Here is a 72089-nt window from a genome sequence, read left to right as displayed (position 1 = left end):
ATGCAAATCTTCCTAAGAAATTCTAGGGAGGATGCATTTTGACAGCAACCTACTTGATCAACAAAATTCCATGCAAAGTGTTGAATTGGAAAACTTCTTTTGAAATCATGTTTAAACCTCCTCCAGTCTATGATAAACTTAGAGTGTTTGGATCTCATTTTTTTTGTCACAATGGTAATATTCACAGAGATAAGTTTGATCTTAGAACAAGAAGATGTATGTTCATTAGATATCCTAGTGGTTATAAGGCATTCAAGCTATATGATCTAGACACTCACACTATATTTGTTTCAAGAGATGTGATTTTCTTTGAGAAAATATTCCCATACAAACTGACTTCATTATCTGAGGTTCCTAATTCTCATGCTCCTCAACTAGTTTAATTTGGATCTGATCATTCTCAGGAAAACATTATCTTAGTTCCTGAATCTGAAAGTACTTTTCCTCTTCATTCCTCTCAAAATGTCAATGATGATCATGACATTTTGTCTCCTCAAATATCCTAAAACACACTTGTTCAATCCTTTTCTCCTCACTCTCCTCAATCTGCTTCTTAATCCACACTTTCTCCTGTTTCTGGACATATTATCATTCCAGCCCCAAACACAAATTCTATACCTGTTTTAAGACAATCTACTAGACCAATCAAACCTTCTTCCAACTTAAAAGACTTTGTGGGTGGTTACCTCCCTCACAGGGAAAGAGTGACTTCATCAGGAAATGATAATGATAGTGAGTCTCTTTCCTTCAATGTCAATAATTCTATTTCTGTTACTAATTCTGTTTCTTACATGGAACATGATGATCATTGGTTACTTGCATTAGCTCTTACTGACTATGATACTTGGGAGTCCCTTGCTTTTTCTGTCTGTGCTTCTTCTTCTGATCTAAATCATTACAACCAAGCCAAGAACAACGAAAATTGGGTGCTTGCTATGGAAAAGGAAAATCAAGCTCTTGAGAGCAATGATACTTGGTAGGGGTGTTCATGGGTGGTTAACCGTCCCGAAATTGGATTCGGTTCGGTAACCAAAAATTTCGGTTCGGCATTTTCATGAACCGTAACCGTACCGTTTAAACCGGTTACCGATTAAACGGTTAACCGCGGTTTCGGTACGGTTACCCGGTTAACCATAAACCGCTATTAAATTATTTATTTTTATTTTGGATCACATTTATCGTATTATTTTTTTTACAAAAAACAACAATTTGAAATAGAAGATCAAGTCAAAGAAAAATAAGTCTAAACAACGTCTAAAATTACACAATTTCATCAAATTCAAACAAAATTACGAAGTAACGTACTTATTGTTTCAAGAAAGGACTAATGGGCTAAGAGCCTAAGAAGTAAGTACACTAATTGGGCTAGTTGTGCACAAACAAACATTTTTTGACTAAAATACTTCACCTATAATTTTGTGATTTTGTCACCTTTAACTAAATCAAATTGAATAATTTTTTTGAAAAAATAAGTTTCGATTTATTCGGTTAACCGTTTTGTCAAAAATTGTAACCGTAACCGACCCGTTTAACCGTTAATTTTGCCGGTTCGGTTACCGTAACCGTTTATATTATTTTTTCGGTTCGGTTTACCGCCCATTTAGGTCGGTTTTTTCGGTTTTCGGTACGGTACGCGGTTATGGTTTTTTATGAACACCCCTAATACTTGGGATCTCACAGTGTTGCCTGAAAACAAGAGAGATATTGGCTCTAAATGGATTTTCAGAACCAAACTCAACCCTGACTACACCATAGATAAACACAAGGCAAGACTTGTTGCCATTGGTTATCAGCAGATAGAAGGAAAAGATTTTACTCAAACTTTCTCTCCTGTGGCTAAGCTTGAAACTGTAAGGATTGTTATTGCTCTTGCAGCCATGAAAGGTTGGACATTGTATCAACTTGATGAAAACAATGCATTTTTGCATGTCTTCCTTGATGAGGAAGTTTACATGACTCCTCCTGTTGGTTACACTAAGGCAAAGCCAGGAGAGATTTGTAAGCTCAAAAGATCCCTTTATGGTTTGAAACAGGCATCAAGGCAGTGGAATAAAGAGCTAAGAAAATTTCTCAAAACCCTAAATTTTCAAAAATCTACTCAAGATTACACTTTTTATTTACAAGACAGCTTGATGGAGAATTTTTGGTACTCTTGGTATATGTTGATGATATTCTACTCACCGGAACTTCTAAATCTCAAATTGATAAGGTTAAAACTGTATTGGATCAAGCCTTCACCATCAAAGATCTTGGCCAGTTAGCCTATTTTCTTAACATAGAAGTTCACGGAAATGACAAAGGAATTTTCCTCTCTCAAAGAAAGTATATCAAGGATATTCTTGTTGATGCTGGCATGGAGGAATCTGATCCAGTTCCTACTCCTTTGTCATGTGGCTTGAAGTTGTCTACTGATGTTGGTGATCTTATTGATGAACCTGAAATGTACAGAAGATTGGTAGGCAGACTTTTGTACTTGAGCATTACTATACCTGATCTATCCTATTGTGTTCAACATCTCAGTCAGTTTGTTCTTCTCCAAGGACACCTCATTTGCGTGCTGCTTTACATGTTCTTAAGTATTTGAAAGGCACTTTAGATGATGGCATATGGTATTCTTCCAGTTCTGATATGCATCTGTCAGCATACAGTAATGTTGATTGGAGCTCCTGTCAGTATAGCAGTAGATCACTTAGTGCCTATGCAGTGTTTCTTGGACCTAATTTAATTTCCTGGAAAATTAAGAAGCAAAGAAGTGTCAGCAAATCCTCTGCTGAAGATGAATACAGAAGTATGTCTGCTACAGCCAGTGAGCTGGTTTGGATACAAGGTTTACTTGAAGATCTTCAAGTCAATATTCCTCTTCCTGTTACCTTGTACTGTGACAACACTTCAGCTGAACACTTGGCTAAGAATCCAATGTTCCATGATAAAACTCAGCATCCCAAGAGGGATATGCACTATGTTCGTGAAAAAGTGGAAGTTGGCTTCATCCACCCAAGTCATGTCTCCAGCTCACAGCAACTTGCAGATTTGCTTACAAAGCCATTAGCTTCTTCTCAGCATCATGCTTTATCTGCCAAGCTTGGACTTATTTCTAAGGTCCAGCTTGAAGGGGGAGTATAGGAACTAATTATTTATTTCTTTTCTCTTATTTTTATATTTGAAAGTTGTTACAAGTTAGTTAGTCCTAGTCAGCAGTTTGTTAGGCTAGTTTGTAGTATTTAAGCTACTGCTTCTTCCTTCTTCCTTTTTTGGATGAGATTCAGTTTATACAAACACTGATTTCCTCTCAAGACAGCTTTAATCAAATGCTTTCTTTCTATAGGTACCCTTCGAGGCACCATCCAAAATAATATGTAATCTTCATTTCAATTCAATTAACCATACTGAATTAGTTCAGTTTAGATTATTTCGTTCCAAACATTCAACATAATATGTCTTAGCATATTATATCGATTAGTCATGACTCATAATGTTAGGTTATGATACATATGACAATTCATAAATCATGCGGAAAAACCATAAAGCCAGGAAAGCATATTATTTACACATAATCATTTATCATAGAATAGATGCATACATGTTGTAGCGTGCCTTCCCTAGCTGCGCCCAAACCGAACAAGAACAAGTCTTTAGGACTCCAAATGTCGTCCCTCCGTAGATAGTCCACAGTACGTCCGGATCCGCCTCAAGTTAGACCAACTAGAATCGCCCTTAAGGTGCTTAGGAATTTCGGTTATTATTGCAAGTGTATGGCTGATTTTATTTCAAAAACTTACCCTTTGAATACTTCAATCGTACCCATAAATTGTGACCCTAGGCATCTATTTATAGGAGTATGGAAAAGGAATTGTAATCCTACTAGGATGTGGATTTGCTAATTAGAACTTTATTAGGACTCTAAATAACAAAGCAAATCTAATAGGATTAGGATTTTAATCTTTGCACAAATCCTAATAGGATTAGGATTTCCCGCACAAGCATCGCACAAGCCGTGCACCCGCGCAGGCCTTGCGGCCCACGACAGGCGCACAGCCCACGCTGTTGTGCTGCGCGCGCGCGCCCTTGGCTGGGCCTGGCCTTGCGCTGGGCCTGGTCGAGGCGTGCGTTGGTGCGTGCGGCTCGCTGGGCGATGTCCTGGCTTCGTGCTGGGCCATCGTCTAGCGGGCCTCGTCCGATGCTAATTCGTACGATACGTTTCCGATTAAATTCCCGATTCCGGAATTCATTTCCGATACGAACAATATTTAATATTTCCGATTCCGGAATTAATTTCCGTTTCGAACAAATATTTAATATTTCCGTTTCCGGAATTATTTTCCGATTCCGATAATATTTCCGATTCTGACAATATTTTCGTTTCCGGCAATATTTCCGATTCCGGCAATATTTCCATTTCCGATAATATTTTCCGATACGTACCATGTTTCCATTTCCGGCAACATCTACGACTTGGATAATATTTATATTTCCGATACGATCCATATTTCCGTTTCCGGCAATATCATCGTTTCCGGAGTATTCATTTCTTGCTTGTGACGATCTTAGCTCCCACTGAAACCAAGATCCGTCGATTCCGAATATCCATAGATAGAGTATTTAATGCCATTAAACACTTGATCCGTTTACGTACTATTTGTGTGACCCTACGGGTTCAGTCAAGAGTAAGCTGTGGATTAATATCATTAATTCCACTTGAACTGAAGCGGCCTCTAGCTAGGCATTCAGCTCACTTGATCTCACTGAATTATTAACTTGTTAATTAATACTGAACCGCATTTATTAGACTTAACATAGAATGCATACTTGGACCAAGGTCATTATTTCCTTCAGTCTCCCACTTGTCCTTAGGGACAAGTGTGCATTTCCTAATTCCTTTGTCGCTCGATGCTTGCTCTTGAACATAAGGTAAGAGTTGTCATCCTTATTATGTCCAGAGGTGTTTCTCGGTTTCAGAGTTCAACTGATCAAATTAACAGATAATCATAGCCTATGATTCATCCGAGCACGGCCATGCATTTCACAATTTCTAGCTCTCCGAGTGGCCTTGTACAACTTTTAAGCATCTCATCCCGATTTATGGGAGGACAATCCCAATCTTGCGATCTTGAGATTAGACTTCGTTTGATAGGTGATTTCCTGAGCGTTGCCTTTATAGCCTCCTTTTACGGTGCGACGGTTGGTCAACGTCAAAGCAACCAGTTCTCAAACAAGTAATCTCAAATCACTCAGGTATTGAGGATTTAGTGTCTAATAATTTTAATGAAATTTACTTATGACAGATTTTCATCTCTTACAGTAAAGTTTCATAGGTCTGTCAGATACTAGTCTTCCCAAAGTAAGTATCTATGCAAATGATTATGACATTGCCATGTCCACATAGTTCAAGAAACAGAACTACTAGTCATCTTGCATTCTAGTCGTCTAACGTTTTCTATGCGTCCAATTTTATAGAAAACTCCGACCAGGGACCATTCTCAACCTTTGACATTCAAGTTCACTTGATAGACATTTCTTAGTCACAGGACTGGTCCTGACAGTCTATCTTGAATATTTCGTCAAATTGAAGGGACTCATCATTTAATACTAAACCAAGATTAAATGGAATATGAAAATACATTTCATGTATGATAAATGTTCAACCCCAATGTTTTACAACCATGGGCCTCAAACCCATCTTTAAAACAGTTCATGGAATTCAAAGTTATGCTTGATTTCCAGTGCCACAGTGTGAGTGTTGTTTCTCACTTGTTGCATAGGTTTAGTTATCATGCTTTGCCAATCTTAATATCCTTTTCATCGAATGTTCTTAGAGATAGATGATAAGATCATTTGAGTATGTTTATTTTGTGATCTAGTCTTTTCTTGCTTCAGGAGTGGTTCTACGCATTTTTTCAATGAAGAACCATCAAGCCAGCAGACATGTGATCTACTCAAGTTCAGTGAAGAACTCTTTAACATAAACAACCCTGTTTTATTGCTTCTTAGGCAATAAGTGCTTTTACTTCAACTTTATAGGTTGCTAGTGATGCTTTGTTTGGAATTACTTATCCAAGCAGTTCACAGATATGTGGAATACTTTCCAGCTGTATCTTAGAACATAGAAATTAATATTTTAATATCCCACGCAACAACTCATGGTCTCCAATCCATGTTGCCATTTCAAAACACGATGCTCTATAGCTCGTCCTTATCAATGGTTAACTCCAAAGGGTCTTGCTTGATCCTTTGCCAGTGTTTATGCGTGTAGCATCAATATTTAGCATATCTTTATTTCCTTGAATCAAGAACTATTCCTATGTACCTTTTCAAGTACCATAAGTATTCTTGATCTTAATCTAGTTGATCTTTACTTAGATCAATAGAGATTGGTATATGTTCGTCATGCCTAAAGTCATACGATACGTTTTTTGGCGATCCTCATATTATATCATACATGATAAATTCTTTTGCAGAATAATTCCAATTGAATTCTATTCATGTAACTTTAGCTCATCTAGTTTCAGTAGATACTAAATCCAGCTAAATTCTTTGACATATAATATAGGTTAAGAATCTTACTTAGATCCTTTGATGTTTAACTTAGTAAATTCTTATACATAGTTCAAACATTCTTTACTTAGATTTATTCACATGGGTCGAATATCTCCAATGGAGTCTTTCGTGTTTGATTTAGTAAATGCCATCACTTAATCCAAAACATTAATATAAGATCTTTGTAAATAGATCTTAATACCCAGTATGTACTAAGCTTCGCCTTGATCCATCATTGATGAATAATTTCAAATCTAAGTCATTAGCATTTGAATGTTATTTCACAATAGAGAGATATGTGTGTGATACACATAGGACCAACTAAGTTTTTATATACTCCCACTAAACTTCTTATATATCTATAAGAATCATGTACATTTTATAAAACTAAAATACTTATTAGCTTCACTAAAATACAGTTCCAATTCCCAATTGCTTGCTTAAATCTGTACTTAGATTTCATAAGCTAGCTTTCCTTTCAAGCATTATTTGGATCCACAAATCCTATGACATGCCATGTACATAGTTTCTTCCAACATTTGATTGAGGAATACGTTTTGTCATCCAATTGCCATATGTACCAATTATGCAATCATTGCTTGATTTATAGACTTGACCATTACGATTATGCATGAGGTTTCAACACAATCCATGCCATGAATTTTCTTGTAACCTTTAGCAACTAATCTAGCTTTGTGTGTGAACACAATTTCATGTTTGATGGTTTTTATCCTTAAAACAAACTTACAAGCAATAGGTGTGAAACTATTCTTGCAAATCAACAAAATTTCAATTTTGTCATCAAAACTTTGAGTATGTTTTATGGCCTCTAACCATTTAAAACATTTGAGTCTATATAAGGCCTATAACCTTTTTAGGGAATCTGGGTTTCGTCATAGCTTTCTTACAAGTCACAAACTCATTAATCTTCATGATAATAGTTTGACTGTAAGTTGTAGGTTTCTTCACTATCTAATAGAAGAATTCCATAGTTTCAGTGACTTGAACTCTATGCCTACTTGGGTATGGAACATCAAACAATAGAATATCAATAGCCACTTGAAAGTCCTTTGAATATTCTGTTCTCCTTGAAGCACTTGTAAAGTCTTCTAAGAGATGTCTATTCTTTAAAGCCACTTCTAAAGTCCTTAAAGAATACGTATTCGGATTTTCTAAAGAACTTCGAAAAGCCTCCGGAATGTCCGTTTATGTTTGTTGTTCGCCTCGAAGACTTTCGAGGTCTATTTTCTCCCACTTGTCATTTTGGAAACGAATCTCCAAAAGGACATTATTTCGAGCAAACAAACATTATGTTCTCAAAAATTCTGGTAGAAACAATACCCTTGTGTCTCATTTGAATAAATCACAATGAAACGTATATCTATACTTGGGCCTTAGTTTGTTGAATAACAAACACTAAGCTCCTACTGAGTTTAGGAACTCTCTAGATATATGATGAAAAGATATTCTGATATTACTTATCAATAGCTTTGACGAATTTTGGTTTAGTTTGGTGGTAGTTGAGCATTTTGTTTTAGAAATTATAAGAAAAGTCTTTATGATTCATCATTAATCGAATCAAGTACTAATTAACTTCGATTATTCCAACTAAGATATGCCATATCTAATGGACCTAGATTGTCAAATTACAACACACAATCATTGATGATCATATTTGGTCTCAAGTAATCATCAACATGATCTAACCTAGATCTTTATGATTTCTTGCCAAGTGGATTTTATACTTCTGAATCTTTGAACTAGCCAAACAGATTCATCTTTATATCACATTTGAGTAAATAAACCTATATTCACTCAAATCCATGTGAAATAATAAAGTCATAAAATCTTTCTTTAGCTTTGAACTCTATTGTCTAGGCGTTCTAACAATAGTTCATATCTTTTGTTACTTCCAACAAGTAAGACTAGTTGTCTTAAATTGATCTAGAAATCAATGAATTTTCAAAAGTCCAACAAAATAGAGCTTTTGAATGTTAACTTGTTGATATGGTCTAAGCAACAATGCCAAAGATTAGTGGAACTCAAATCAAGGGGTTGATTTGAACCTAGTAAAGTTCTTTAAAGAGTTGTTCGTTTTAATCAAGCATATTGACTCAACCTGTAATTGACAATTTCATTCAAATAAACAAACAAACATTGTTTTTGTTTTTCTTTGAATGTGAGTCTATCTGTGTTTGAAAACAGAAATTTAGGTATGCTGATTATGGAACAAAATAGCCATTAAGTTCCAGCCTTTGAAAAGACTTAAAACAAACTAGATGACCCTACAACTAATGTAGCATTGCCATGCTTCATTTCCCACTTGTAGGTCATTAGTGTAGCCTAGCTTCCATTGTTTGAGTTATTACCGAAGTAAGAACCTCAAGCGGTATATGATACCAAGGAAGTTTGATTGCTAGGTCACTTCTCTTTAAACATAAACTTATAGGTAGAAACGGAATCGTAAATTCCTTTAATTTGTCCCTTTGTTTTCCTATTTCTTGTACCCTTTCTTATAGTCTTAAGAATTGAATTCTTTAGTGTTGACTTTTATACTTTGTTAGACATGTCCAATGTCACCAACAAGGTTCTTTACCATTTTAATTTATGTTGAATATTTTGTTTCAACTAGATGATCTTACTAGAAGCTTCTAAAGTTCTCTAAGCATCGATCTATTCGAATGTCTAGGGACTAGACTCATTCGAGAATTAAATGGAAAAAGATTTTAGGTTGTTAACTATTGGTAAAGCTGAGCGTTTAAACTCAATGCTTTATGATCTCAAAACTACATTGTATTTTGAATTCACAAGCACCAATTGGTTTGCCATTCGATTTTGATATTCGAAAACAACCATAAAAGTCGCTAAAAGAAACGTACATTTTAAATTGCTTATTTTCTCTCATTTCCGTGAATCGTTCTTGGATTCACTACCAATCGAGGAAATTTACTGTTACCTTTCTAAAAGGATTTATTGCAGCGCAAGATATTTAATTAAAAACAATAATTAAAACATACATTGAAGCATGCAAAGTCTAAACATTTATCATGAGTAATAACTTGAAAAGCAATCATGCAATTTAAACAAGTTATTAGCATTTTATTCGAATTTATTGTTCCGGCAGGTGTGAATAAAATGATTCCAAGACCCTAAAATCATTGAATAATTAAGCACAGTTTGTCGACTCAATCCTAAAACATTTTAGGTAAGCAAAAACCTTTTGCTAATAGTCTAGAAACTATTCTTGGTTGATAGGTACGTCTAAGAACTTATTAGGTAAACCTATCGATTTTGCCACGACATAAAAGGACTCCTTACTTATATCATTGAGTTTCACCAAAACTAACATGTACTCACAATTATTTGTGTACCTTGCCCCTTTAGGACCAATAAGTAACACCTCGCTGAGCGAAAACTATTACTAGATTGATGTAAAGGATATCCAAGCAAGTGTATATTTTGGCATGGCACCTTTTAACTCAATTTTTAAGTTTGGAACTTAAGGCTCTTACTATGTTGGTTAGATTTTAAGTGAACTAAAATCCTTAATCATGCAACATAATCAAGCCACAATCTCGCATAATTAAGGCATATTTAAAGCAATAAATAACTTAAAGCATGCATAAGATAAATGTGATCTAGTATGGCCCGACTTCATCTTGAAGCTTCAACTTCAAAGTCCGTCTCGAAAATCTCCGTGGGAGGCACCACTTTCTTCAAATAGGATAAGCTATAATTAAACTAATTACAACTATTTGATGGTACGCAGACCATATTTGAATTGAAAAACAATTTGGGTAGTTTAGACCAATTACATTCAAATTAATGGTACGCAGACCATATTTTCTATCCTATTTGGGCCATACTAGTCACTTCATAACCTGCAAAACAGTACATATACAATATATACCATTCACCCATTCATTATCATGAATGGCCCACATAGCTGGTTAGTAAAACACATTATGCATCACATAAACATTTGCAGCAATTAATCAAGGGCACCAATAATCTACAAATTATTCAGTCCTTATTAATTCTAATAAAGTTGTTTTAACCTTAAGGATTTGTAGACCTAATCAAGAGTTTATGACTAAAAGGGCTTCCACTTAAACCAATAAATTCATACGCTTTACTAATTTTAAACATAAAAATGTATTTCTAGTCTAACCGGAAACATACAAATTTAATTAAAATTTAAAGCTCATATAAATTTATAATTGAATCCACAAATTTAATTTATTTTCAGTCGTATTTAAATTAATTCATGATTTTAATTTTAGTAAAATAATTAGAATAAATAAAATTTATTATAATTACAATATTCAAAATTAAAATCCAAGAAACAATTTAAATTTTTTAATTTTAAAATTAATTAAAATTACGTAAACTGAAATTTTCAAATTAAAATTTTAAAACGATCTAATCGTGACGCAACAACCCCACGCAACGCACAGCCATAGGCCACACGCACGCAGCCATCGCTGGCCATGTGCGCTGCGTCGCATTGCTGCTGCATTCCATCGCAAGGCATCCGAGGCACGCTTGGCCTCTGGCTCGCTGCGCGCCTGCCCTCTTCGCACGCGAGCTTGCGCTCATTGCACGAGGCAGTAGCATGCGAGCAGGCGCTCGTTGCGCGCGAGCGATCGATGCTGGGCGTAGCACTCGTGGCACGCGAGCTTGCGCTCGCTGCGCGCGAGGATCCACACGCTTGCGCGAGGCAGTGCGCGCTGTGGCGCAGCTCGCTTGCTGCCCACACGCGACTGCTCGTGCCTTGCTCTCGCCCTCGCCCATTCGCCCATCGCACACAGCCCACGACACAAGGCAGGGCTGCTGCCTTGTGCTCATGCACCATGGCCTTGCTCATTGCATTCGTACCGCATGGGCGACGAGCTCCCTTGCTCGTCGTCGCATGCCCGCACTATACAACACCCCTTAAGGGTAACACGTAGCGTCCATTGCTTTGTGCGTGCAAGTTATATGAGCGAATCGCATAAAAATTAAAAATTTATTTTCAAAATTAATGACAAATTAATAAATCATATTAATTTCATAATTTTAGGGCGAAAAATCGAAAATTTATTATTTAATTGATTTCCGATTGACACGGATTCAAGTCTAGGTCATAAAAATTTAAAATTTAATATAAATTTACAATTTTTATGGTGGTTTTTAATCATAGGTATCTAATTAAATTATAACTAATTATGAAAATCAAATTAATTCTAAATTATTCCAATTTTCAACAAATTAATCATAATTACAAATTAGATTGCATAATTAACAAGGCTAGGCATTCAAACTTGTTAAACATATACAGTAGGTCAATCAAAAATTCAAGATTTATCAACAAGAATCGCAAATATTTAATTTAACATCTTAAATTTACGAAATTTTGCGTTCGAAAAACTAAAACCTCCAAAAAGTCATAGTTAGGCGTCGAATTTGAGAATTCTGGGTTCGGCCGAAAAATATTAATTTTGTCAAAATTTTAGAATGCCTTTTATATGCGGAATTGACACAAAAATCACTCGATTTGGATGAGTAACGAAGAAACTGCCGAAAAACTGCGTACGTATAATTAAATAAACGCAATTTGCAATTAATTAACAATTACGAAAATTAATTACCCCTTTTAATTCTTGCAAATTTGTAATATTTAACCATGTTTATGCAATTTAGATTATGAAAATAATAAGAGGCTCGTGATACCACTGTTAGGTTATGATACATATGACAATTCATAAATCATGCGGAAAAACCATAAAGCCAGGAAAGCATATTATTTACACATAATCATTTAGCATAGAATAGATGCATACATGTTGTAGCGTGCCTTCCCTAGCTGCGCCCGAACCGAACAAGAACAAGTCTTTAGGACTCCAAATGTCGTCCCTCCGTAGATAGTCCACAGTACGTCCAGATCCGCCTCAAGTTAAACCAACTAGAATCGCCCTTAAGGTGCTTAGGAATTTCGGTTATTATTGCAAGTGTATGGCTGATTTTATTTCAAAAACTTACCCTTTGAATACTTCAATCGTACCCATAAATTGTGACCCTAGGCATCTATTTATAGGAGTATGGAAAAGGAATTGTAATCCTACTAGGATGTGGATTTGCTAATTAGAACTTTATTAGGACTCTAAATAACAAAGCAAATCTAATAGGATTAGGATTTTAATCTTTGCACAAATCCTAATAGGATTAGGATTTCCCGCACAAGCATCGCACAAGCCGTGCACCCGCGCAGGCCTTGACGCCCACGACAGGCGCACAGCCCACGCTGCTGTGCTGCGCGCGCGCGCCCTTGGCTGGGCCTGGCCTTGCGCTGGGCCTGGTCGAGGCGTGCGTTGGTGCGTGCGGCTCGCTGGGCGATGGCCTGGCTTCGTGCTGGGCCTTCGTCTAGCGGGCCTCGTACGATGCTAATTCGTACGATACGCTTCCGATTAAATTCCCGATTCCGGAATTCATTTCCGATACGAACAATATTTAATATTTCCGATTCCAGAATTAATTTCCGTTTCGAACAAATATTTAATATTTCCGTTTCCGGAATTATTTTCCGATTCCGATAATATTTCCGATTCTGACAATATTTCCGTTTCCGGCAATATTTCTGATTCCGGCAATATTTCCATTTCCGATAATATTTTCCGATACGTACCATGTTTCCGTTTCCGGCAACATCTACGACTTGGATAATATTTATATTTCCGATACGATCCATATTTCCGTTTCCGGCAATATCATCGTTTCCGGAGTATTCATTTCTTGCTTGTGACGATCTTAGCTCCCACTGAAACCAAGATCCGTCGATTCCGAATATCCATAGATAGAGTATTTAATGCCATTAAACACTTGATCCGTTTACGTACTATTTGTGTGACCCTACGGGTTCAGTCAAGAGTAAGCTGTGGATTAATATCATTAATTCCACTTGAACTGAAGCGGCCTCTAGCTAGGCATTCAGCTCACTTGATCTCACTGAATTATTAACTTGTTAATTAATACTGAACCGCATTTATTAGACTTAACATAGAATGCATACTTGGACCAAGGTCATTTATTAGACTTAACCGCATTTTTTTTTTTTTCAATAAAATAACCAAATAAATAAAATAGAATTAGATGAAAAATAGAATTAAATGAAAAAATTGAAAAGAAAAAGAGTTAGAAATCGGGTAACCTCCCGATAAGCGCTCGTTTTAAGTCATTAGCTTGACTCCAAACCTCAATAGTCAAGCGTCGGTGGGTGAATCGGAGAGATAGATCGTCTCCAATTTTCCAATAAACGCTCCTTCAGTGTATAGCTTCAAACGTTGACCGTTCACTTTAAACTTGGTGCCATTTTCACTAGCAACCTCAATAGCTCCATGTTCCTTGACTTCGGTGATGGTAAAAGGTCCGGACCATCTAGACTTAAGCTTTCCTGGAAAAAGCCGTAGTCGTGAATTATAAAGCAAGACCTTATCACCGATGTTGAACTCCCGTTTTTGAATCATCTTATCATGAAACTTCTTCGTTTGCTCCTTATAGAGCCTATGATTCTCGTAAGCTTCAAACCGTAGTTCATCTAGCTCATTCAATTGAAGAAGTCTCGCTTCACCGGCCGCTTCTAAATCCATATTTATCTCCTTGACGACCCAAGTAGAGAGATATTCCATTTCAACTGGTAAATGACAAGCTTTGCCATACACCAACCTATACGGAGTTGTCCCCAACGGAGTCTTGTAGGCCGTGCGCAACGCCCACAATGTGTCATCCAACTTCAACGACCAATCTTTTCGAGACTTGTTGACCACTTTTTCGAGAATTCTCTTGATCTGTCGATTAGAAACTTCGACTTGGCCACTCGTTTGAGGATGATAAGCCATGCCAACCTTTTGAGTAACTCCGTGCTTCTTCAGAAGAGCCTTAAAAGTCCTTTGATGAAAATGGGAACCTCCATCACTAATCACGACCCTTGGGACTCCAAAGCGCGGAAAGATGATTTTCTTGAAAAGCTTCTTTACGACGTTAGAGTCGTTGGTTGGCGATGCAATAGCTTCCACCCACTTTGTAACCTAATCAACGGCAACCAAGATGTACCGATTCCCACATGAAGAAGGGAACGGTCCCATAAAATCAATGCCCCATACATCAAATGGCTCAACTTCAAGAATTCCGGTCTGTGGTAGCTCTTGCCTTTTCGAAACATTGCCCGTCCGTTGACATTCATCACATGCATTGCAAAAGAAACGAGCATCCTTGAATATAGAAGGCCAATAGAAACCACTTTGAAGAGTTCGATGGGCGGTCGGAATAGCACCAAGATGGCCACTAGAAGGTAAACTGTGGCAATGCTTAAGAACCCCGTGGGTATCCCAATCCGCTACACACCTACGAAACATACCATCGGCACACTTCCCATACAAATGTGGATCATCCCAAAAATACCGCTTAGCATCATGGTAGAATCTCTTACGTTGTTGATATGTCAATTCCGGAGGATGGGAGCCACCAACACAATAGTTCGCAAAGTCCGCATACCATGGGGATTGAGTAGACACAGAGAATAGATGATCGTCAGGAAAAGAATCATTGATAGGCCCATCTGCGCTAGATTGAAATTTCAACCGAGAGAGATGATCTGCAACAACATTCTCAGCACCCTTCTTATCCCGAATCTCCAAATCAAACTCCTGGAGAAGAAGAATCCATCGAATAAGTCTTGGTTTGGCCTCTTTCTTGGCCAACAAATACTTCAAAGCGGCATGATCAGTGTGTATAATGACTTTCGAACCAACAAGATACGTCCAAAATTTGTCAAGTGCATAAACAACCGCAAGGAGCTCTTTCTCAGTAGTAGCATAATTCATCTGAGCTCCGTCCAAGGTTTTGCTTGCATCATAGATGGCATGCAACACCTTGTTCTTTCTTTGGCCAAGCACTGCTCCAACAGCATAATCACTCGCATCACACATAATTTCGAACGGCAAATCCCAATCCGGAGGCTGAATGATCGGAGCAGTTATCAATGCTTTCTTTATCCTGTCAAAAGACTCCAAACAAGCATCAGTGAACTCAAATGTGGCATCCTTGAGCAATAATTGAGTGAGGGGTTTCGCAATTTTAGAAAAATCTTTTATGAAACGGCGATAGAAACCCGCATGACCGAGAAAACTCCTCACTCCCTTGACATTCACAGGAGGGGGAAGTTTCTCAATCACCTCAATCTTTGCTCGGTCAACTTGGATGCCACGCTCAGAAATAAGATGACCAAGTACCACTCCTTCATTGACCATAAAGTGGCACTTTTCCCAGTTCAATACCAAATTCACCTCAGAACAACGTTTAAGCACTTTAGAAAGATTATGCAAACATACATCAAAGTCAGAACCATAAACACTAAAATCATCCATAAATACCTCCATGATATCCTCGATGAAGTCAGAAAAAATGGCCATCATACACCTTTGAAATGTAGCAGGGGCGTTGCACAAGCCAAACGGCATTCTGTGGTATGCAAAAGTTCCATATGGACAGGTGAACGTCGTCTTCTCCTGGTCATCCGGGTGAATGGGAATCTGAAAGAAACCTGAATATCCATCCAAATAACAGAAAAAGTTGTGTTTTGCTAATCTTTCTAGCATCTGGTCAATAAAGGGTAGGGGAAAGTGATCCTTCAAGGTGGCCGTATTCAACATTCTATAATCTATACACATACGCCAACCTGTGACAACACGAGTAGGGATAAGCTCATCCTTATCATTCTTAACGACCGTTGTCCCCCCCTTCTTAGGAACGACTTGCACCGGGCTCACCCATTTAGAATCTGAAATGGGATAGATGATGCCCGCATCAAGTAGTTTCACTACCTCTTTTCTCACCACATCTTGCATATTAAGATTCAAACGACGTTGTGGTTGGATGCGAGGGCGGTGATCTGCTTCCAAATTAATTCTATGCATACAAAAGTCAGGACTAATGCCCTTGAGATCGTCAATGCTATACCCGATTGCCTTTTTGTGCATACGGAGCACGGTCAGAAGCTTAGAAAGCTGGCTATCATCGAGTGCAGCATTAACGATCACAGGAAAATCCTCATTATCATCAAGAAATGCATATTTAAGGTGGGATGGTAACAGTTTTAGTTCTACTTTCGTTACCTGTGGCTCGGAAATAGAGCAAACAGTTTCTAATACCTCAAAACTATCGACCTTCTCAGCTTCACTTCCATCTAAATCCGAGATCAAGGAATCAATCTCACAATCTCCTTCTCCTTTTCGGGCCTCCAAGGTGAGAGTCGCCAGCAATAGATCATCATACAACATTCTAGGAATGTTGTCTAGAGAAATTTCTTCTGCAATATCAATCCTGCAACAAGTATTCTCAAGCATAGGAGACTTCACAGCATTGGTTAGATTAAAAGTAACAGTATCATCACCAACACTCAAAGTAAGAGACCCAGACTTGACATCAATGACAGCACCTGCAGTACATAAAAATGGCCTACCCAAAATTATGGGAATTTGACTATCCTCCTCCATATCTAGCACTACAAAATCAACAGGAATGTAGAATTTCCCCACCCGGACAGGAACATCCTCCAAAATACCCAAGGGATACTTTATAGAACGATCTGCCATTTGCAACGTGATTTGTGTGCATTTTAGTTTTCCCATATTTAACCTATTACAGACAGAAAGGGGCATGACAGACACACTTGCACCTAAATCACACAATGCTTTATCAATGAACAATTCACCTACATGACAGGGGATGGAAAAACTACCCGGATCCTTAAGTTTGGGTGGAGACTTATTTTGCAATATCGCACTACACTCTTCAGTTAGAGCGACTCTCTCCACACCACCATAATCCCTTTTCTTAGTGATCATCTCTTTCAAAAATTTTGCATAAACAGGAACTTGAGATATTAAATCAGTAAAAGGGACCGTTACCTCAAGATTCTTGACCATTGCCAAGAATTTACCAAGCTGTTGATCGACCTTAGTTTTCTGCATCCGGTGAGGGAAAGGTAACTTAGGCACAATAGGGAGAGAATCAGAAATCTTCTCTTTCCCCTTATTTGCACCAACATCATCAGCATTATCAACTTCCATGACTCGAGGCTCTGCATCAGTTGCTTTCCCTGGTCCATCTGTGTTCCCCTTAGCAAGAATTGCATCATCAGTGGGCATCGGGGGTCCATTATATTTAGTGCCACTTCTAAGAGTGATAGCATTGGCACTTTCTCTGTTCTGGGGCGGAGTAGGTTGCCCTGGTAGTGTACCCGGTTGCCTTTGAGATAGAGTGTCAGCAAGTTGGGCAACTTGATTCTCCAACATTCTATTCTGATTCTTCAACTCTTTGATGCTCTCATCATGGTTCTTTTGAGCTATCTCTGCGGTCTTCTGCATATTTGCAATGAGCTTATACAGATCACCCATGTTAGGCTCTGGAGTAGCACTGCTCTGAGGGGGTTGTTGATATCCTTGATGCGGGGGCCTATTAAACCCCGGGGGAGCATTATGTGAGGCTCCTTGTTGAAATGGAGGCCTAGCAACATGTGGTTGAGGTGGATGGAACTATGGTTGCGACCATTGTTGCTGGGGTTGAGGATTCTGAACATTGTTGCCCCGATATGAGAAATTTGGATGATTCCTCCAACCCGGATTAAATGAATTGGAGTATGGGTCATTGGGTTGTCTCTGTTGAAAAGCATTCACTTGCTCCAATTGCGTAGTATCCTGTAAACTATAAGAGCACTCATGACCAAAGTGACCTTGGATGCCACATACTTCGCAGTAAGAAGTTGTCACTGGAGCTACACTAGACATAGCATTGATACTCATTGGGGGGTGTACTAGACTGAGGAGCCTTCAAAGAATCGATCTTCAGGTTCAAGGCTGCCACTTGTGAGGACAATAGAGCATAAGCATCGACATCCAATTTTCCCTTCTTAGATGTGGATCTGGTGGTGCTGTAATGGTTGGCAGCTAAGTTGGCAAGAAAATCATAACCTGCATCCACTTCTTTGTCAAGAAAAACACCCCTAGCAGCAGAATCAACCGTGTTCTTTGTTTCATCTTGCAAACCATGGTAGAAAATCTGAACCAAGAACCATTTTTCAATGTTGTGATGCGGACACGGCCGCTGCAAAGCCTTGAATCTATCCCAGGCTTCTCGAAGTGATTCACCAGGTTCTTGAGTGAATGTAGTCAGCTTATGCCTTATTTCAGCAGTCTTGGTGGGTGGAAAGAATTCTTCTAGAAAGGCCTGTGAAATAGCACTCCACTCTGTCTCCTTGACATCATTCAACCATGTCTGAGCCTTATCACGAAGGCTAAAACCAAACAACATGACTTTCAATTGGTCTTGAGTGACCCCTTGATGCTTGATAGTACCACACAGTTGGTTGAACCTCTGCAAATGGTTGGTGGGTTCCTCAGATGGATGGCCACCAAATTGACTTTGTGAGACCATGGAGATTAGAGCGGGCTTGATCTCAAAGTTGACTGCATCAATACTTGGCATTGTGAGCCCAGTCGGAACACTATTCGAGGAAGGAACCCCATATGATTTCAGGGATTTAGACATCGTGTGACTCGGTGGAGTCTGTGAGTCTTGGGACCCTGACTGCTTCTTCTTTTTCTGTTGCTTTTTTAGTTGACGAAGGGTCTTTCCAAGATCGGGATCGGGAGGAACCAAGGTACCCGTTCTGGCAGACCTGGGCATAAACAACAACGAAAGAAAACGCAGTGAGATTTGCCTCAATTGGAACTGAGAGTTCCAATGAGACAATGGAAACAGTTCAAATAATCAAACTAAAACTAATAGAATATAGCCGTCTCCCCGGCAACGGCGCCAAAAACTTGATGAGTTAAAAAGTGATACCGCAAGTGCACGGTGTCTGTTGTTAGCAGATACTTAGCAAATACGGGTCGATCCCACAGGGAGACAAGTTCTATTAGTTTTTGCCCAATTATACGAACTATTTCAATAACGAAAGTTGAGTTTGAGTATTAACTACTAAAGCTAAAGCAATAATAAAAATGCGTAATTTATCAATGAATTAAAGGTCTAGGGCGTCTGTTCGGTTCACAATGCTTATACCAATCCAATAACACAATTCAATTCGACAACGAATAAACCAGACCGAGTAATTAAAGTACATGCTAATCCTACGGTCGGGTCTTAACACTTTCAATTCAACATATGCAGTACGGTCGCTAACATAATCAGAATTGCCGATTGCACTAAGCCTCTAAAAATACGATCTTTCGATTCTAATTCCTATTAGCTAGATAATCAATTCATGAAACTGGCCGATAACATGAATCAACAATTAAAACAAATCAATCGCAATACTCAAGCAATAATCTATAAATTAACAAACTTTATGCATAATAATCATGGTATAAACATGGCTTCCCTTACTTAGCCCTAGAGTACGACTACTCGCTCATAATTGAATTAATAAACATGATAGAAATAATAAACATGAATTTCATAATCAAAGGAAAAATTAACTTAAGGAACGAAAACAATAATAATAATAAATTAAAGCAAAAGAAATTATGAAAAATACCTCTATATTGATTAATTGAATGGAATGAACTAGGGCTCAATAATGTGTAGAGAGAGAAATAAAACTGAGCGTTTAAAAGAATTCTCAGGAAAAATAACATAATAGAAAAAAATTAGTTCCCTTGAGTATTTATATGCTCCTATTTTCTAAAATAAAATAAATAAATAAATATGAAAATAAAAAATAAAAGTCGTCGATGATTGGTCGATGGAGCGATGATGTGGCAGCCAAACCCGAGCACGAGCCGCGCACACGGGAAGATAGATGGCGAGGCATGGGCAGCGAGGGATCTCGCGCACCATCCCTCGCTGGCATCATGATGAGCGACTAGCAAGAAGGTAGAGCAGCGAGGGAGCTAGCGAGCCATCCCTCGCTGCCCTGCGCGTGTGTGTAGCAAGCTAAGCGACGAAGCTATAGGCAGCGAGGGAGCTAGCGAGCCATCCCTCGCTGGCCTAGTGAAGTGCAGCAAGACAAGACGACGAAGCTATAGGCAGCGAGGGAGCTAGCGAGTCATCCCTCGCTGGCCTAGTGAAGTGCAGCAAGACAAGACGACGAGCAACGAGGCAGCGAGGGAGCTAGCGAGCCATCCCTCGCTGGCCTAGTGAGATGCATAGCAGGCCAAGGCGACGAGCAACGAGGCAGCGAGGGAGCTAGCGAGCCATCCCTCGCTGGCCTAGTGAAGCAAGCAACCATGAAGCGATGAGGCACGACGATAGATGTAGCGAGCCTACGATAAATGTCTTGCGAGCCAACGAGGGATCTTGCGAGCCAACGAGGGATCTTGCGAGCTATGCACAAGCGATACATCGAGTTAATCATCCCCGGAAAACTCAATTCTCCGATCAAACACTTCGTCTCCGACTCAAACCATCCGGTGATCATTCGTTCCACCTCCAAACACTCCGAAAGCACGCAAATGATTGTAAAATCACCTGAAATGTCAAAGAAAACACAAACGGAGCGTAATAGAGTACAATAACGACGACTTATGCAATTATGACTCTAAATGCAACTAAAATGAGACGAATGCCTAGAAATGCAACCTAAATGAGCCTAGAATACCCTATATAAATATGATTCATCAATATCCGGTACTATATGGAATAAGACACACAACTCTATTCTCTCTCTTATCTCTCCTGTTTATTCACAACATGTTATCAGCACCAAACCCTAACCGACTGAGCAGACAAGAAAAAGGGAAACCCTAGTCGCCAATCGGATAGAAAAGCAAGAAAACATCATACCATCCATGTAAGTTTACTTTAACTATTTGATTTTTTAAATTTGATCAATATAATCATGGTAAAATAATAATGTCCGATAGTTTCGTATTATTGTATTTGCAATTTATACAGTTCATATGTGCCGCAAAGTCACACACTTCGATTGTTTTGATCTGCATATCTCTATTGTTTTAATTGGCCGGTTGGGCCACCTCGGTTCAATAATGATGCGAAAAATAATTGAAAATTCATGTGGACATTCATTGAAGAACCAGAAGATTCTTCCTAACGATTTCTCATGTGCTTCTTGCTCACAAGGCAAGTTGATAATACGGCATTCACCAGCCAAAATAAATTTTGAATCTATCAATTTTCTGGAACGTATACAAGGAGATATTTGTGGGCCAATTCACCCACCGTGTGGAAAATTTAGATATTTTATGGTTTAAATTGACGCATCTAGTAGATGGTCACATGTATCCTTGTTATCAACTCGCAACCTGGCGTTTGCGAGACTACTTGCTCAATTGATTAGATTACGAGCACATTTTCCAGATTTCCCTATGAAGGCAATTCGTCTTGATAATGCTGGTGAATTCACTTCTCAAGCCTTTGATGATTATTGCATGTCCATTGGGCTAAGTGTTGAACATCCTGTAGCACATATTCATACACAAAATGGTCTGGCTGAATCATTAATCAAGCGTCTCCAGTTGATTGCTAGACCATTACTTATGAAGTCCAAACTCCCAATCTCTGCTTGGGGACATGCTATATTACATGCAGCAGCATTAATTCGCATCAGGCCAACGAGTAATCAAAAGTTCTCCCCAACACAATTGGTTTTTGGTCAGGAACCAAATATTTCCCATTTGAAAATCTTTGGATGTGTTGTATATGTTCCAATTGCTCCACCACAGCGTTCTAAGATGGGCCCTCAAAGGAGGTTAGGAGTATGTGTTGGATTTGAATACCCATCAATAATTAAATATCTAGAACCATCTACAGGGGATCTATTTAAGGCTCGATTTGCAGACTGTCACTTTAATAAGTCAGTCTTCCCAACATTAGGGGGAGAAAATACACAGTTGGAGAAGGAAATCAGTTAGAATGAATTACCATTGTCTCATCTTGATCCTCGTACTAAACAATGTGAATTAGAAGTACAAAAGATAATTCATTTACAAAGCTTAGCAAATCAATTGCCAGACGCATTTACTGACCCAAATAGAGTGACCAAGTCACATATACCAGCTGTAAATGCTCTAATTAAAATTGATGTCCCAGCAGGACAATATCAAAATGCTTGTGAGTCTACAGCACGCCTGAAGCGTGGTAGACCTATTGGTTCCAAAGATAAGAATCCTCATAAAAGAAAAGGAGCGGCGACTGATAATGGCCAGAACGAGGAAACAAAGAATTTTGAAGAATCTCCATAAGAGACTTTAGACATGACGAATGAAGAAATTCAGGTACCTGATAATAAAGAGATCTCAACTAATTATGTCATGTCTGGAATAAAATGGAACCGAAATAAAATCGACGTCGATGAAATTTTTGCATGCAATGTAGCAGTTGATGTTATGGATGAAAATGAGGATCAAGAACCAAAGTCTATTGAAGAGTGTACACAAAGTGATAATTGGCCAAAATGGAAGGAAGCAATTGAGGCAGAATTAAAATCTCTTGCAAAGAGAGAAGTATTTGGACCAGTAGTCCGTACACCTAAATGTGTAAAACCAATGGGACATAAATGGATTTTTGTGCGAAAGAAGAATGAAAATGGAGAAATTGTGCGATACAAGGCACGTTTAGTTGCACAAGGATTCTCACAAAGACCTAGAATCGATTATGAAGAAACATACTCTCCTGTGGTGGACGCAACTACTTTCAGATGTCTTATCAGTCTGGGAATTAGAGAAGGACTGGATTTACGTCTAATTGATGTAGTCACAGCCTACTTATATGGGCCACTGGACAATGACATTTATATGAAAGTCCCAAAAGGATATAAACTGCCAGAAGCAGCAAATTCTAGTTCTCGAGAACATTACTGCATAAAATTAAATAGATCTCTTTATGGATTGAAACAATCAGGGCGTATGTGGTATAATCGGCTAAGTGAGTACTTGTTAAAGGAAGGATATAAGAATGACCCCATCAGTCCATGCATTTTTATAAAGAGAATTGGGACAGGATTCGTAATAATTGCAGTGTATGTTGATGATTTAAACATTGTTGGGACTCTTGAAGAGATATCACATACAGTGGAATATTTGAAGAAAGAATTTGAGATGAAAGATCTTGGAAAGACAAAATTTTGCTTAGGGCTACAAATTGAGCACCTAAAGAATGAAATCCTTGTTCATCAAACAACATACACAGAATAGGTACTAAAAAGGTTCTATTTGGATCAAGCACATCCGCTGAGTAGCCCAATGGTTGTAAGATCACTAGATGTGGATAAAGACCCATTTCTCCCTCGAGAAAAAGATGAAGAAATCCTTGGTCCTGAAGTACCATACTTAAGTGCAATAGGGGCATTGATGTACCTTGCTAGTCATACGAGACCTGACATATCATTTACAGTAAATTTGTTAGCAAGGTTTAGCTCATGTCCAACTCGAAGGCATTGGAATGGGATAAAACATGTACTTCGTTACCTAGAAGGAACGAAAGATATGGGATTATTCTTTTCTAACCAGGCCAAAGAAGACTTAATTGGCTTTGCAGATGCAGGTTATTTGTCTGATCCCCATAATGCTCGATCACAAACAGGATATGTGTTTACATGTGGTGGTACTGCCATTTCTTGGCGTTCGATGAAGCAGACTATTGCAGCTACTTCTTCTAACCATGCAGAAATTTTAGCTATTCATGAAGCTAGTCGTGAATGTGTAAGGTTAAGGTCTGTAATTCAGCATATACGAGAAGATTGTGGCATATCCACAGGAAAAGAAGCTCCAACGGTTATGTATGAGGATAATGCAGCATGCATTACACAACTCAATGATGGATACATCAAAGGTGATAGAACAAAGCACATTTTACCAAAATTCTTTTTCACCCATGACCTGCAGAAGAATGGTGATGTACATGTTCTACAGATTCGTTCAAGTGAAAATTTGGCAGACCTATTTACCAAGGCGCTTCCAACTGCTACTTTCAAGATATTAGTTTACCAGATTGGATTGCGTCGTCTCAAAGATCTCAAGTTGTGTAATCATGAGGGGGAGTAGATGCGCGATGCACACTTTTCCCCTTAACCATGGTTTTTCCCAATGGGTTTTCCTGGTAAGGTTTTTAATGAGGCAGCATCGTACGCGCATTAGAAAATATAATTTTTTAAGAGAGAAATTTTATTTTTGTATAATGGACATCCAAGGGGGAGTGTTATGAAATATAATATGGATGACCATTATACCCCTGGAATATTCTAGGGTTCAGCAAAACCCTAACTGTTGTATCCTATATATATCCGGTACTATATGGAATAAGACACACAATTCTATTCTCTCTCTTATCTCTCCTGTTTATTCACAACAAGGATTGTGTTTTTTTTTGTTTTTTTATTTTATGATTAGCTCTATTGGTATTTGGATACAAGTATGCCATCAAATCTTTATTACTCATCATCAAAAGAGTTTAACCTAACAACAAGTATTGGATATATGACAAAAAGTACTTAATTTCATGATATGATATATTTATCTTATTTAACATAGAGTTTAAGTTTCAAAACATGATATTAACACAAAATCGTGCATCGCACGGTATAAAACTAGTTGTTAATATTGTGGAGTAAAAAAAAAGGTAAGATAGTAAATTTCATGTCCAAAAAGAACAAAGACTAAAACATAAAGTGTAAAGATCATTTTAAAACGGATGTAGTACAAAGAAAAAAAATATTTATTTTCTCGTAAAAAAAAGAAAAGACATCGTTTATTTCAAAAAAAGTACATGATTTATCTTTATTAACACTACAAGAATTTGTATCTTTAACGACAACCTAATTACGACGAGTCAGAAATTTCGTCGCAAAAGCCTTTTGCGACGGGGCTAACAACCAAACAATGACGGGAATAACTGTCGCAAATGTCTTTTACGACGGGATTTTCTATTAACGACGGCCCCCTCTTATGACGGGTTCGCGACAGGAAATCCTGTCGTTAATCAACGATTATTGGCCTTTCGCGACGGGATTTCCCGTCAATAATACAATATCTTGTAGTGTAAGTTATCAAGATTTTCCTTTACATTTCGATTTTCCAAATCTATGTGATTTGTGTACACAAATACTACTACGTAATTTATGTACAGAAAATCACAAAGATATATTTACGTAATTTTGTACAATATTACGTAGATTACCCTATGATTTTAATTTACGTAATTTTGTACAATATTCTACGATACTAAAGTACTACGAAATATTTTGTGTACCTATATACGGAGTACTACGTAATTTTGTAAATTAAAATATTTTATCTACTACCCATCCTTCGTATATATAGTATATACTGTGGAGTATGTATTTTCTTTAAAAATATCAAATGATTTACCATATCGAGTTATAAAGAATTTCCATTATATTTGGTACCAAATCATATATTGTAATTGCAAACATATATAGTTTGATTCGACATGCATCCTTCACAATATATATAAAGAGTCGAGCTCGTAACAATTTTCTTCATACCTCAATTTGTCAAATCATAAAAAATCTCTTTGCAAACAAGTTTAATTATATCTTTCAATATGGAAGGAAAGATGAAGATTGCTACAATGCTTCTTGTACTAGTGTTCTTTTCGATCTATCTTGGTGAGTGCAAAACTCAATTTTAATACACTACGATTTATTTGTTTCTTATGCTTCGTACGTAGTATTTCGTATATGAGTTTGAGTACTGAGTTTAACAAATCAGAATTTTACTACAGTACTCTATCATTTGATTTATTTGTTTCTTATGTTGTCTGTGTATTATTCTATTGTGATCATTAATTACATCCTAAAATGTTTACGGAAAAATTAGCCAATTATAACATTACTATTTTGAGGGGAAATTATGACGTTATTTGTACATAACAAGTTATTGAGACTAATAGTAACTATTATTCCATAATTATACTAGTAATCCAAACGGTGTAAGAGTGTAAGTGTTATACTAATGTTATTACAACCGTTGAAAGCTTATGAAATTCACAAATTCTTATTTACAAAGGGGTATACAATAAATGTGCACCCGGTTAAAAGTTAACTCAAAAGGCTTAAAAGTTAACCTTATATATGTAAAAGTTATTTATGTTTTAGCGAAATTTTTTTTCATTTTAATAAAACTTATTTCTTCAAAATCACTAATAATGTATAAAATTAATCATTTAACCCTTTAAAATGTTTATCTATCAACTTTTTTTTACTAATATAAAAAGTTAATCAAAACTATGTTAAAGTTACAAAAAAATGAGTAAAAGTTATGTTGGTGTACAATAAATTTATTGAACACCTTGTGCGCGTAAGACCTTTTGTATGAAATTTGTGTGTCTTACAAAAGTATTAAAAAAAATTGGACAACTTTTTTACCTTAAATTTTTTTTGCATATTATTTTATCATATTTTGATAAGATTGAGAGTATGTATATGATAGGTATTGATGTTAAGAGAGTGTAGGAGTATATGATATGTTCCATATTCAAATCCCCTTTTCTCCCTTGTTGTAATTTGTAATTGCATTTATCCACCCAAAAAACACATTACTGATTCGTTGTAAGTTGTTTGATTTTTAGAAAAAGCAAGTGGTGTTCGAGCTATAGCTGCGATTGATCTAATGGAGCCGATGGAAACAACTACTGGTCTAATGGAGCCTATGGGCGGTCATTGTACTTCCGTTGGTCCACAGTGTGCGCTTTGCCACTCTCCGTGTGAATGTAACTCGGAAAGCTTATGTTGTTGTCCAAGTTAGCATATAACAAAATATTGTCTCACTTAATTACTAAATAAGGATTAAGACACGTGTCTTGCATAATTTAGACTATTTACATACATAATATGTAAAACACAAGAAATTCTAGTACGAAACAAATGAAAAGACAACAAGCTACAAGACTTGATTTGTTGTTATTATGCTGATATTGCTTGATCCATTGTTTGAAAACTTCCAGTTCTTCATCTCTCTTATTTTTCAACCATTCGGGATCATCATATTTTAATTGTTTCATATCCCAATATTGAGAGCCTTGAAATTATGTAAAAGAATGTATTAATAACAGCAAGAAATTGTTTGAATTATGAATAATCACTTTATAGTTAAAATACGAAATGCAAGAATTAATTAAAAATGATATACTCATCGGAGTACACACATACCATTAATGGTTGTTATCGCGACAATGGTCTCTGATAAATCCTTCAATATCCTGTGTTATTAGTTACAACTTTAGCATCAGCAAATTGACCAAGTGAAATATTATCATATCTGTAAATTGATTTTAAAAAATTGATAAAATGATACGAAAGGATGACATGGCAGAAATCTATATCTAGTCTATGAAAAGAAAAACCATAGATTTTCTTTCATCCATCAATATGTTTTAATTTTTATATTTTTCTGAACTTCAAATTACACCTGTATTTAACTCATATATTACCAAAAATCACAAGTCCTTACTAATTAAAATTTCAAAAGACATTTGAACATCTACGAATACACAATAAAAACGGGTTCAAAAGCTAGTTATATATAAATAGTGTGCACCAAGGCTCCCTTAATTAGGTAACCTGTTTGAAAGGTATATGGTCTACTACTCACCCTCCATTACTCGAAGGATCTTTAAGTCCGTTGGAAAAGATGATATTTCCTCCGAATTTGATAAGAGCTTCAACCATATTCTAAAGGGTTTAAGACATATATAACAAAGATACAATTAATTTTAACATGAGAGGGATAGTAAATCTTAAAGAAAGAAATAATAAAAACATATGAAGAATGATACTTACATAATTCCCATAAAAGTTTATGTGTGAACTTGGTTGTAGAACTTCTCCAAATCTCTTATGACATGATCGTGTAAATTGCGCCATATGGAATGGTTTAGCAGGAAGCATGGTATCGTGTTCGCATCCAACAGGGAAGATTAACTCATTGCATCGCTGCCAATTAAAAAAGAAACTCTAGATTTTATTTACTGCATAGATTCAATTAAAATAATACTTCATGTAAAGTTAATTTTGTCTATATATGTAAATAAATAAATTACCAGCCATGCCGAAGCCGTTGTATAATTTGAATCAGGCTCAAATGGAGAGTCCACTTGTACAAGAATGTAGTCAGAACATTTCCTTCCATCGTTCAATTCATTGTGCAATGTTGCAGCTAAAGCTTTAATGAGATTTTTTGTCGTACTTATTTGGCTACAAATAAATGTTATTGCCATATTTGTTGGATCTTCAGATTGGGCAGCTTCTGAAAACAATTGAGCAAGCCATTTCTTCACCTCCCATGTAGATTGTAAAGGCCTACCCATTAATTCAATAATTTAACAACTTTATTACTTTAGTTTATATACTACTCCCTCCGTATTTATTTTAGAGATACACTTGGTCGGGCACGAGTATTAAGAAAAAGAATTGAATGAAATAAAGTAATAAAACAAGTGCGGTTGGGTAGATATTTTAATAAGTAAAATAAGTGAGGAACATGTCATTTTAGGGGAAGGAGGGTGGGGGTGGGGTGTAAATAAATTATTTAATTAGATTGTGGGGTTGATAAGTTACCAAAAATAGCAAGTGTATCTCTTAAATAAATACAGTCGAAAAAGACAAATGTATCTCTTAAATAAATACAGAGATTCTACTACGTAGAACATACGTAGTATAAATGTATTTCAATACTTAAATACGAGTATTTACCTGCATGTATTAAAAATTTGGCTAAGTCGTGCTAAACCGTTTAGATAAACTTTATAATTATCGATGGCTTTCCAAGAACGACGAATAGTCTCGTAGCATATTGGGTCGACAGCCTAATTACAGAAATCACAAATTTAAAGTACGTCATTCAATTAGTCATTCAACCATATATGTTTAGCAAATAGGTAAGCGTTGAACTATTAATCAAACATACTACGTAGTATTAAAAACCTTGTAGAACTATTAATCAAATAGTGAAATAGGTAAGCGCTGAACTATTAATCAAACATACTATTAAAAATGTTCAACCTACCACTCTATATCTAGTTTTGTATTACATTTATATTTTAGACTAACATAGACCTGGTTAAAAGGCAGGATGGATCAGTTCGCATCCAAAAAATTCTGCCTATTATATCAGGTCGGCCCAAACTTCAAGCCGAAACCTGCTATTTGGGCCATTTTCGGGTCGAACAATCTATATATTATACTAAAAGAGAGGAAATCAATGTGGTGATGACAAATGTCACTCATTGATTCGCCTCTCTTTTAATATAATAAATAATTAAATATATAATAAAATAATTAATCCTTATAAATTATTTATTTACATTAAATAATTATTCTTTCTATTTACACATTAGTTAATCAAATCAATGTGATCTCATGAATCTATATGCTATAATTATACTCTTACAAGATACGTAGTATATAACTATCCAAAAACAAAATGATATAATTATGTTAAGTTCAACGATTATTTATAATGATTATCCTAATATAAGACCTATTATGTTATACTATTCTAAATTTAAGATAAGTATATGGAGTGTAAGACCGTTTATACATTATAGATATACAACGTGAAAGAATCTATTTGATATATATACGTGTAAATAACTTATTAAATGAAGGTTGTAAAACAAATATGTATAATATGTATAACAAATAAATTTAGTAATTTACAATGTGGATGCCTTATAAAAGTAGAATACACGTTTAATTTTACAAATAAAATCTCGGTACCGAGTATTTATTTTGTTTGAGTCAATTTGTAAAAATTATATTGCACCTAATTAATTTATGTCGTTATTTTTTTTATCTCTCTATTGGTACGAAATATTTATTTTATTTGAGACAATTTGATGAAATTATTATGCACCAGTTTTGTCATTATTGTTTATGTACAACTAATACTCCCTCCGTATTTATTTAAGGGATACACTTGGCCGGGCACGGGTATTAAGAAGAAGAATTGAATGAAATAAAGTGCGGTTGGATAGATATTTTAATAAATAAACAAGTGGGGATCATGTCATTTTGGAGGGTGTGAGGTGGGGTGGGTTGCTAAAATCATTTGTTTAATAGGATGGTGGGTCATAGACTCATAGGGTAAATTAGATGTATTATTTAATTAGATGGTTGGGTTTATAAGTTACTAAAAATGGCAAGTGTATCTCTTAAATAAATACGGCTGAAAAAGACAAGTGTATCCCTTAAATAAATACGGAGGGAGTATAAGATATTAATATTACTATAATAGGTCATTACTAAATTCGATTCAATATCACAATATTCACAACCATACGACAATGATTTGTCCAAAATATTAATAAAAATTCGTAAACATCTTTTAGCGTGTATTAAAATAATTTACTTTTTTTACTAATCACTAACTGTATGTACTATAAGTTTTTATTTAGAATTTGTGTCCTTACGGATATGTATAATGAATGTTTACCCCTTGCTTCAATATACAAAGTAGTCTTTAACAAGCTTGTCTAAAACATGATTATTTAAAAGAAATTTTTTAATTACTTAGCATCTTTTCTTTCTCACATTTATAATTTTCTCCTTATCGTTTCATTTAATAGTTTCTTAATCTTTTAAATGATCGAGAATCTACTTCAATATAACTATATTCACAACCTTATGACAATGATTGTCTAAAATATTCAAAAGTTAGCTGAAAGGCAAAATGTATTATTTACCGAATATAAATTGTCAGTGGGGCTGGATATTTGGGAGAAACCCAGCTCATCCTCTTGAAATGGGCGGGCATGGAGGAAAATTTGGTGGATGATAGGGTTACAAAATGTATTCGTCGCGGGTGACGGGGCGAAGATGAATTTTAGATTGGACCTGCCTGCCTCGCTTATCGTTCATCTAATTGGTTATGAACTTATCAACATTTCTTTTACTACTAACCTACACATTACTATGCTTTGTTAATTCACACAATTACTCTAATCAAACAATCGAATTATCGATGACTCTATACTAAAATTCAAAACTCTCTTACCAAAAGAAAATGTTGAGCCTAGAGGTGAGTTAGTTTGAGGTGGGTTTGGAACACGAGTGGGTGATGGAGCAGGGATGACTTTATTTTTTACCCCATGAGAAGGGGATTGGGAGGAGTGGGGGTGTCGTTCTAATTGTGGGTGGCAGGGATAAAAATGAGCTTTTTAGGCGATAGGAGTTTGGAGGCTACGCCCCGCCTCAAAGCCATATATAACAGAATGAAATAAATAGTTAGAGTAAGTGTTAGGTGGTCGGGTAATGAGGTATAAGTCTATAAGAGCAAGTATTAAGTAAGCATGACTATCGGAGTTAAGGGTTGATGATAATAACTTTATGCTAGCTACAAGTCATGAATGTGGATGAAATAGTTTTGTTTTGGTACCCTTCTTTGTTTTTTTAAAAATAAATAAATAAGAAATCGAATAAAGCAATTACAAATTTATCCATCAGTAATTTAATTAGGAGAATACACATAAGCTCTGTTTTGATAATAATTGTCTGTCATAATAGTTTAGATTTCATATAAATTTATATTTAGATTATAAACCGTGCATCGCACGAGTATTATACTAGTTTTTAAACTAAGATTGGAGTTTGAGTTGCCCAATTTTTTTTTATAGTTGGGTAGTGCTTGGCTGGGCCGAAAAAAACAGCTTAAGATTTTTGCCATAAACTGATTATTTTTCAGGTCGGGCTCAAAGAGGACCAGGGCAGAGGGCTAGAGTAAAACTATCATCAGTATAGGTATCACTTGGTATAACACTTACAAAATAAATTTCAATGATTTTAAAATTTAAATGTGTTTTGGACGACTAGGTTTTGCAATCGTGTAAAAATGAAATGAATGTACTTTGATGTATGGATTGGAGTATGATAAGTAAATACCTTGAAATCATTGCTAACAGTCGTACAATACCCATTCCCCGGGGTATTCTTACCGTAGTACAACAACTGGGTTGATGATGCAAGAGCTCCAATAGCAATCTCCGGGTATCTCAATCGCAACCATACGGCCAACGCTGAAATCACAAAATAGAAGATAGTAGTATCTTAGTATCTTCTTCCTACATTCATACTCCATATGCAGAGTGTATCATATGAAATATAAATTCTATAAGTACGTAGTAGTATAATTAAAGAGTTTTACTTTCTTACAGGATTAATTAATTTTGATTACCTCCACCATAGCCTATACCTACAACAATAATCGGTGAGTTGTGGGCAGATAGATTCACTTTCAAGCTCTGAATAATCGTGACCGAATCTTTTAAGGCCTGCTCGGTAGTAAGGAACTTTCTAACCCGATAATCTGACATGGCAGATTCTATTGAACCCAACGGTATTGATTCTCCATGAAAACGATGCTAAAGAGAAAGAAATTAAGGAACGTGAGTTAAATAATAAAACAAGCATTTGCTCAAATTTGAATTACGTAGATGTTGCAGACATTGGAAACAAACTAACTAGTAAGTAGTAACTAGTACGTTAACAACGCATACAAATTTAAGTTCAGGTTCACTTATTCACAAGAACACAAGTGATAAAAAAATAAAATTATTTCCTTAAAAGTTGGACTACACGTCTACACCACAATTTGCTTGGCTAGATTAGGTGACATAGGTCAAGCATTTTGTTTTAACAGTACCTTTTTTTTTTTTTTTAAGTAGACTATTTTATATAGGTACTCAAAATCGAAAATATTCAACTATATCAAAACATTAATTAAACATGTGATTTTGTCATTACATTTATTTTTTAAATCAATTACAAATTATAAACTTTTATATAAGGCAGTCTTATACAAAATATTGTCTTAGTGTCATATAAGTTAAACAATGAAATCAATTAGTTAAGCAATGAAATTAACTAGTTAAGTACCGGAACTAATTAGTTAAGCACTGGAAAAAAATTAATTAAACAATGAAACTAATTAGTTAAGCACTAAAACTAATTAGTTAAACACTACACATTTTGTCGCCGGTAGTGCCGACAATATGGTGGCGACGGTGGTGGAAGGGGTGGTCCGGTTTGAGGTGGGAATGTAAGATGATAAACGAGGATGGTAAATGTTGAATGAGGGGTAAATAAAGGAGGGTATATGAGTAAAAATAGTTGGGCGGTTTTCAGTAATATGGGGCGGCTTTTAGCCCTCCAATTTTTTTTATCTACGACTCAGTACCTCCTACTTTGTGCTACGTACTTTTACTTTATTGTTTTAACGACCGCCAACCTTTAATTCATTTTTTATATAATTTACAATTCCCTCCGTATTTTATTACGAGTCACACTTACCATTTTCGGTCGTATTTTATTAGGAGTCACACTTCCATATTTAGTAACTTTTTACCCCACCATCTAATTAAATAATATATGGAGTATCTAATTTACCATATAATCCATCACCACATTAAACAATTAATTTCAGAAACCCCGCAGCCCTCCAAAATTTAATGTCCCCCTCTTGTTTTACTTGATTAAAATATTTACCTCAACTCCGCTTGCTTTATTATTTTATTTCATTCAACTATTCTTTCTTAATACTCGTGTCCGGCCATATGTGATTCGTATTTAAATACGGAGAGAGTATATCTGTTAATAGGTCTCTCTTCTATCAAAAGTAAAGTACTTCCTCCGTCCGGAAATATCGCACAATTTGTTTTTTACACTATTCACACTACGACTTTAAGCATTTTTGTGATTCTTACGTAAGAAAGTTTTAGTCATATGAGTCCATATTAGATTCGTATCGATATATATTTTCTAAATATTATTTTTTTATAATTTTTACTTGCACACGACTTGAGATATTAAGAGTTAAAATAATGGTTAAAGGAGTAAAAGTCAACCATGGTGCGATATTTCCGAAACGGAGGAAGTATATGCTTCATACGTTTATAATTTTACTGTTTCTAGTATAATACGAAGTAAAAAACCTAAAGGAGTAATACTTTAATTTTATATTATGTGCAATGAAATTTGGAAACTTTTTTAAGACATACTTAACACAAGTATATTGTGTCTTGCCCGCTTGACCCTTTGAAGAAAATAATTTGGTTCCCCCACCAAAAAGGATAAGAAAAACATACTAGGAAAAAGTGAATACTCACATTATTAATTAGCAGGGGACAAAAAATAATTATTCACCACAATACAGGTCAAGAAAAATAGGGTGAGGCCGTTAGGGACCCAGACCCGCCCGTTATATTAATTTCAGGGTCATGTTTTAAGTGGGGCAGACTAATGGGCATGATGGGGGCGGGCTTTAAACTGACAATGGCCTCACAGCTCTCCCCCCTTGCGACTCTGTCAGATGTACTCCGTACTCGGTAACCATTCTCTCCCCTCTGTCACTCTAAGCTAAGCTATAACCATTTAATTAAGTGCAAAACTGTACTCCGTACATCAGAAATATAAGATAATAAGATTGAAATAAAGTGAAGTGAAATACTACTTAGCAGTTAGCACCATGGTTCAGCCCTTTCACTTATTAAAGGGGCTGGACTTTTATAGGGCTTTAAAATGAAGGGCTTTAAAAGAGTTTGATAGGGCTTTTAAAAGGATTAGTTTAAAAGGTTATGAAAATAAAAAAATCAGCAAACTCTAAATAAAAAAAGAAAAATACCTCCTCTCTCATTTAGAACCTGTCAAACCCTAAATTTTTCCCAAAAAATTAACAACCCTTGTTTTCGTTCTCCTCTTTTACCCAAAAATAAGAACCCTAATTTTCTCTCTCCTCTTTTCCCAATATTAATAACCCTAATTCTCTCAAACAATCGCCGTCGCTGTCGCCGTCGCCGCCATAACAATCACCTTCGCCGCCAGAATAATCGCCGTCGCCGCCTTCGAATTCAGGTATACCCTACTTCCTAATGTCGTTCCCACTTTACGGATCAGCTTAAAGTCATGTTGTTGTTGTTGTTGTGTCTGACAAACAATTCGATCTTCCTACGTCTTCTACCATCTTGATCACAACAAGGGCATATCAGACTGTAACAATATTGGTTTGAATTTGTAATTTTTGTTATTTATTTTGGATTAAGAAAATAAAAGATGAGTGCAAAATATATGCTTGTGTGTGTACGTTTTGAGGTTTGATTGAGAAATTGGGGGGTTTGGAGGGTAAAAATTAAAAGGGATATTTGGTTTGACTTTGATACTTCGTAGAGTACCAATACCATTTACTAACAATATAATATGGAGTATTTAATTTGTTACCAAATTTAATAAGATGGGGGTGTTTCTATTTGGTGTAAGAATGCCTAGAATGGAACGACATTACTGTGATGGGGCAAGGAATAGTTCAACTGAGTTATGAGTTAGATGGCAAGGTTACTAATTGATGATTCATATTCATATCATGGTTTTGTTGTTGGCGTTAATGATGTATTTTTGTCGAATTTCAGAGTACCAGAATCGTGCAAATTTACTAAACCTTAATTAAAAAAAGAAAAAAAAGAAATAAACTTGCATTAATTAACTAGTTAAACTAAGATTACCTCAATATAAACTAACAACGCCTGGAACTTGATAGCGCATAGCTTGAGAAGACCGTAATCATCAATGGTTTCAGGACCGTCCTTTACCCCTCCCACGAGAACGAAGATGGGAGCCCCCGACTTTGCTCCCGCCCACTGGTTGTCGTTGAGCATCACATTTTGTTGAAATGTGATGCTGTGTGGGTCTGAGTGATCGAGCTTTTGTGTATAGTTATATGTACTTAATAACCCCTCCGAATGAAGAGGTAGTAGCAACAACACTACTAGAATTAGCAAATCAGTCATTGTACGTACGTTTGGGTGATGCTGTGTGTGTGATGCTGTGTGTGATGCTGTGTGTGTGGGTGGGTGATGTTGTGGGTGATGCTGTGTGTGTGATGCTGTGTGTGATGCTGTGTGTGTGATGCTGTGTGTGATGCTGTGTGTGTGATGCTGTGTGTCTTATATAAGTGATGCTGTGTGTGAGCTAGACCTAAAATGTAGGTGTTGGCTGCTTTGGCAAAGTAAGAGAACCAGAGACTCAAAAATGAGTGATGAGTGTACTATAGGAGGTACTCTTTATTAAGACTCAAAAAGCTCACCTGTTGAAAGAGATATGTGACCAAACAAAGACTCAAAAAGCTGTCGTAGATTAGCCTTTGTTTTTTTTTTGTTGTTGTTGTGGAGCAATCAATTGAACTGGCCTGACTTCGTACAGATCATTTGTTTTCCTCATGAATCATGATTATCCAATGGTCTCAACCTTTCTATTTTATGTAAGATAGTACTTTCTATTTTTAGTTTAAACGTTTTTGAACCATTTTTTCTTTGCAGACTAATTGGAGAAGCTCGATTTTAATCATGGTAAACTATACTGGATGGATAGTGTGTCGAGGGACGAGGGTTAGTATAGATTCAGGCCAGTAGGGTCCTTAATGGGTCGGATTATATAACCTTGTATGTCCTCAACGTATCGGATTCGAAAAATCCGGTAGCGGTGATAGTAGAGGCAATTGTCGGAGCCTGTCTTCTCAATTCTCATTACGTATATATGTATTCTCTCCTAAGGTTGTAATCATCTCATGTTACTGTATTTTAGGTATAAGATTTCGTATCAATTTTTTGGTTAATTAATGTTATTTTTACTACATCGTATATAATATTTCCTCCGATTTTTAATACTTGCAACGTTTATAACTTTCACGCATTCCTATGCACAATTTTAATCATTAATATCTTTAATTATCTTTAAGCAAAAATTATAAAAAGTTAATATTTTGAAAAAACAAATTGAGACGAATCTAACAAGATCCTAAGTCAAAATAGAATATGTGAATAGTTTAAACTTTACAAACGTTGCGAGTATTAAAAATCGGAGGAAGTATGAGTAATATGACCTGTAAAATTAAAGCTAGTTTTAGTTAATTAATTTATGTTATCAGTTTTTCCACGAAAATGTTTTACACCCTATTAAACGGAGCCTAAATTTATTCCCCACTTCTTTGATTATGCGCTTTACACAAAATAAATGTCAAATTAGAGGAGAGTTTTTTTAATGGACTAATTATATATCTCGTATCTAGATCCAATAAGTGTGAACCACTCTTTAAACTTACATCCTTTAAACTTACATCCTTCATACGTACTATAATTGATGGTACCATCTTTAAATTCTTTACTGTCTGTTTTTCCTAGAATGGTTCGTAAATATAAATAAAATTTAGAGAGAATAGTGAAAGTGATTGAATGAGACATCACTTTTATTTTGGAAAAGGAGTTTTAACTTGTAGCTTGTGATTATGTTGCCAACTAGCCAACTACTGCTTTTATCAGTTTATGTTTGGCAAAGTACTACTACATCAGTATTTGTACGGACTATATTATTATTTAAGCTAAATAATGGGGATTTACTTTTCACAATTTTCACCCTTTTGGATCTATACTCTTTTTTTTCCACCTTTTAGAACCTCAAATTAATTTTTCGGCAACTTAACTCAAGGCTAACTCACCTTTGACCACACCAACCATATGTATATACTTCCTCTATTCTTTTTTAAATGACACAATTATTTAGGCACGTTTGCCAATGCACGATTCCAAACGTTAATATCTTTTATTATGGATAAGAAAAAATTATAAAAAGTTGATATTTAAAAAATATTTATTGAGACGAATCTAATAAGATCCTACACGACTATGTTTTTTCTTATGTATAAATCACAAAAGTAAGTCAAAGGAACATGTGTGAATAGTGTCGAAAGTACAATTGTGTCATGTAAATAAGAATGGAGGAAGTACATATAAAGCTTACGTTAGAGGTCTAACCTTTCATATTTTTCACCTTTTAAGACCTACACTTTTTTTTTCATCATTTGGTACCTCAAACACAAACTATGTTAACCATACCCCAACCCACTGTTAACCAAATGAGCAATATTAAAAACAACAAAAGCATTCAGATGCATAAAATACAAGTAGGAAAAAAAAGTAAAATAAAGTTCCAACTTTTACATTTCTCTATTAACACCACGTTATCCATGTCTATTTTACCAAGAATTTGGGAAAAAATGTCGAAATATGATGCAACTCATTCGTTGAACACTAAAACTAACATCAATCTCCAGAGCATGCCGAAAAATAATAATAAGAAACATGTAGACACATACCGAGTAGCTAACATCACTAAAAAAATCATTAACTTTCTATCGAAGAACACGAACTCAACAAAAATGGTGCGACCATAAGTTTATCTGAATAATCAACACTAATTGGTTAGATGTGATTGAAGATGGTATATGAAGATAATTCACCAATTAGGGTGAGAATCGGGAAAAAAATGGGTCAAATTTTCGACCGAAAAACAACGAAATTCAATTAAGAATCGCTATCAACCAAATAAACATTGAACCTGTAAATTTAGTGAAGGTAGGCGAGTTTGAGGGATATCGTTGATTTTGTTGGTGGGTTCTTGGTTTTATTCAGCAACGATTTTTTCGATCCCTTTTGAGAAGAAAGATGAAACAGATGTTAAAGATTGTAGGGAATTAATGGGGTGGGACAAATTTGAGGATTTTGGATGATGAAAAATGGAATGAGTTATTAATTATATCAACTACAGAGTAATTAACATCTATTTTTCACACAAAAATCCGACTTGAATAGATGTCGGATTACTCTAATCAGATATTGAATTGTCGAATACTCTAGAAAAATATTGATTTAGTTTCCTTCCCTAAAATAATGACTTAATTTCTTTTATTATCCTTACTAATTGGGAAGACTTTATATGCATCATTGAAGAATGAAAGGGAGAAGAAGAGATTTAACCCAAGAATAACCAATTAATTAGTGGGGTTAATGATTCCTTGTAAAATTAAAAATAACCTTTTGTGAAATTACAAACAAATGAAGTAGTGCCATGTGGAATTCAACCAAGGGACTAACCTTTTGTGTTGCTTTTGTTAATTTTGGTCCCATAAGGTGGAAAAAAAAGTGTATGTCCCAAACGGTGAAAAAGGCGAAAGGTTGGATCCCAAATTTATACTTAACTCTGCGACAACTAGTAATAAACTAAACTTGATAATATGTCGGGGCTGCCTTTGGTCAAACTATGACCGCATTTCGGCCTACATGGCATCCATGTGGTACCATTAAGAACGCGACACATATGATTGAGACAAAATTTAATTGTCGCAAGTTGCAACCTTTATCATCGCCCTTTAAAAACAATGTCAATCGGCTCGCTCGAGACTCGAGGGACATAATTTACTACTACCTTTGTATTATTATGAGCTCTACTAAAGGATTTTCTATCAATTCTATAACTTACCGAATTAAAATTACACTTTTCATCTTATTATTAAGCAATTAAACCAGCAACACACGAAGTAATTAATTTAAACATGATGCACGTACAAGTTAGCAGATTCCGAACAAAATTTACCATTAAACTTATTTTATTACAATATGCATTAGATATGATCGTTATTTTTAGTACATCGTATATAGTGTGAGTAATATGACCGGTAAAATTAAAGCTAATTTTAGTTTGATATGAAATTAACTAGTATAGTACCCGTGCGATACACGGTTTGTAATCTAAATATAAATTGATATGAAATCTAAATGTAGTGGTAGACAATAATCATTAAAATAGAGCTTATTGATATTCTCCTAATTAAATTAATGATGGATAATTTTGTTATTTCCCTATTCGTTGTCTTATTTATTGAAAAAAATTGGTATATGGACAAAATTATATTCATCCACCTTCATCACCTGTGTCAAGAATAAATTTATTTTCATCCACCATTCCATTCGATAGTCATATCTACTTAATACTCATCACATCCGCCTCATTATCCGACCACTTAACACATAACCCCACCATTTATTTTATTGATCGAGATGACTTTGAGGCGGGGAACGACTTTTACACCGTATCCGTCTAAAATTTTCCATCCCCATCCCTGCCACCAATGATAGGAACGATACCCACCCCCTAAATAAATCCCCGTCTCGAGGGGTAAAAAAAACAATCCCTGCTCCACCACCCACCCGTGTATCCACAACCACCTCAAACCTACCCCTAGATTCACCTATTTTTTTCGGTAAGAGAGTTTTGGATTTTAAATCTTTTTTCTAGAGTATTCGACAATTCAATATCTGATTAGAGTAATGAGTAAATAAACAAAACGCTATATTACATAATATGTAGGATAGTATTCTATCTGTCCCAATTTAATTGTCACATTAAGTTTTCACGGAGTTTTATACGATAAGCAGATTTTGGCTTATCTATTATTTAAACACAAAAGTATTTTAATTGAATGAGAGAATAAGTGAGACCTTAATTCTTGCCCATGAGATTAGAGATATTATATATTAGTGAGTCCATGCCATAAAAGAAGTATGAAAATTATATTGGACAGTCGAAAAAGAAAGTGTGACGATTAAATTGGAATAAAATGAGGCATAAAAAATGTTGATATATTTATAATGAATTAGAAGAAAGATAATCAAGGAAGGCAGGTCCAATCTAAAATCCATCACCGCCTAATCATCACCCTCGGGGAATACATTTTTTTAACCCCATCACCCACCATATCTTCCTCCATCCCCGCCTGGCCATGAGACGAATTCGGGCGGGGGGGGGGGGGGAGGGGGGCGGAGGGGTCGATCTCCCCAAAGAACCCGCACCACCATCGACGATAGAAACAATAGTACCAACCCGGCCACCCAATCAATCCCCTTACTGAAGGGTAAAAAATAAAACAGTACCAACCCGGCCACCCACCCAACTTGAGTCCATACATGTTAGGTTCTTGCATTTTTGAATTTTTGACAGCTTGCATGTCCTTTAAAATATATTGTTGGTTCAAAATTGCAGAACTTTATCCTCATCCTCGCCATCGACGATAGAAACAATAGTACCAACCCGACCACCCACCCAATCCCCTTACTGAAGGGCAAAAAATAAAATGCATCCCCGCTCAATCACCCACCCGTGTATTTATTTCACCCTTAAACCCACCCCTAGAATCAACATTTTTGTTTTGGCAACAAAATTTTGAATTTTAAAACTCTATCCTAGAGTATTCGACAATTTGATTGTCTGATTGGAGTGATTGAATAAATAATTAAAACATTGTAATATGTCGATTAGTAGGTTTTTTTATTTTTATTCTTTATAGATTCACAATAAATTGGTTGAAGGAAAAGAAAGGTGCAAGGGGCTAATAAAAAATTCATGCATCCTCGTCCAGTCACACATGACGAGCATATTTTAAACCCCGTCATCTACCAAATTTCCTCCACCCCACCTACCAACAATTGCATGAACATAATATGAAGCAGATCAGTTGCGTTGGCATATATTCTGTATGTCGTATACCATTTAATTTTTACTACTTTACTAATACGGAGTACATAAATACAAAAGATATTTTTTAGTTTGGCAACAATATCTTTTAAAAATATACTTCGTAATAAGGTATTGAACTAAAGTATATCCTCCGCATACTTGATTTGTTTAATTAGGAAGGGTAAAAGAGACGGAAAATATTTTTAGTATGTTTGTTATCAACAGAATGTTTAGGATTTATAATGAAATCAATAATATATTTTTACTTTTTTTGTTTAATTAAAAGAGAGGCGAATCAATGAGTGACATTTGTCATCACCACATTGATTTCCTCTCTTTATGTATAATATATAGATTAATGTTATCAATTTTTCCACGAAAATGTTTTACACCCTACCAAACGGAGCTTAGCTGCCCAATGTCACTTTGGTTTAAATTTTTCCACTATTTTTCCCTTCCCTTACTAGTTTATGGAACAGGGGATGCCCCGGGTTACTATATTAATAAAATTCACATTTACTTATATATATATATATATATATATATATATATATATATATATATATTGTAATAATGGAAAAAAACATGTAATAGCTTTGTGTGGTAAAAGTTTTATTGTTTAGATTCGAGGTCAGGGGTTCAAACCTTACGCCAACTATGTTTGACAATTTTTTTTTATGTATATGAAGATTACATGGAGCGAACTGAAGGAAATAATGCCCTTGGTCCAAGTATGCATTCAATGTTAAGTCTAATAAATGCGGTTCAGTATTAATTAACAAGTTAATAATTCAGTGAGATCAAGTGAGCTGAATGCCTAGCTAGAGGCCGCTTCAGTTCAAGTGGAATTAATGATATTAATCCACAGCTTACTCTTGACTGAACCCGTAGGGTCACACAAATAGTACGTAAACGGATCAAGTATTTAATGGCATTAAATACTCCATCTGTGGATATTCGGAATCGACGGATCTTGGTTCCAGTGGGAGCTGAGATCGTCAAAGGCAAGCAAATGAATACTCCGGAAACGATGATATTGCCGGAAACGGAAATATGGATCGTATCGGAAATATAAATATTATCTAAGTCGTAGATGTTGCCGGAAACGGAAACATGGTATGTATCGGAAAATATTATCGGAAATAGAAATATTGCCGGAATCGGAAATATTGCCGGAAACGGAAATATTGTCAGAATCAGAAATATTATCGGAATCGGAAAATAATTCCGGAAACGGAAATATTAAATATTTGTTCGAAACGGAAATTAATTCCGGAATCGGAAATATTAAATATTGTTCGTATCGGAAATGAATTCCGGAATCGAGAATTTAATCGGAAGCGCATCGTACGAATTAGCATCGGACGAGGCCTGCCAGACGAAGGCCCAGCACGAAGCCGGGCCATCGCCCAGCAAGCCAAGCGCAACAACCACACGCCAAGCATGCGACCAGGCCCAGCGCAAAAGCCAGGCCCAGCCGAAGCTTGGGCGCGCGCGCGGGGCTGCGACGAGTGGGCTGGCGCTGTGCGTGGGCCGCAAGGCCTGCGTGCGGTGCTAGCGTATTACTCGAAGTGTGTTACTCGAATCCTAAAGCGTATAGAATTCGTTTAATGATTAAATTCCTAATCCTAAAAGATAAATTAATTAAATAAGAGTTCCACTAGGATTCTAATTTAATTAATTCGTATCCTAGTAGGATTCCAATTCTCTTTCCATACCCCTATAAATATGTGGCCTGGGTTCACAATTTATAACGAGTTTTCAAGTATTCAAAGTGAGTTTTTGAGAAAAAAATCAGTCACATACCTTGCCTAATGATAGATTAAAAAGTGATACCGCAAGTGCACGGTGTCTGTTGTTAGCAGATACTTAGCAAATACGGGTCGATCCCACAGGGAGACAAGTTCTATTAGTTTTTGCCCAATTATACGAACTATTTCAATAACGAAAGTTGAGTTGAGTATTAACTACTAAAGCTAAAACAATAATAAAAATGCGTAATTTATCAATGAATTAAAGGTCTAGGGCGTCTGTTCGGTTCACCATGCTTATACCAATCCAAGAACATAAATCAATTCGGAAATGAATAAACTAAGCCGAGTAATTAAAGTACATGCTAAGCCTACGGTCGGGTCTTAACACTTTCAATTCAACATATGCAGTACGGTCGCTAACATAATCAGAATTGCCAATTGCACTAAGCCTCTAAAAATACGATCTTTCGATTCTAATTCCTATTAGCTAGATAATCAATTCATGAAATTGGCCGATAACATGAATCAACAATTAAAACAAATCAATCGGAATACTCAAGCAATAATCTATAAATTAACAAACTTTATGCATAATAATCATGGTATAAACATGGTTTCCCTTACTTAGCCCTAGAATACGACTACTCGCTCATAATTGAATTAACAAACATGATAGAAATAATAAACATGAATTTCATAATCAAAGGAAAATTTAAACTAAGGAACGAAAACAATAAGAAAGAATAAAAGCAAAAGAAATTATTGAATTACCTCTAGATTGATGAATTGAAAATTGAAAGCTAGGGTTCAACAATGGAAAAAGGGAAGAATAGAAAACCAAAACTGGCGTTCAAGTGTTCTCCGAATTGAAAAACGTAAAAGAAAATAAAAGCATAAGGGAATACATTAATTCCTTTGAGGTATTTTAGTGTTTCCTAAATTCTAAACAAAAAAGGAAAATAACAATTACATAGGCTATGATTTAATTGGACGATCACCAAGATGAAAGCATGAACCCGCGTGTGGAAGTAGTTGGGCGGAGAAACCAGCGGGCCCGCTGGTGGGTCGCTGGTTTTCGCGCCCAAGGGGAAGATTGGGCCATCGTTTTGGGCTTCGGGCGAATCGGATAGTCGAGCCATCTTGTTTATGTCATAACTCTTGTTCTACAATGCCTATAAGGACGTGTGACCTGTCGTTGGAAAGCTCTTGAAGTCTACTTTCTAGGCCAATAAAAATCGCCTCATTCCGACATGTAGAACTTGAGATATCATCAAAAGAGTGAACGCTTGTCCGTTTTGATGCTTAGAAAAATAGCGTTTAGCTTCGTTATTGACTCAAAATTATCCCTAGAGATATGCAATGATCCTCGAGTCAACATTCCATCCGTTCATCATCCAAATCAACTCATAACACTCCGAAAGCATCCAAATGACCGTAAAATCACCTGAAACATTAAGAAAACACAAACGGGGCGTAATAGAGTACGACAACGATAACTTATGCAAATGTGATCCTAAATGCAACTAAAATGATACAAATGCCTAATAATGCAACCTAAATGCGCCTAAAATACCCTATACAAATATGACTCATCAAATTCCCCCAAGCTAGACTGTTGCTTGTCCCCAAGCAACACTAAACCAAAGATAGAGAAGCAAGACGCACTTGACTTTCATAAAACCATGGTAAGACCAACCTAACTCTCGAGCAAACAATCAAACAGAGTTATTGAGACGGAAATCTAGCTCAGATACAAATAGAACCACAAAGCATCGTGATCCACAATCGAAACAACCAAGCTTAGCCACAAACTATTCTCAATCAAGCTAGTCGTCGCCGCATACCTTGTAGAATATAAATATATGATGCAACATAGGGTAAGATGACAATAGCAAGAAACGATTTTCATTCAATCACAAAACAAACATGCCGATCAAGAGGTCTTTATAATAAGCTTGTAATGGGGCTAGGTGAAAAGGAAGGGTAGGGTATAATTTGGGAAAAAGTGAGAGTAAGGTCCAACTTGGGGAGCAAATGTGAACTATATGCGTCGACGTGATAATGCCGCAAATCCAACTCAATCGAACCATGAAACCCGAACAATCAACCAAGTTACAACCAAGGGAAAACATAATATAATGTCAATGATCTTTCTTCATTCCCCTTTCCTTGCTTTCAAATTACATACAAAAACGAAAAACATTTTTTTTATTATTTTTTTTTTCTTTCTTCTTCTTTTTTTTTTTTTTTTTTTTTTTTTTTTTTTTTTGACGTCTGGTATGAAAATGAAACTAGATAATGAAATCGAAAGTACATAAATAAATCTAATGCTAACTGTTACAAGCTTGGGTGCCAACAATAATATACACCATTTCCGAACCACAAATCCAAACATAGCCTCGAACCACGAACTATTGGCTTAGTGTGCCAATCAATCAACATCAATGAAACCATTACGAACACCGAAGCTCCCCCAAGCTAGACTCGGGACAAGTAACCAACGGGGCTAATAGGGCTCAATTTTGTGGAGTTAAAACAATAAACGGACAAGGCTACAACATGGGTATGAAAGGCAGGAACTGATGTTTCTAAGTTCGTCTGAAGGCTTCCTAAGAGAATGGCCTCTGTCATACGCGGCATGCATGACTTGCAACTAAACTACTAATGAATCTCAAGCCAAAATCATACGATAACAAGTCACATCAATCACACAAACACATAGTAAGGTGACCTACAAGATAATTGGCTAGCTATTCTTGACACGAGACCAACATCTTGCCGCATACCATTCAATTGGTTCACACAATGCCAAGCAGTTATCAATATATAGCATGACCGACTGAATTTCAGAATCATAACTAAGTTCAAAAGAAGCTCAAGAGAGTCAAATAAAGCCCGAACATAGTTTGAAAGTCAATTGCACAATGCAGGGTATAAAGACATATGAATGCAAGTAAGAATGCAACTAAATTGAACAATAACACTAGGAAAGCAGTACATTTTTTTCGTTGCACGTAAACTCCCACCCCTAATGGACGGTACAAAGCGTACAACACCTAAACAAAACAATAAAACTATACTAGAAAGCAACAAAGATAGATATCCCTCCCCCAAGCTAAACAAAACACAGTGCCCTCACTGTGAAAATAGCAACAATATAACTCAAACAAGGGAGAGAGATGGAAAGTGCTCACTCGTCATGAGCCTCGTCGGCCGAGTAAGACTCGGTAGGACTGGCGACAGTAGAAGCGGTGGGGCCAGAAGCTTCAAACTGACGACGCAAAGAGCCAATCTCCATGAATGTGGTGGATTTGGGCGAAAGCTAGTTGGTTTTGTTGATTTCATGATGCAACAACCACCATTTAAAATACTTCAATCAACCAAGATGGTGCATCATTCAAGATTCCACGATCAATCCCAACAATCAATCCAAGCAAGACAATATTCGCCCAATGCTAAAAATTCAAAATCAACAACCAACGAACGTTAACCAATCTCAACAAATAATTCATATAATATGCACAACAACGACAACCATTTGAATTCAACAACCAATATTGTCATTAAAATTCCAATTTTCTTTTCAAAATATGATTCGAGTGAATAAACTTTAGAAATTTTGAAATTTTAATATCTTTTGTGCACCACAAAGACCAAAATTTGGTTGCAAATGCAATGAATTCCGCAAACGAGCACCAATACTACAATTTGCCAATGCCCAAAATAAAACAAAAACCCCCAAATTGATTTTAAAAATTAGGGTTTGTAATTCATGTACAAAACGATGGTGAAGGTGGGAGATTTGGGGGTTACAGGGGGAGGGAAGGTGGCGGATGTGGGCTTGTGGTGCGGCGCGCCGACCACCGAATTGCAGGCGGCCGACGGTGGTGGTCTGGTCTGGTTTGGCGCCGTTGCCGGGGAGACGGCTAGATTCTATTAGTTTTAGTTTGATTATTTGAACTGTTTCCATCGTCTCATTGGAACTTTTAGTTCCAATTGAGGCAAATTTCACTGCGTTTTCTTGTCTGTTGTTTATGCCCAGGTCTGCTAGAACGGGTACCTTAGTTCCACCCGATCCCGATCTTGGTAAGACTCTTCGACAACTCAAAAATAAACAACAAAACAAGAAGCAGTCAGGGGTTCAAGACTCACAAACTCCACCGAGTCACACGATGTCTAAATCCTTGAAATCATATGGGGTTCCTTCCTCGAGCAGTGTTCCGACTGGGCTCACAATGCCAACTATTGAGGCAATCAACTTTGAGATCAAGCCCGCTCTAATCTCTATGGTCTCACAAAATCAATATGGTGGCCATCCATCTGAGGAACCCACCAACCATCTGCAGAGGTTCAACCAACTATGTGGCACTATCAAGCATCAAGGGGTCACTCAAGACCAATTGAAAGTAATGTTGTTTGGTTTTAGCCTTCGTGACAAGGCACAAATATGGTTGAACGATGTCAAGGAGACAGAGTGGAGTGCTATTTCACAAGCCTTTCTCGAAGAATTCTTTCCACCCACCAAGACGGCTGAAATAAGGCACAAGTTGACTACATTTACGCAAGAACCGGGAGAGTCACTTAGAGAAGCCTGGGATAGATTCAAGGCTTTGCAGCGGTCTTGCCCGCATCATAATATTGAAAAATGGTTCTTGGTTCAGATTTTCTACCATGGTTTGCAAGATGAAACAAAGAACACGGTTGATTCTGCTTCTGGAGGTGTTTTTCTTGACAAAGAAGTGGATGCAGGTTATGATTTCCTTGCCAATCTTGCCGCTAATCATTACAGCACCACCAGAACTACATCTAAGAAGGGCAAGATTGATGTCGATGCTTATGCCCTATTGTCATCACAAGTGGCAGCCTTGAACCTAAAGATCGATGCTTTGAAGTCCCCTCAGTCTGGTACTCCCCCAATGAGTATCAATGCTATGTCCAGTGTAGCTCCGGTAACAACTTCTTACTGCGAAGTATGTGGAATCCAAGGTCACTTTGGTCATGAGTGCTCTTATAGTCTGCAGGATACCACGCGAATGGAGCAAGTGAATGCTTTTCAACAGAGGCAACCCGATGACCCATATTCCAACTCGTACAATCCAGGTTGGAGGAATCATCCAAATTTCTCATATCGAAGCAACAATGCTCAAAATCCTCAACCCCAACAACAATGGTCACAACCACAGTTCCATCCACCTCAGGCACATGTTGCTAGGCCTCCATTTCCACAAGGAGCCTCACATAATGCTCCCCCGGGGTTTAATAGACCCCTGCACCAAGGCTATCAGCAACAACCTCCGCAGAGCAATGCCACTCCAGAGCCTAACATGAGTGACCTGTATAAACTCATAGCGAATATGCAGAAGACCTCAGAGATTGCTCAAAAGAACCACGATGAGAGCATAAAGGAGTTGAAGAATCAAAATAGAATGTTGGAAAACCAAGTTGCTCAACTCGCTGATACTTTGTCAAAAAGGCAACCGGGAAAACTTCCAGGGCAATCTACTTCATCTCAAGATCACAATAGAGAGAGTGCTTGTGCCATAGTTCTTCACAGTGGTACTACATATGATGCCCCCTTGGTACCTACTGATTTTATAGATATTGAAAAGGGGAGAGAGGAGGCTAGAAGGACTAAGGAAAGAGTCAAGGAGAAGGCTATTGATGATTCTCGCCCTTTTGTTCCTCGATTGCCATTTCCACATCGACAATATAAGTCAAAGGGTGATCATCAGTCTGGTGAAGAGGCACATGTTGAAATTAAGACTGTGGATGTAGGGGTTGAAACCCCGGGTGTTGAGGATGAAATAGAGAAGAATAAGAGCGGCAAGGAGAAGGTTACTGATTCTCCCCCTTTTGCACCTACACTACCATTTCCTCATCGAATGCAGAAAGCAAAGGTTGATCAACAGTTCGGTAAGTTCTTGGCTATGGTCAAAAATCTCGAGGTAACGATTCCTTTCATTGATTTAATATCTCAGATTCCTATGTATGCAAAATATTTAAAGGAATTAATCACTAAGAAAAGGGATCTTGGTGGTGTAGAGAGAGTGGCTCTAACTGAGGAGTGTAGTGCTATGTTACAAAACAAGTCTCCTCCTAAACTAAAGGACCCCGGTAGTTTCTCCATCCCTTGTCATATAGGTGCTTTATTCATTGATAAGGCTCTATGTGATTTAGGTTCTAGTGTGTCCGTCATTCCCCTCTCTATTTATAAAAAGTTGAACATGGGAGAATTGAAATGTACCACCATTACTCTGCAAATGGCCGACCATTCTATTAAATACCCCTTAGGTGTTTTAGAAAACGTCCCCGTGCGAGTAGGTAAATTCTATATTCCTGTAGACTTTGTTGTACTTGACATAGAAGAGGACAACCAGATTCCAATAATCTTAGGCAGGCCATTCCTTCATACCGCGGGGGCAGTTATCGATGTTAAGAAAGGAAGGCTAACCTTGACTGTAGGGGATGATAAGGTGAGCTTTAACTTGTCTCATGAGATGAAAAGTCCAATGAAAGAAGTGTCTTATTCTTTGATTGCCTCTAATGCTAAGTTGCCTCATTCTTATTCTAGAAATTTTTCAAATAATGCACTTGGTTTGAAAGAGTTTGCAGGTGATGATGATCCTGGTGATACAGTTGATGCTAGTCCAATAGTTGGAGCAAGAAGTTTGGTACTCGATAGCACAAAGTTCAAACTGAACGACCAACGGTTGAAGCTATACACTGAAAAAGCGTTCATTGGAAAATTGGAGATGGCCTATCTCTCCAATCCACCCATCGACGCTTGATTTTTGAGGTTTGGAGTCAAGCTAATGACTTAAAACGAGCGCTTATCGGGAGGCAACCCGGTTTCTAATTTTCCCTCATCTCATTTTTTTTTTCGTTTATTTCAATTTTGATTTATTTTTCTACTTTAATTTAATTTTTTTTATTTTTATTTGGTTATTTATTAAAAAAAAAAAATAGAAACAACAAAAGCATAAAAATATTTCCCTTTGAGTTCACTTGAATTCATAATTTTTATTTTTTATTTTTCGATTAGTTTTTGTTAATACTACTTATTTATTTGTTTATTTTTGTGTGTTTAATTTTTACTAACGATTCTAATTTTTTTAGTTTAGTGGTCTTGAATTTTATTTTATTTTCAGAATTATTGGTGCAAGATCAAGTTAATTCCGAATTTTTGATGCATCAACAAGCTTCGGCCAGCTCACTCAGTGCCGTTGTGCTGCTCTCTTGTGCCAGAAACCCAGCAATTGCGCTGGTCATTGCTCGCTGGCTTTTCCCCGGCAACGGCGCCAAAAACTTGATAGATTAAAAAGTGATACCGCAAGTGCACGGTGTCTGTTGTTAGCAGATACTTAGAAAATACGGGTCGATCCCACAGGGAGACAAGTTCTATTAGTTTTTGCCCAATTATACGAACTATTTCAATAACGAAAGTTGAGTTGAGTATTAACTACTAAAGCTAAAACAATAATAAAAATGCGTAATTTATCAATGAATTAAAGGTCTAGGGCGTCTGTTCGGTTCACCATGCTTATACCAATCCAAGAACATAAATCAATTCGGAAATGAATAAACTAAGCCGAGTGATTAAAGTACATGCTAAGCCTACGGTCGGGTCTTAACACTTTCAATTCAACATATGCAGTACGGTCGCTAACATAATCAGAATTGCCAATTGCACTAAGCCTCTAAAAATACGATCTTTCGATTCTAATTCCTATTAGCTAGATAATCAATTCATGAAATTGGCCGATAACATGAATCAACAATTAAAACAAATCAATCGGAATACTCAAGCAATAATCTATAAATTAACAAACTTTATGCATAATAATCATGGTATAAACATGGTTTCCCTTACTTAGCCCTAGAATACGACTACTCGCTCATAATTGAATTAACAAACATGATAGAAATAATAAACATGAATTTCATAATCAAAGGAAAATTTAAACTAAGGAACGAAAACAATAAGAAAGAATAAAAGCAAAAGAAATTATTGAATTACCTCTAGATTGATGAATTGAAAATTGAAAGCTAGGGTTCAACAATGGAAAAAGGGAAGAATAGAAAACCAAAACTGGCGTTCAAGTGTTCTCCGAATTGAAAAACGTAAAAGAAAATAAAAGCATAAGGGAATACATTAATTCCCTTGAGGTATTTTAGTGTTTCCTAAATTCTAAACAAAAAAGGAAAATAACAATTACATAGGCTATGATTTAATTGGACGATCACCAAGATGAAAGCATGAACCCGTGTGTGGAAGTAGTTGGGCGGAGAAACCAGCGGGCCCGCTGGTGGGTCGCTGGTTTTCGCGCCCAAGGGGAAGATTGGGCCATCGTTTTGGGCTTCGGGCGAATCGGATAGTCGAGCCATCTTGTTTATGTCATAACTATTGTTCTACAATGCCTATAAGGACGTGTGACCTGTCGTTGGAAAGCTCTTGAAGTCTACTTTCTAGGCCAATAAAAATCGCCTCATTCCGACATGTAGAACTTGAGATATCATCAAAAGATTGAACGCTTGTCCGTTTTGATGCTTAGAAAAATAGCGTTTAGCTTCGTTATTGACTCAAAATTATCCCTAGAGATATGCAATGATCCTCGAGTCAACATTCCATCCGTTCATCATCCAAATCAACTCATAACACTCCGAAAGCATCCAAATGACCGTAAAATCACCTGAAACATTAAGAAAACACAAACGGGGCGTAATAGAGTACGACAACGATAACTTATGCAAATGTGATCCTAAATGCAACTAAAATGATACAAATGCCTAATAATGCAACCTAAATGCGCCTAAAATACCCTATACAAATATGACTCATCACCTAAAAGTGCCGAAATTATTAGTACCTTAAGGGCGATTCTAGTTGGTCAATCTTAAGGCGGATCCGGACGTGCTGTGGACTATCTACGGAGGGACGACACTTGGAGTCCTAAAGACTTGTTCTTGTTCGGTTCGGGCGCAGCTAGGGAAGGCACGCAACAAAGAGTATGCTTCTAAACTATGCTATATGATTATGTGTAAATAATATGTATTCCTGGCTTAATGGTTGTTTTCGCATGATTTATGAATTGTCATATGTATCATAACCTAACAGTGGTATCAGAGCCTCTTATTATTTTCATAATCTAAATTGCATGAACATGATTAAATATTACAAATTTGCAAGAATTAAAAGGGGTGATTAATTTTCGTAATTGTTAATTAATTGCAAATTGCGTTTATTTAATTATGCGTACGCAGTTTTTCGGCAGTTTCTTCGTTACTCATCCAAATTGAGTGATTTTTGTGTCAATTCCGCATGTAAAAGGCATTCTAAAATTTTGACAAAAACAATCTTTTTCGGCCGAACCCAGAATTCTCAAATTCGAAGCCTAACTATGACTTTTCGAAGGTTTTAGTTTTTCGAATGCAAAATTTCGTAAATTTAAGATGTTAAATTAAATATTTGCGATTCTTGTTGGTAAATCTTGAATTTTTGATTGACCTACAGTATATGTTTAACAAGTTTGAATGCCTAGCCTTGTTAATTATGCAATCTAATTTGTAATTATGATTAATTTATTGAAAATTAGAATAATTTAGAATTAATTTGATTTTCATAATTAATTATAATTTAATTAGATACCTATGATTAAAAACCACCGTAAAAATTGTAAATTTATGATAAATTTTTAAATTTTTATGACCTAGACTTGAATCCATGTTAATCGGAAATCAATTGAATAATAAATTTTCGATTTTTCGCCCTAAAATTATGAAATTAATATTATTTATTAATTTGTCATTAATTTTAAGTATAAATTTTTTTTAAATTTTATGCGATTTGTTCATATAACTGTTAGGTTATGATTCATATGACAGTTCATAAATCATGCGGAAAAACCATAAAGCCAGGAAACATATTATTTACACATAATCATTTAGCATAGTTTAGATGCATACTCTTTGTTGCGTGCCTTCCCTAGCTGCGCCCGAACCGAACAAGAACAAGTCTTTAGGACTCCAAGTGTCGTCCCTCCGTAGATAGTCCACAGCACGTCCGGATCCGCCTTAAGATTGACCAACTAGAATCGCCCTTAAGGTTCTAATATTTTCGGTTAGGTAGGCAAGAATATTGGCTGATTTTTTCTGCTTAAAAATCTTAGTTTTGAATACTTAAAACTTGTGTATAAATTATGACCCCTAGGCCTTTATTTATAGAGTTATGGAAAAGGAATCGTAATCCTAGTAGGATACGAATTAATTGAAATTAGAATCCTACATGAATTCTATTTAATTAATTTATCCAATTAGGAATAGAAATTTAATCATACACTAACACTTGTAGATTTAGGAATCACGCATGAGCACAAACTCACACACACACGGCAGCCACAAGGGCTGCCCATGCGCGTGCGAGCAGCAGCCCACGCAGCGCGGCCCACGCATCCGTGGCCTTGGCGCGCGCTGGGCCTGCCTTGCGGTAGGCCTGGGCGCTGCCTTGGCTGGGCTTGTGGCGCGCGTGCTTGCTGGGTGATGGCCCGGCTTCGTGCTGGGCCTTCGTCCGGCAGGCCTCGTCCGATGCTAATTCGTACGATACGCTTCCGACTAAATTTCTAGTTCCGGAATTTATTTCCGAACAATATTTAATATTTCCGATTCCGGAATTAATTTCCGTTTCGAACAAATATTTAATATTTCCGTTTCCGGAATTATTTTCCGATTCCGGTAATATTTCCAATTCTGACAATATTTCCGTTTCCGGCAATATTTCCGATTCTGGTAATATTTCCATTTCCAATAATATTTTCCGATACGTACCATGTTTCCGTTTCCGGCAACATCTACGACTTGGATAATATTCATATTTCCGATACGATCCATATTTCCGTTTCCGGCAATATCATCGTTTCCGGAGTATTCATTTCTTGCCTGTGACGATCTTAGCTCCCACTGAAACCAAGATCCGTCGGTTCCGAATATTCATAGATGGAGTATTTAATGCCATTAAATACTTGATCCGTTTACGTACTATTTGTGTGACCCTACGGGTTCAGTCAAGAGTAAGCTGTGGATTAATATCATTAATTCCACTTGAACTGAAGCGGCCTCTAGCTAGGCATTCAGCTCACTTGATCTCACTGAATTATTAACTTGTTAATTAATACTGAACCGCATTTATTAGACTTAACATAGAATGCATACTTGGACCAAGGGCATTATTTCCTTCAATAACTTGCACGTACAAAGCAATGGACGCTACGTGTTACCCTTAAGGGGTGTTGTATAGTGCGGGCATGTGACGACGAGCAAGGGAGCTCGTCGCCCATGCGGCACGAATGCAATGAGCAAGGGCATGGTGCACGAGCACAAGGCAGCAGCCCTGCCTTGTGTCGTGGGCTATGAGCAATGGACGAATGGGCATGGGCGAAGGCAAGGCACGGCAGTCGCGTGTGGGCAGCAAGGGAGCTGCGCCACAACGCGCACTGCCTCGCGCGCAACGAGCGCAAGCTCGCGTGCCACGAGTGCTGTGCCCAGCGTCGATGCCGCGCGCAGCGAGCGCTGGCTCGCACCAATCGAGCGCTAGCGAGCGCGCACAGCATGCGCTGGCGAGCGCGCGAAGCGAGCGCTGGCCCGCGTGCAGCGACCGCTGGCGAGCGAACGCAGCGAGCGATGGCTCGCGTGCATCGAGCGCTGGCGCGCGCGCAGCGGGCACAAGCTCGCGTGCATCGAGCGCTGGCGCGCGCGCAGCGAGCACCAGCTCGCGCGATGGTTTGTGAAGGGTAGAAGCAGCAGCTATGCGACGCAGCGCATGGGCTGCGCGCACATGGCCAGCGATGGCTGTGTGCGTGTGGCCCATGGGCGTGCGATGCGTGAGGTGTTTGCGTTGCGATTAGATCGTTTTGAAATTTTAATTTGAAATTTTCAGTTTACCTAATTTTAATTAATTTTAAAATTAATAATTTAAATTATTTTCTTGGATTTTAATTTTAAATATTATAATTATAATAAATTTTATTTATTCTAATTATTTTACTAAAATTAAAATCATGAATTAATTTAAATACGACTGAAATTAAATTAAATTTTTTGGATTCAATTATAAATTTATATATGAGCATTAAATTTTAGGAAAATTTGGTAATATTAATTTAATTCAACTGAAAAATAAATTAAATAAATGGATTCAATTATAATTTTATATGAGCTTTAAATTTTAATTAAATTTGTATGTTTCCGGTTAGACTAGAAATACATTTTTATGTTTAAAATTAGTAAAGCATATGAATTTATTGGTTTAAGTGGGAGCTCTTTTAGTCATAAACTCTTGATTAGGTCAACAAATCCTTAAGGTTAAAACAACTTGATTAGAATTAATAAGGACTGAATAATTGGTAGATTATTGGTGCCCTTGATTAATTGCTGCAAATGTTTACGTGATGCATAATGTGTTTTACTAACCAACTATGTGGGCCATTCATGATAATGAATGGGTGAATGGTATATATTGTATATGTACTGTTTTGCAGGTTATGAAGTGACTAGTATGGCCCAAATAGGATAGAAAATATGGTCTGCGTACCATTAATTTGAATGTAATTGGTCTAAAGTACCAAAGTCGTTTTTCAATTCAAATATGGTCTGCGTACCATCAAATAGTTGTAATTAGTTTTAATTATAGCTTATCCTATTTGAAGAAAATGGTGCCTCCCACGGAGATTTTCGAGACGGACTTTGAAGTTGAAGCTTCAAGATGAAGTCGGGCCATACTAGATCACATTTATCTTATGCATGCTTTAAGTTATTTATTGCTTTAAATATGTCTTAATTATGCATGAGATTGTGGCTTGATTATGTTGCATGATTAAGGATTTTAGTTCACTTAAAATCTAACCAACATAGTAAGAGCCTTAAGTTCCAAACTTAAAAATTGAGTTAAAAGGTGTCATGCCAAAATATACACTTGCTTGGATATCCTTTACATCAATCTAGTAATAGTTTTCGCTCAGCGAGGTGTTTCTTATTGGTCCTAAAGGGGCAAGGTACACAAATAATTGTGAGTACATGTTAGTTTTGGTGAAACTCAACGATATAAGTAAGGAGTCCTTTTATGTCGTGGCAAAATCGATAGGTTTACCTAATAAGTTCTTAGACGTACCTATCAACCAAGAATAGTTTCTAGACTATTAGCAAAAGGTTTTTGCTTACCTAAAATGTTTTAGGATTGAGTCGACAAACTGTGCTTAATTCTTCAATGATTTTAGGGTCTTGGAATCATTTTATTCACACCTGCCGGAACAATAAATTCGAATAAAATGCTAATAACTTGTTTAAATTGCATGAGTGCTTTCATTTTCAAGTTATTATTCATGATAAATGTTTAGACTTTGCATGCTTCAATGTATGTTTTAATTATTGTTTATAATTAAATATCTTGCACTGCAGTAAATCCTTTTAGAAAGGTAACAGTAAATTTCCTCGATTGGTAGTGAATCCAAGAACGATTCACGGAAATGAGAGAAAATGAGCAATTTAAAATGTACGTTTCTTATAGCGACTTTTATGGTTGTTTTCGAATATCAAAATCGAATGGCAAACCAATTGGTGCTTGTGAATTCAAAATACAATGTAGTTTTGAGATCATAAATCATTGAGTTTAAACGCTCAGCTTTACCAATGGTTAGCAACCTAAAATCTTTTTTCCATTTAATTCTCGAATGAGTCTAGTCCCTAGACATTCGAATAGATCGATGAAGCTTCTGGTAAGATCATCTAGTTGAAACAAAATGTTCAACATAAATTAAAATGGTAAAGAACCTTGTTGGTGACATTGGACATGTCTAACAAAGTATAAAAGTCAACACTATTGAATTCAATTCTTAAGACTACAAGAAAGGGTACAAGAAATAGGAAAACAAAGGATCAAATGAAAGGAATTTACAATTCCGTTTCTACCTAAAAGTTAATGTTTAAAGAAAAGTGACCTAGCAATCAAACTTCCTTGGTATCATATACCGCTTGGGGTTCTTACTTCGGTAATAACTCAAACAATGGAAGCTAGGCTACACTAATGACCTACAAGTGGGAAATGAAGCATGGCAATGCTACATTAGTTGTAGGGTCATCTAGTTTGTTTTAAGTCCTTTCAAGGCTGGAACTAAATGGCTATTTTGTTCCATAGTCAGCATACCTAAATTTCTGCTTCAAACACAGAAAGACTCACATTCAGAAGAACAAAAACAATGTTTGTTTGTTTGTTTATTTGAATAAAATGGTCATTTACGGGATGAGTCAATATGCTTGATTAAAACAAACAACTCTTTAACAATAAAACTTTACTAGGTTCAAATCAAACCCTTGATTTGAGATCCATTAATCTTTAGCATTGTTGCTTAGACCATATCAACAAGTTAAAATTCACAAACTCTATTTTAATAGACTTTTGAAAGTTGGTTGATTTCTAGATCAACTTAAGACAAGCTAGTCTTACTTGTTGAAAGTAACAAAGAATATGAACTATTGTTAGAACGCCTAGACGATAGAGTTCAAAGCTAAAGAAAGGTTTTATGACTTTATTATTTCACATGGATTTGAGTGAATATAGGTTTATTTACTCAAATGTGATATAAGTTGAATCTGTTTGGCTAGTTCAAAGATTCAGAAGTATAAAATCCACTTGGCAAGAAATCATAAAGATCTAGGTTAGATCATGTTGATGATTACTTGGGGCCAAATATGATCATCAATGATTGTGTTTAAGGACTTTAGAAGTGGCTTTTAAAGAATAGACATCTCTTAGAAGACTTTACAAGTGCTTCAAGGAGAATAGAATATTCAAAGGACTCTCAAAGTGCCTGTTGATATTCTATTGTTTAATGTTCTATACCCAAGTAGGCATAGAGTTCAAGTCACCGGAACTATGAGATTCTTCTATTAGATAGTAAAGAAACATAGAGTTCTGGTCAATGAAACTATGAGATTCTTCTATTAGATAGTGAAGAAACCTACAACTTGCAGTCAAACTATTATCATGTAGATTAATGAGTTTGTGACTTGTAAGAAAGCTATGGCGAAACCTAGATTCCCTAAAATGGTTAGAGGCCATATACAGACTCAAATGTTTTAAATGGTTAGAGGCCATAAAACATACTCAATGTTTTGATGACAAAATTGAAATTTTGTTGATTTGCAGGAATAGTTTCACACCTATTGGTTGCAAGTTTGTTTTAAAGATAGAAACCATCAAACATGAAATTGTGTTCACACACAAAGCTAGATTAGTTGCTAAAGGTTACAAGCACATTCACGGCGTGGATTGTGTTGAAACCTCATGCATAATCGTAATGCTCAAGTCTATAAATCAAGCAATGATTGCATATTGGTACATATAGCAATTGGATGACAAAACCTATTCCTCAATCAAATGTTGGAATAAAATATGTACATGGTATGTCATAGGATTTGTGGATCCAAATAAATGCTTGAAAAGGAAAGCTAGCTTATAAAATCTAAGTACAGATTTAAGCAAGCAATTGGAAATTGGAACTGTATTTTAAGTGAAGCTAATAAGCATTTTAGTTTCATAAAATATACATGATTCTTATAGATATATAAGAAGTTTAGTGGGAGTACATAAAAACTTATTTGGTCCTATGTGTATCACACACATATCTCTCTATTGTGAAATAACATTCAAATGCTAATGACTTAGATTTGAAATTATTCATCAATGATGGACCATGGCGAAACTTAGTACATACTGGGTATTAAGATCTATTTACAAAGATCTTATGATATTGTTTTGGATTAAGTAATGGTATTTACTAAATCAAACACGAAAGACTTCATTGGAGATATTCGACCCATATGAATAAATCTAAGTAAAGGATGTTTGAACTATGTATAAGCATTTACTAAGTTAAACATCAAAGAATCTAAGTAAGATTCTTAAACCTATATTATATGTCAAAGAATTTAGCTGGATTTAGTATCTACTGAAACTAGATGAGCTAAAGTTACATGAATAGAATTCAATTGGGAATTATTCTGCAAAAGAATTTATCATGTATGATATAATATGAGGATCGCCAAAAACGTATCGTATGACTTTAGCCATGACGAACATATACCAATCTCTATTGATCTAAGTAAAGATCAACTAGATCGAGATCAAGAATACTTATGGTACTTGAAAAGGTACATAGGAATAGTTCTTGATTCAAGGAAATAAAGATATGCTAAATATTGATGCTACACGTTTATGGAACAGGGGATGCCCCGATTACTATATTAATAAAATTCACATTTACTTATATATATATATATATATATATATATATATATATATATATATATGTATATATATATATATATATATATATATATATATTGTAATAATGGAAAAAAACATGTAATAGCTTTGTGTGGTAAAAGTTTTATTGTTTAGATTCGAGGTTAGGGGTTCAAACCTTACGCCAACTATGTTTGACAATTTTTTTTTATGTATATGAAGATTACATGGAGCGAACTGAAGGAAATAATGCCCTTGGTCCAAGTATGCATTCAATGTTAAGTCTAATAAATGCGGTTCAGTATTAATTAACAAGTTAATAATTCAGTGAGATCAAGTGTGCTGAATGCCTAGCTAGAGGCCGCTTCAGTTCAAGTGGAATTAATGATATTAATCCACAGCTTACTCTTGACTGAACCCGTAGGGTCACACAAATAGTACGTAAACGGATCAAGTATTTAATGGCATTAAATACTCCATCTATGAATATTCGGAATCGACGGATCTTGGTTCCAGTGGGAGCTGAGATCGTCAAAGGTAAGCAAATGAATACTCCGGAAACGATGATATTGCCGGAAACAGAAATATGGATCGTATCGGAAATATAAATATTATCCAAGTCGTAGATGTTGCCGGAAACGGAAACTTGGTACGTATCGGAAAATATTATCGGAAATAGAAATATTGCCGGAATCGGAAATATTGCCGGAAACGGAAATATTGTCAGAATCAGAAATATTATCGGAATCGGAAAATAATTCCGGAAACGGAAATATTAAATATTTGTTCGAAACGGAAATTAATTCCGGAATCGGAAATATTAAATATTGTTCGTATCGGAAATGAATTCCGGAATCGAGAATTTAATCGGAAGCGCATCGTACGAATTAGCATCGGACGAGGCTTGCCAGACGAAGGCCCAACACGAAGCCGGGCCATCGCCCAGCAAGCCAAGCGCAACAACCACACGCCAAGCATGCGACCAGGCCCAGCGCAAAAGCCAGGCCCAGCCGAAGCTTGGGCGCGCGCGCGGGGCTGCGACGAGTGGGCTGGCGCTGTGCGTGGGCCGCAAGGCCTGCGTGCGGTGCTAGTGTATTACTCGAAGTGTGTTACTCGAATCCTAAAGCGTATAGAATTCGTTTAATGATTAAATTCCTAATCCTAAAAGATAAATTAATTAAACAAGAGTTCCACTAGGAAGCCCTTCTAAAGTCTTCCTGAAGCTCTTCCAAAGGCTTCTAAGTGCGGAGCTTTTCCAAAGACTCCTAAGTATCCTACATTTGTTTGTTGCTTGACTCGAAGTTCATTCGAGGTCATTTTTCTCCTACTTGCCTTTTTGGAAATATAATGGTTTCCTAAAAGACATTATCTTAAGCAACAACCATATGTTCTCAGATTTGTGGTAGAATCAATACCTTTTGTTTCTATGAGTCGCTCATAAAGAAACATATATCTATCCTTGAGTTTGTTTGATGTAAACACTAACTCCCACTGGGTTTGACAACCCTAGATATATATGTACTGAAAAGATGTACTGAACCGAAGTTCAATCCTTATGACATCTTATCCTTAGCTTTGACAAGTTTGTTTAGTGTGATAGTCACTTGACAGTGTCATTTAGAAACTATATAGGAAAGTAGTCGTGATTATCGTTAATCGAATAGATTTCGATTTCTCCATTTGGACATACCATATTCTTATGGAGCTTCGATTGTCATAATGCCATATAAACAATCTACATAATCTTTCTTGTCTCATGCAAACATCACCCTGACCCAGCCTAGATGTTCCAAAATTCTTGCCAAGTTGATTTTATACCCTTTGTGAATTGTATTGAAGCATTTCACATATATATTTCACGTTGAGTAAATATAGCCATATTTTCTCAGATTCTTGTGAAATAGGTAAGTCATAAACTCCATCTTTGCCCCATGAACTTCATTGTCTAGAAACTTCTAACAATAGTCCATTTCTATGTCATGTTCAACAAGCAAGACCCATGTGTCTTAAATTAACCAACTTCCAGAAATCCATGCCATGGAATCAGTGAATGTTGACTTGTTGATATGGTCGTATGACATTGCCAAAGATATGTGGAACACAAATCAAATGATTGATTTGTACCTTCTGAAGTTTGAGTGTGAAGAGATTCGTTTGTTTATTAATCAATCATATGACTCAACCCTTAAATGACCATTTCATTCAAATAAACACTCAACGAATGTTTTTGTTTACTTTGAATGTGAGTCTTTCCGTTGTCCAAACAGAAATTGATTATGATGATTAATGGAACATATTACCATTAAGTTCCATCCTTTAGAAGGACTTTAAAACAAACATGATGACCATAAAATTAATGTAGCACAACTTTGCTTCATTTCCCACTTGTAGGTCAACAACCAGACTTAGCTCCTGGAATTTGAGTTCTTAACAAGAGTTAGAACCTCAAGCGGTAATCTAATACCATAGGAGTTTATTTGCTAAGTCGTTTCTCTTTAACACAAACTTTTAGGCAGAAATTGAATATTGAATTCATTTCTTTTGTTCCCCTTTCCTATCCTTTCTAGCACGTTTTCTTATAGTCCTAAAGATTTTACTCTTTGCTTGATCTTTTTGCTTTGTTATGCGTACAAAGTCCCTTTCTTTTATTCACTTTGAATGACAACATCCAATGAGTCTAATTCATCATCGAATCAAAAGAAAATTGGTTGTTAACCATTGGTTATACATGAGTCTTTAACTCAATACTTTATTATTCCAAAACTACCCAGTATTCTGAATATATGAGGTCCAATTGGTCTACCATTCAAATTCTAGTTTGAAAACAACCATGAAGATCACTATAAGAAAATAGCATTCAAGATATGCTCTCACTCTCCTTTTCTTTGAGAATCGCTCTCAAAAATAGTTACCAATCGATCGAGGAAATATCGCAGTTCTATTGTCCGAACGCAATAAGGTTGAAGATTTACTATTGTACAAAATGAACTAGCATAGAAAAACATTTATCATACTTTAATAACTTGAAATAAAAGCATTCACACAATCATCAAAGCTATTAAACATTTCATTCATGCAAAAAGCAAAAACATGGTCCAAAAAGAATGAAACGATTCCAAGACCCCAAAAGTCCTAAATCCTTAAGCAGCTTTAGCATGTCTTAAGTAGTTTAAGGTTTTAGGTAAGCAAAACCTATTGCAAGTAATCTCCAAATTACTCTTGGTTAATAAATTAATACCATAATTTATCCCATTTCCACAACATAATGCCATTGTTGTTTGAGTTGAAACCACAATCAACGTGGTCCTTTAGGACGCCTTACCACCTAAGTCAACTAAAATAGCACCTCGCTTTAGCGTAAACCTACTACCTTTAGATCCTTAGATTTTTGTAAGTGCTTGATTTGGAAGGCAATTTTTAAACTCAATATTACTTTGGATCTAGTTGTTTCTATGTTGGTTCGATTATTTAGTGAACTTAATCTAATCGAGTCATACGAAACAACCTATTCATGCAAAGCATACATACATTCATACATTCAAGCATAATATATATATCATAGTGCATAAATAAATGGTGATCTAGTATGGCCCAAAACCTCTTGTCTTGAAGCATCCAATCTTCATCACCTCCTTGTTAGCTTGGCATCATCTTGAATCTTCGTTCAAATGCTAACTTAAAGTTCTAAACTTAGAATTACTTGAAAATCCTAAAATTACATCAAAATTTCCATGGTACTCAGACCATATTTAAAACTTTACATTCAAAGATAGAACGGTACGCAGACCGTATTTAACTATCCTAAATGGCCATACTAGTCACTTGGAGTACCTGCATTACATAAAATATATATTCTATGCACTCACCCAATCGTGTGCTAAAACGAATGGCCCATGTAAATATGCAAGTATTTACGTGAATTAATTAAAATTCACGTTCACATAAACGTCCTAAAAGATTAATCAATTTCCAAATTATTAATCCTTATACTTTATTCTAATTAAATCGAATTTAATTAAAATAATGCGACCTACGAAAAGTAACTAAAACTAATTATTTCATTTCAATTTCATTTAGTGGCTCCCACTCAAACCAATAATTATTCCGGATAATTAATTATGAAATATTAAAGTAAAACTCGCGGCCCGGCCCAAGCAAATAAAATATTAAATTAAATATCCCGTTAGCCCAAATTAATGCAAACATGCGAAGCCCAACGAATTAAACAATTTTTCAACAAAAAAGGTTCAAGTGCATAGTTGGGCTAGGCTTGCGCCCAACCCATTGCCCTTGCGTGTGGCCTACGAGGCGCACGAGCAAGCTCGCACACCCCGCAGCCTGGCGCGCGCGCGTGCCCATAGCTCGTCGCTGCGCTGCGCGCTCGTCGTCGTGCATCGCTGCGCTGGACGTCGCATGGCCTTGGGCCTTGCTTCGTCGCAGCACCCGCAAGCCAATGCTTTCCCTTTCCTCGCGCAGCGCGCACGAGGCACGCAGCACGTACGCTTGCTGCTGTCCATGTCGCTGCGGCTCGGCTCTCGTGCAGCAGCCCGTATGGCTCGTCGAGCCATACGTCCACCACACATCGTGTTCGTGCCTTTGGTTCGTGCCTACGGACCAACTCAATTAAAATAAATTTAATTTCACGAACTTGCATTAATATTATTTTTCAAAAAGTTGCGATTTTTTTATTTTCGAAAAACAACGATTTTTAACGATTTAATAAACTTTAACGACAATCCAATTTCGTAATATATTAAATCAAAGGCTAACATTATTCAAATTTTTTTAAGAACGAACGAATCAACTTGAAAATTTTGAAATTTTAAATAATAAAATCCAAAACTTTAAATCGTTCATTAACATTTTAATAATTAGGTTTAACTGCGATTACAATTAACGAAACCTTTCAAAGTTTTAATCCAATAATTTTTAAAATTAGACACTGACCCATGAAATTATATCCCCTTTCCCGATTAACCGAATTATTAAACCAAAATTAATTAAAATTCAATTAGGGTTCCAAATTTTACGAATTGGGGAAAGGCAAAATTAGGGTTTATAATTATCGGAAAAATCTGAAATTTTTACCATAGATCAATAATATACCCAGAAACATTGTGTCAAAATTTTAAGCAATTATGAGTAGTTTAGGTTGATCTTTTAATTGAATTACTTTTCGACACTTTTGATTTTTATTAAAAAATTAACAAAAACGCCCAAAAAACGACACTTCGAGGCCTGTTTTTGCAATTCCGTTCTAATGAGTTGATCTTAGAAAATGTTTTTCAATGTGATTAGGGTTTTAAAATTCGAAAAAACAAACATTTTTTATTTTGGAACAGCTTATTACGCAAATCATCCAATAATTCGTAAAAATTCCGAAAATTCAACAAAAAATACAAAATTTTCGACAGATGCAAAAAAAAATCATGCTAAAATATGCTTTGAATACATAAGTCTCATGATACCACTGTACGGGAATACAGTTAAACATAATAACATGTGCGGAAATAATCCCCAAAGCCAGGAAGCATGTATAAAGCACAGATTAAGCATACTTACGTTTGAAGCGTGTTTTCCACAAATTTTCAACGAACACGAACTTAGAACTCCAATTGTTGTTCCTCTACTTGGTTCACCGACACGATCAGATTCGTCTTGATAATCATAGCTTAGACAATCATTCAAGAGTTTGTGCTTTTGGGAAGAATACATCCATGGAGGCAAAGAGAGAATTAGGGTTTCTCTTTTCTCCTAGGGTTGTGTGTAGTCTGAATTGCATTGTGTTAGAAAAAGGGTTAGAAGGTTATTATCATAACCTTACTAACCGACCAAGCCACAAGGGCAAGGCCGGCCAGCAAGCCCGCGCAAGAGCACACACGAGCACAGCGCGCTGGGCCGGGCCGCGCATGTTGTTGCTGTGTTGCTGCTTCGGCCCGCGCTCCCACACGCGCAGCTCGCTCGGCCATGGGCCAGCGCTATCGTGTTGTTGCGGCCTTGCTTGCATGCCCAGCGCGCCCATGGGCCTTGAGTGCCTCGTGCACTCGGCTCGTGGGCCGCTCTTCGTAGTCGCGACTTAATATCGTTCCGGATATTATTTATCGTTTCGTATACGACGAATCACCGTCGTACGATACAATTTATTCGTGTCGCCTAGCTTTCGAATATTCGAGATACGATATACGATTCCGATGCAAGGTCGTATCGTATAATACGTTTTCCAACTAATTCCCGAAAAGATATTAAATGAATTTCCGCTTCATTTAATCCGGTGATCTGTTACGTGTCATTGGTGTGACCTTGTAGGTTTAGTCAAGAGTAAGCTGTGAGTTTAATATTCATTAGAACTCACTGATCGGAAGCATTGCTCCAGTTAGCTGTTCCGATCACTTGATCTCACTGATTAATTGTTCGCAATTAATATGAACCTTGGTATTAGAATTAATGCACCTTGGGTGAAGGACATATTTTCTTCAAGAAGCAATACGCAACAGAACAATAGTTTTCAGGGGCTTTGCGAGCACACTTTGTAACTCGACCGCATAGCATTCCAGTAGTTGTTGTCTTTTGTTATGCGAACGCATGGACTGCTGTCCGAGCACACAACATTGCTTGTGCGAGCACACAGACCCTTGTGCGTACACACGGCTACACGGAAATTGCTGATATAAAAGCAAAGTCGCAGCATTGTTTGAGTTAGTTTTAGAACGTAGAATTTCATAATTAGAATTAGCTTTAGATTTTAGAGAGAAGTTAGAGATTAGAGCTTAGATTAGAGGAAAGAATTAGGATTCTTAGCTTAAACTTTCAATTTCTTAGTAAATTCAAACATATATAAATTTTAGATTTTCTTCTCTTTAATTTGAGTTTAGTTCTTCAATTTTCTTGTTCTTCAATTTTGGTTCAATTTCAATAATTCAAGGTATAATTCTTACTCTTCTCTTTAATTTGTTCTTTCATTCTTTAATTTCTTCATTAATTTCGTTCAACCTTTGATTTAATTGTTGAATCTTAAAATTAGTTTCATATTTTGAATTTAGTTGATTTTTCCCTCAATTTTGATATTTGAATTTTCTGAATTTTGTTGATTCAATTAGTTTCATTGTTGCAATTAGTTTCATGATTAGGATTAGTTTTAGTTTAATCTTAGTCATAATCATGCCTATTGAATAGTTCATAGTCTAGAGATTTGGGTTGAAGCCTTGGATTAGAATTAGGGATTTTGGAGATAATTTTGTGATTGATTTTGTGATTAAATGGATTAATTGTTGTTTGATTCCATGTCTAGTTAGTTTAGGATTAGATAACCTAAATTTCTAGAATATTGGAGTGTTTGGCTTCGAATTGGCGCGAGAGCATGATTCGTTGCTTGCATTACTTTGGCTTGATTTTTCGTTCATAGTTTCCTCCTCGAGTCTTGATTGTAGCGAGAGCTAGATTAGGATTAGTTGAGCATGGCTCCTCGAAGACACAAATTGGCCATTGCATTCATTTATTAGTCATTGTATATCATGAGCATTTAGGATCTTCGGAACTCCCAATTCAACTTCCATTGCCAATTCCCGAAATCTCTAGAGTTTCTTTATTTGTTCATATTTCATAATCTTTGATTTCAATAGATTCATACATACATACTTACTTTTTCCATTCGAATTAGCTTTTTAACGCATTAGATTGAAAATTCAAATATATCCATTCTCTTGGGACGATCCCTTGCTTGCCACTATAATCCAATATAGTCGGTTAGTTTAGGAGTTAATAAATTTTGTTTGATTGAGCGGTATCCGTCAACGATCGGAAATCGGCTTATCAAAATGGCGCTGTTGCAGGGGAATGGCATCATTGTTTGATTTTTCATTCTAGTTCATTAGTCTAGTTCATTTTCTTTTCTTTCCATTTTCAAATAAAATCAAAAAAATGTCAAGAGTGTTCTCATTTCCTCAAGGTGTTCATGAACCATTTTGGATGTATTATAATAGAGTGAATGCGGTGATTGAATATCGTCGCACCCATGAAACTCTTAATGGTTTAACGGCATGGGACACTTGTAATATCATATATAATGGAGTTAATAGGGAAACATTTGAGATTCTTCAATCCAATTGTAATGGAGAGCTTCAAAACATGCATTGGAGAGATGCCACGCCTGTCTTTTCATGGTTTGCTAGAGTTTAATATTTTGACACTCATGCTTACTCTCACAATTTTTCGCATCCTTGCATGAATGTCAATGATTTTTCTCATGTTTCTAATGTTAATGCTCATGAGCTTGATGACAATCGTTCCCCCAATGTCGATTTTCAAAACTCCTTGCATTGTGAATTTTCAAAATCTTGTCCGGAATCTCCTAAAGCTCACATCGATGACATTGACCGAACCATTAATCAATTTATATGTTACAATTTTATTGATGATGATGATGATTATAGTTCATACTATGCTAAGGATGAAGATCGAATTAGTGAAGGGAACGATGTTGAAAAGGGTGAGGTGTTGAACTTTGAGGTTCTTCCTTTTTCTCCCACCACCCCTCCCTTGAGCGAAAGTGACCTTCACCCCATTGATGATAGCCCATTGGATTTTGAGAACGATTTGGTTCATTTTGGATGTGATAGTTCTATTGAGGATGTCATGGAGTGTGAAGCACCTAATTTGGTGGTTTTTGATGAATCCGAGAATATTAATGAAGTTGATGATGTGAATTTGATTGAAAGATCCGATCCTTTGTTGAGATTTCTTGTGCTCTTTGTGATGTGTGTGAAGTTGTTTGTGAATCTTTTGTTCCCACTCCCTTCCCTCATACCCCTTTCCGACTCAAGAAACTCGAACTTTATCCTTCATTTCCCATCTCTCTTCCTTATGTTCTCCGAGCCCCGCCACTTGAGGATTCTCCCCCCCCCATTCATCCCCATGTGCCCCATTTGACCAATCATGAGGAGATACGTTCTCTTGCCACCCAAAAACAGTTCGTTGAGGAGCATGAGCCCTCTCTTTTCCCTTTTTCTCTTTCTCCTTTTGATTCTTCTTCTTATTTTCTTATTTTTCCTTTTGATTTTTCTTACTCTTGGCACCCCTTCCCCCATAGGCATAGAGTTGCATTTTACTTTGTGCTTGCTCCTCATTCGACTCTTGCCTACTTGTTATTCTTGGATATGTTGGCCAATGCATTTGACAAACTATTGCGATCATTGTCGGGGTACTTACTAGAGGTAAAAGTTGTCAAGCTAATGACGTAAAAGGAGCGCTTCTCGGGAGGCAACCCGTGGGTTTTGGCCATTTGGCCCATGTATACTAATTTTTTTCTTGATTTTTGAGTTTTTTTCCTAAAGCTTTCTTGATGTGGAAATCTTTGCATCCACCTTTGCCATGTCCGGCTATTCTTATTGGTGAGCTCGTTCGTTATTACGGTTCTTTGCGGGACTTGCTCCCACGTTGTTTCCGGTAATATCATTCTAACTCACTTGCATTCTTTGGGATTGGGCATTATTCATGAGGGGCATTGGTTGGATGGGTAGTTGTTCCCCTCCTTGTTTCGTTTTAGGCCTCGAGGACATGGCCTAATTCAAGCTTGGGGGGATAGTTTATTGTTTGGTTGCTACTATGATCTCCATGTGATTGATTGCGTGATTTTGTGAATATTTTTGTGATTTTGTGCATATTTCTTGATTAGTTTCATTGATTTTCTTTTTCATTTTATTTCTTTTTCTTTTCATTAATTTTTTTTTTCATTTCTTTTTCTTTCTATTTTCCTATTCGATCTTAGTCAAGGCAAGTTTTTCTAGTTTTTAGGATTTATTCTTGATTCGGGCATAATAAAATTGGAACTTGTAGGTTAGAATGCTTTTATTCCTAATTGGTAGAGGTATGCACGGTTTTCAATGTCTTTGTTCGAGTCTAGGATTTGGGTGTAAAGGTAGTCGGTTAGAACTTTGGATAGCATGAGTCTTGAACCCTTGGTTTGTGGTAAGATGGTGTCGTTCTCTCTAGTGACTTGAAGTCGGAGAGGATAGTAATAGAGACCCATATGTCAGGATCTAGTTCTTTCTAGCCCAATTATCAAACACAAATATTGAGTGGCATGGATCCTTGCCATTGACTTTCTTATATCCCGAATTTGACTTTTTCCTTCCCTAGACCGCGAACGAACTACTTTAGGGGACGATAGAGGGATTTCTTTCAGCGACTATTTTTCTTTTTAGATTAGGAAATGATTTTTATTTTTCTCTCGTATTTTTGTTTGCATTTTCCCCCTCGCTAGCCATTTGAGCATTTTCCCTCCATTTCTTATAAGCTCATTACAAGCCGATTAGCCTTTGTTTTATTTTCACTCTTAGAAGGGATAGTGAAGCTTAGTCTTATTGTGATTTGTGGTTTTTATTGAATATGCTAAATGTTGAAAAATGATGGATGTTGGTTTGAAAGGAAAGCTTTGGGAAATTTGTTGTATATATTGAATAAAAGGCAAAAGCAAAAGCATAAAGCTTAGAAAAAGCCAAAAATAAAGAAAAACAAGGCAAAGAGAAAAGTTTCACTTGAAACGCAAAAAAAATGAGAAAATGAAACTAGAAAAGTGCAAAAAGAAGTTTAGATTGGTTTTATTTGTTTAATAAGCTTGGGAGAGTCCCAAAACAAGTGGAATGATTTAGTTTTGATCTTGTTGCTTTAGTTGAGTTCATTTTGTGCTTCACTTTAGGATTGAGCCCCAAATTCCAAATTTATCCACGCCCTTACCCCAAGCCTAAACCCTTCACCATAAAAGCCCTCTTGACCCTTTTGATTTGAGTCATTGTCGGTGGAGGGAGGAAATTGTCAAGTTTAAGGAGCGGGATTCTCATGCCGAGATGTCGAGTAGCCTTCTTTCCTCTCTTACAATTCTTGTCTTTTCCGGCGCCTTCGAGGTGTCACGAGAAGCTACCTGTGAGGGTGAATAGGATCTAGAGAATTGACTCGGAAAGATCGGTTGAAGGGGAATAGATAAGCGCAAATCCTTAGTTCTCTATGCTTCATACTTTAATCCTTTATTCGACTTATGCCATGTATTAGCATGCATTCGTTTATCGATTTAGTAATATTTGCACTCTTTTATGCTCGTTCCATAATAAAATCCCGGTTCTTGAATCTTTTTGTAGTTGTCCTTTTCTTTTATTTCTTTTTCTTCTCTTTTCTTTGTTTGTTTTTCGTTTATTTTCCTTTTTAGGGCTTGCCTTGATTCATTTTTGGAAGAGTTATGGGTTGAACTCTTTGGAAACCCTTGCGAGATCCCACTCGCCCACATGAGAGATTGTGGGGTTTAAAGAGCTTGTTGCATGTGGTTAAATGCAACCGAGATTCCTAAGAAAGTGAGTCAGTGTGCATTCTTGTAGTTCTTATTTTCGTAATTTTGATTTTTATGAAATAAGCTCATTCTCCTTTCCGTTTCTCATTCTAGCTTTGCTTGAGGACAAGCAAAGGTTTAGCTTGGGGAGTTTGATAAGCGATGACATTTATATCGCTCTTAGCTTAGGATTTTAGTTCATTTTATTAGCATTTTATTACTATTTTTGCTTAGTATATCGTTTTTAGTTCTTTTGTCGCATTTTTGCATTAATCCTAATATTTTCTCGTCTTGCGTATGTTTTGGTCGTTTTTGCTCTAAACGTGCCTTTTGTGCGCATTCTCATTGCGTGAGGGTCGTTTTAAGCATTGACGTGTTAAATAATGTGTCATTATGCTTGACGATGTTTAATATGATTTTACGATTTGTAAAAATGCGATGCGAATTAATAAAATGCTTTCGACTTTTAATAAAGTGCTTTACGATTTACTATTGCTATACGACACTTTGCAAATGTGCAGCGAGGCAAGCATAGTTGCTGCCCACGAGCCTTGTGTGTGTGCAGACCAACAGTAGCCATAGAAATGGCACACGCATCAACAACATCAGCTTCCAGTGCACATACGAACAACAACAAATGCATTACCTTGCAGTGCATAGCTGCTGTTCACCAAGTTTTGCAGCAGCCCTGTGGGCTCATTTTCACGAGCCTTGCAGCTCTTTGACAACAACAACTCAAGAGTAGTAGCAAGGCAGAACTGCAGCCATTGCAGAACAGCAAACAACCATTCCATTACAGCAGCTACACATGCAAAACAGCAGCTCCAAACAGCAGAAGCAACACGTAACAGA

General features: G+C 36.4%; 1 protein-coding gene, 1 long non-coding RNA gene and 2 other non-coding genes across 6 annotated transcripts; 2 read left to right on the top strand and 2 right to left on the bottom strand.

Moving 5' to 3' along the window:
- Window positions 1-18649: 18649 nt before the first annotated feature.
- On the top strand, window positions 18650-18755 carry LOC130464651 (small nucleolar RNA R71). Its single transcript, XR_008925018.1, has one exon. It is a non-coding gene; the product is annotated as a small nucleolar RNA R71 (small nucleolar RNA).
- An 8542-nt stretch (window positions 18756-27297) lies between these two features.
- LOC110784728 (uncharacterized) lies at window positions 27298-36608 on the bottom strand. Of its 3 annotated transcripts, XM_056830945.1 has the most exons (9): window positions 36037-36608; window positions 32718-32904; window positions 32426-32559; window positions 29240-29352; window positions 28588-28846; window positions 28328-28480; window positions 28140-28219; window positions 27698-27747; window positions 27298-27566 (listed from the first exon to the last, which is right to left on the bottom strand). In XM_056830945.1, the coding sequence occupies exons 1-9, from the start codon at window positions 36319-36321 to the stop codon at window positions 27367-27369; spliced, it is 1461 nt and encodes a 486-aa protein (XP_056686923.1). In that variant the 5' UTR covers window positions 36322-36608; the 3' UTR covers window positions 27298-27366. The 3 variants fall into 3 exon arrangements, with proteins under 3 accessions (XP_056686923.1, XP_056686924.1, XP_021844873.2); XM_056830946.1 differs by lacking the exon at window positions 29240-29352 and having other exon boundaries at window positions 28588-28851; window positions 32480-32559; XM_021989181.2 differs by lacking the exon at window positions 28140-28219 and having other exon boundaries at window positions 27329-27566; window positions 36037-36606.
- LOC110784729 (uncharacterized) lies at window positions 34933-37165 on the top strand. Its single transcript, XR_002532359.2, has 2 exons — window positions 34933-35392; window positions 36850-37165. It is a non-coding gene; the product is annotated as an uncharacterized lncRNA (long non-coding RNA).
- A 10999-nt stretch (window positions 37166-48164) lies between these two features.
- On the bottom strand, window positions 48165-48271 carry LOC130464684 (small nucleolar RNA R71). The gene has a single exon (XR_008925044.1). It is a non-coding gene; the product is annotated as a small nucleolar RNA R71 (small nucleolar RNA).
- Window positions 48272-72089: the final 23818 nt, after the last annotated feature.

This window comes from Spinacia oleracea, chromosome 6, assembly GCF_020520425.1.
Source record: "Spinacia oleracea cultivar Varoflay chromosome 6, BTI_SOV_V1, whole genome shotgun sequence".
NCBI lineage: Eukaryota > Viridiplantae > Streptophyta > Magnoliopsida > Caryophyllales > Amaranthaceae > Spinacia > Spinacia oleracea.
Note: the sequence above shows the minus strand (reverse complement) of the source record. Positions and strands in the feature narration are given on the sequence as shown.

What these genes read in the sequence shown, in the direction of transcription:
- LOC110784728 (XM_056830945.1), bottom strand. Translation starts at nt 36,321, where the DNA reads ATGACTGATTTGCTAATTCTAGTAGTGTTGTTGCTACTACCTCTTCAT. An exon ending in CGTTGTTAGTTTATATTGAG is followed by an intron (nt 32,905 to 36,036) that starts GTAATCTTAGTT and finishes CTTTCTCTTTAG; the next exon opens with CATCGTTTTCATGGAGAATC. An exon ending in GATCCTTCGAGTAATGGAGG is followed by an intron (nt 27,748 to 28,139) that starts GTGAGTAGTAGA and finishes CTAATAACACAG; the next exon opens with GATATTGAAGGATTTATCAG.